The 55,379-nt window shown below is 41.8% G+C and overlaps 2 protein-coding genes across 2 annotated transcripts; both read left to right on the top strand.

The window, feature by feature from the left end:
• Positions 1–9,884: 9,884 nt before the first annotated feature.
• On the top strand, positions 9,885–17,235 carry ywhah (tyrosine 3-monooxygenase/tryptophan 5-monooxygenase activation protein, eta polypeptide). Its single transcript, XM_083793525.1, has 2 exons — positions 9,885–10,343; positions 11,574–17,235. The coding sequence occupies exons 1-2, from the start codon at positions 10,254–10,256 to the stop codon at positions 12,225–12,227; spliced, it is 744 nt and encodes a 247-aa protein (XP_083649651.1). The 5' UTR covers positions 9,885–10,253; the 3' UTR covers positions 12,228–17,235.
• A 6,322-nt stretch (positions 17,236–23,557) lies between these two features.
• On the top strand, positions 23,558–34,720 carry slc5a1 (solute carrier family 5 member 1; the record flags this gene model as incomplete). The annotated part of the gene is made up of 15 exons (XM_083794224.1): positions 23,558–23,638; positions 25,411–25,482; positions 25,891–25,995; positions 26,130–26,189; positions 26,314–26,418; positions 26,708–26,813; positions 27,257–27,337; positions 27,832–28,043; positions 29,212–29,347; positions 29,656–29,763; positions 30,281–30,431; positions 31,790–31,958; positions 32,353–32,568; positions 33,938–34,043; positions 34,503–34,720. The coding sequence occupies exons 2-15, from the start codon at positions 25,414–25,416 to the stop codon at positions 34,718–34,720; spliced, it is 1,842 nt and encodes a 613-aa protein (XP_083650350.1). The 5' UTR covers positions 23,558–23,638; positions 25,411–25,413.
• Positions 34,721–55,379: the final 20,659 nt, after the last annotated feature.

Genomic DNA, 55,379 nt, shown 5'->3' with positions numbered 1-55,379 from the left:
TACAATCAGTGTGGGACCACAGTATAACACCTACCACAATTCATTAAGGAGTCCTCATCAAGGAGTATTTAAGGACTTACCGTTATCAAAGGATTTGATGGAGTAAGTAAAGATACTCTAAAACCAGTAGGACGCCTGAGTGCGAGAAGCGACCTCGCCCTAAAGGGCCGTGCACGCATCCGCCTGGGTGACAGCAGACTGCTGGGCGAGCAGTGCGCCGGCACTTTGGAATGGGGGGTCAGATCAACATATCCGCCTGGGTGACAGCAGACTGCTGGGCGAGTGCTTGGGGGTCAGATCAACATATCCGCCTGGGTGACAGCAGACTGCTGGGCGAGTGCTGGTGCTTTGGCATGGGGGGTAAGATCTTAATTTTTGGACCTGTTGAGAACTCTAGTTTTCGCCGGCTGCCGGGCGTGGCTGCACTAATAACTTTGGGGCAGGCCCAAGGGAGACATCGAAGAGGAATGGATGGGGAAGGATCAACATATGGAATGTCAGAACAGGTCAGCTCCATATATAAAAATCTAAGGGTCTGAGGTTTGAGCAGGTCAGATTTTTTTGCTATATAGCTATATATAGTGTATATTTGTATGTCTCTAAATGTTATGATGAATTGAACAAGATGGACCCTCTTGTAAACAAGTCTAGTGCTTTATTGGTCTGTTAACTCACAGTTAACAGTTTTTTGTATTGAGTTGTGCTTGAAATGTACTGTAATTTTGCAAACTGTTAATAAATACTTCAATCAATACTTAGCAATAGGACTATATTTCATTGCAGAAGTATACTGTACAGTACAGTATATGCAGTAGTAAAAGAAAAGTGAGGCACATTTCTTCAGCAAAATTACATTGCGAATGTAGTTGAAAGGCGAGGCTGAAATGCATTTGTTATGCAAAAATGTTACCGATCGCCATTGGATAATTTCCATGGTCATCATTTCAATCAACATTTCACGGCCATATCATGTCAGTATCATGGTTAAGTCTAGGTCCGTATCTAATCTTATCATGCTTAATCATGCTCAGTATCATGTCAGTATTATGTCAGTATCATCAACAAATTCAACACCTTGAACCTTGGAATAAAGAAATGCTCTATATAGAATCAAAAAGTAGTATTAACTGTACATTCTTCATGTATTGCTTGTTGTTCTCCCACACTTTGTATACTTCCAAAAATGAGAGTCCTAGCACCTTTTCTGTTTTCAACTCATTGAATGAAACTACTACTAGGCAATTTCAACAACTATTGTCCTATTGTGACACCTTGTGGCTGAATAATGCTGAAATGTTTCTTACAGCAGCTTCTCATCTGGGCTGTTTTCTGTTGTAGCTCCCAGCAACTACAAAGTAAGAAATAACTTTTTTGAATCATTAATCTCATCATCACTTAATCTGTCACTCATTGTGAGCAATTTCAACTCACATGTCTTTTTAAAACGAGACTTGTATTTTGACAACATGCAACACTAGAAAAACTAAACAAAAATAATGCGTAGCGCACAAAGTGCAACACGGGTATTTGTCACTGTTATCTAAATGAAGGCATATTATTTCATTACTAATTCATACTTTGTCATACGACAGCATTGTGTGCCAAAAATAACAGATCAACAAGCACACAATCAGGGACGGATTAATGTACCTGGGCCGGTACATTTTGCAGGGCCCCCATAGCGCGCACATGTGGGCGACATTTTCATGTTTTTCCGTATTTTTATCAACGTTTTGACCTAAATTTAACAAAGTCAATGGCCAATGAAGGGCCCCAGGAGCCATTTTCAGGGCGTCAAACCTAGCAGTCCAATTTCCCTGAAGGGCCCCTGAGAGCCAAGGGCCCCTGGGCCACAGCCCCACTGGCATCACGTTGGGAGGCTATAGATCAGCTATTGTCCCTATTTTTTAAAATAAATGTACATTTTGCCTAATGATATGCCCAAAATAGAGACACTAGGTTAAAAGTAATTCAAATATATTTTGAGGGCCTCCGTAATGGGATATGAGAACTATAATAAATTAAAAGATATAACGTTTTGTGCAGCTGAATTGCAATAATAATGTGTGGTTGTCACAAAATCCCAAATCCCAAAGAAGGCGTGAATCAAGAAAGTAGTCTACCAATAGGCATATATCATACAGTACAGGATTTACAGTCTTATGTTAGTTACGTGATTCAAAATAATCCATCAGAAGATGTATTGTTTTCATCTGGCCTCTCTGAAAATCCTTCAAATGCCCATTCATATTCTCTTCTGTTTTACACACCAGACGTCCAGACCAGGCCAGATCAATTAATCTGCCTCGCAACACTGCAGTGCCGCTGCATGGTCAGAATCATGCCAGCATCATGCCACGTGCAAGTATCATGCCAGTGTCCTGATCAGTATCACGTCAGTGTCCTGATCAGTATCATGCCAGTGTCCTGATCAGTATCACGTCAGTGTCCTGATCAGTATCACGTCAGTGTCCTGATCAGTATCACGTCAGTGTCCTGATCAGTATCACGCCAGTGTCCTGATCAGTATCACGTCAGTGTCCTGATCAGTATCACGTCAGTGTCCTGATCAGTATCATGCCAGTGTCCTGATCAGTATCATGCCAGTGTCCTGATCAGTATCACGTCAGTGTCCTGATCAGTATCACGTCAGTGTCCTGATCAGTATCATGCCAGTGTCCTGATCAGTATCACGTCAGTGTCCTGATCAGTATCATGCCAGCTTGTTTAAACTTTGATATATAAATTTGCGACTTATATACGGCAGTGCAGTGCCGTGGATGGCATCAGAACTAGAAATGCATTCTGTCGAGGTGCCAACTTGCGCCTTGCACACGAGTAGGCCGGCCTACTTGTGCGCAAGCAGAGCGCTGCTACTAAATACTGCTACTAACTAATGTCTATTACAACTGCTGTTCTAAATCCTTTAGACCCGTCATTGACCTTATACCAACCTTGAAACGTACCTTAGTTACGTGACCATCAACAGCGTGGTCCCTTATTGGCCGGTGGACCAACACCGATATACAGTACACACATCTCTTATTGGGCGGTGGACACCGACATACGCCCTCTGCTTGCGCAAGTGATAACACCTTCGGCTGGATGCTAACTGAACAAAATGAAATCACACCCACCCAACTCACTGATCACTAACACGGTCTGAACTTTCAGTGGATGGTCAGAATATCTAGGGGTGCAGGAGCATCCGAAGACAGTTCTGACTGAGACCAGACCACCTATCCGAAGTTCTTTTCTTTTTCTTTTTTCACTGTTTTGTTTATTCAAGACTCAGGGTATACAGTAAATCAAACAAAATGACAGTATATGTGACACATCCATACAGAACATATCAAAGAAATAACATGTACATATATAAATGTTGTGAACACCATACACAAAATATTGTGGCAGCATCAAATAAAATAAAAAGTTGCATAGTCCTATGCTAACATGGAAGCGACATTGATAACCACATAACCTGAACCAAGTTTTAAAACAAAAACAAGACAAACATACGACAAGACAAAACAAGACAAGACAACATGGCATGGTCATTGGTCACCCTTTCAAAACACAATGGACGTGGCAGTGCATCCACACATGGCTCCTAATAATAAATATACCTATCCGAAGTTCTGATTGATTATGATGACATACCCTGTCCAAAAACAGTTTGGGCGGATGGAGCAAAACAGCTCATATAGTCGTACTTTGTGGGCTTGTAGATCTCCGACCTCCGATTCTCTCCAAGCAACAAGCTGTATGGCAATCTACAAGCTCACGACATTTGGCAACACGTTGTGAGCTTGTAGACCTGCTATTTTTCACCACTCTCAAGTCACCCAAGTTTAGCTGGATGGTATATAAAACTGGTTCTTTATTCAGCCTGCTCTACAGCACAAAAGAGCAGCCTTATCACACGTCCTCATTTTGAGAGCCCATGGAAATCTCAGAGGTCACTGAACATCTCATGAGATTTATTTTGTGAGTGTGTGTGTGTGTGTGTGTGTGTGTGTGTGTGTGTGTGTGTGTGTGTGTGTGTGTGTGTGTGTGTGTGTGTGTGTGTGTGTGTGTGTGTGTGTGTGTGTGTGTGTGTGTGTGTGTGTGTGTGTGCGTGCGTGCGTGCGTGCGTGCGTGCGTGTGTGTGTGTGTGTGTGTGTGTGTGTGTGTGTGTGTGTGTGTGCACTGAATAATATATCATGGCAGCCTTTGCAAATGTGAGGGTTGCTTATTGTATATCGTCACTGTCGGGTGGAAAGCTTGTATGTCCAAAAACAGTTACTTTTCAGGAAATGGAACGAAAATGATCAGCAACAGTGAACATAGCAGATCTACAAGCTCACAACGCTTCCACCTGCGACACATTGTGAGCTTGGAGAGCTGCTGTTTTCAGAACTTCATCAGGAAAAACATAAAAGGTTGAGGTACAAGGTTTCTGCCCGACAGCGTGATGCACTACATGCACTACATACCTGTGTGGAAGGATAAGTAGAGCTCTTTGCCCTCGTTCTAGTTATTGTCATGGGGATACAGTTACACAGCGTGTCTTGTTGTTATAACTACTCTTTCCCTCTCCTTTTGGTGGGGTGGGCGTGTTGTGTTTGGGAAACGGTTTACTGTCTGATATGTAGGACAGGTGTGCAGTTACCGCCTGAGTGGAAAAGCCTGCATTTACGATGTTTCATCAAACGCTTCATCAGCGCAGAGTCGCAGACAATCCATGTGCTCAATACAGTGTGTGTGTGTATGTGTATCCATTTTGGAGCGTGTGTCATTACAATAAACAGGGCCAGGCACCCCTGAATCAAATACCAGGTAAAAAAAAAAAAAAGTGGCCTGGTCTGGAAAATAGCATATATATATATATATATATATATATATATATATATTGATAACGTGTATTTCATTAATTTAAATTATACATTTACATACCAGTTTTGGCTACAAACACAATGATTTCATACTGTAGGTAATTCACATACCGGTAGGTCACTGGCCTCATTCCAGTAATGATTCTCATTAAGGCACATATTGATTGTCCTCATTTAGAGGCTTCCAGCAGCCAATTGTAATGAGGCCAGTTCAATGGATCTCCAAACCATGTCTCTTCCTTTTACATATCCTCATCCTCACTGTCCGGTAGAAATCTTGTATGTCCAAAACCGTTTAAAGGACACGCGTTCCAATGGATCTAATGCAGTTGTTATTTAGTCACAAGCTATTGTGTTAATACTTTACTTTAAAGATGGAGTGCCGTGATTTCTTTCCACCCTAAAACATGATCATCAGGTCTTATTGTTATAAGGAGGTATAATTTTTCAAAAAAGTGTACAGTAGCCTATTTGTTAAAATGTTGTTTTTACCAGTGCATTGCCTGGTTTGCCTGGTGGGTGGTGATGGGTGGTGATCCACCTGAACTGAAGCCACACTCACAGCTGTAGTTGTATGATAAAGGGGGAGGGGTTAGGGGTAGTGTGATCACTGTGATGTCACTATATTACTGTTTATTTCATTGGCCCGTTTCACTGTCAAGGGTTCAACCTCCAAGAAGAAACCCTAAATACAAAGTTAATACACCATAGCACATAAAAAACTATTCCAGGGTGTCTAATGAAGTACTGTCACCTCATACTGCTCATAGACACACTGGAAAAATACAAAAAAAATCGCACTCTCTCTTTAAATATTTATAAACCCCATGCAGACACCCTTAACCACTTTCACTTTCTGTTTCAAGGTAAAGAAATTAACAAAAATAGAAGACCTACACACTCACAACACATTGCTATATGTGCGGCATTGTGAGCTATTTGCTATTTATGCTACTTTTGTGTGATATTCTTGTATGAGGAAGTAGGGCATTAAAGGTAGTATAAGTGATATATGTTTGGTTAAAACTATTTGTTAAAAGGTTAAAAGTGTTTGTTCAGTAGGGATCTCTCCGTCTCTCCAGTTCCTTAATAAACAGAAAACATGTATTCAGGTCGGTTGTCAATTTCAACCAATCAGGAGAGAGCATCAGTTTTGTTTTTTGTTTTTTAGCTACAATTTTATAGTGTTTCAGTACCAATTTTGTCTGCTCATTTCTTCGTGTCATCACTTCCAATTGCACTTGTTTAATTTGTATCCTGTGTGTGACCTGTGTGAGACTCTCCCCTGATTGGATCAAATTGGTATCCTAGAAATGCATTTTCTGATTAAGTGAACAGCTGAAGAGATGGAGACTCCTATTACTAAGCAAACACTCTATATAACAATGAGTAATATCAGAATATAGAGCTACCACTTTAACAAAATAATATCACTTACTGTAAAAAGAAGAAAAAAAGAAAGGAAAAAACATAAAAAAGTTGAAATATGCAAATACAAGGTTTTTGTCCGACAGCGACAATATATCTCGCTCAACCCCCACCACCCTTTCTCCTTACAGCCAGGGGGCTGATTTGAAAGACCTTACTCAGGAAGCTTTGAGGTGGCCATTCTGAAGGAGTATATCAACCCTGTGACCTTCAGGTCTGCCCACTTTCCTGACTGTTATTTCGCTTGACTCTTTTATTGTCCGTGTCTGGCGGAAACCTTGTATGTCCAAACCCGTTACTTTTCCCGTTCCAATGATAAAAATAGCAGATCTACAAGCCAGTGACATTTTGGAATACAACACGTTCAAGCTTGTACAGTAGATCATCTATTTTCGGTATATATTTTTTTACTTGTGACAAAAGGGGAGAATGTCAAAAAGTATAAATATGCGCACATTGATAAATGAATATGGTAATAAAATAGAGGTAGATTCTTGAAGATCCATTCAATCGAAACATTGAATATAGAATTTTGACTGTACCGGTGTGAAGTATTCTATTTATGTTGATCTTCCGTTTGTCCTAGCACCTGGACACTGAAGTGGATGTGTGCACATAATCGCCTTTATCCACGTGCCCACATTGCCTGTGTAGTCTTCTTTGCCTTTACTATAGTGTTCTAGCCTAGGCTCACTAGCAAGGCTCGCCTCACTCCCATCATGATCAGATATCAAACAATGTGTCTTCATAGTTTGTGTTAATACTAGTACATACATTGTTTGAAAATGTTTGTGTTGCTTTCAGTGTAATGTGGCACCACCCTCACCAAGACAATGTTCTTTTATTCCAAACCTGCAAATTAAAAAAAGATTTTATTTTTTGGTACACTAAATGCCAACATGTTAACTATACATTCTATGGTGCATTTAAGGTGAAAGCTCTGAGTCACACAGCTTCCCACTCTGCAGTACTGATTCTCCTAGACCTATCAGCAGCATTTGACACAGTGAACCACCAGCTGCTCCTAGAAACCCTAGCGGAGCTAGGCATCGGTGGAACGGCACTAAAGTGGTTCTCCTCCTACCTCACCGATCGGACCTACCAGGTTTCCTGGAAAGGTCTGCTATCATCCCCCCGAACCCTCCAAACTGGGGTCCCACAGGGATCTGTACTTGGTCCCCTCCTTTTCTCACTGTACACTAAATCCCTTGGCACTATCATCTCTGCTCACAATATATCCTATCACTGCTACGCCGATGACACACAACTGTTCCTATCCTTCCCCCCCTCTGCCACTCAGGTGGAAGAGCGCATCACTGCATGCCTGGCTGACATATCACAGTGGATGTCCTCCAACCACCTCAAGCTGAACCCAGACAAGACTGAGCTTCTCTTCTTCCCAGCTAAGTCCTGCCCTATGCAGGAGCTAACTATTTCCGTAGACAACGCCCTGGTAACGTCTGTCCCAACAGCCAGGAATCTTGGTGTTGTCCTGGACAGTCAGCTCTCGTTCAAAGCTCACATCACAGCTGTCACTCGATCATGTAGGTTCACACTCTATAACATACGACGAATTAGACCGTTCCTCACCCAGGAATCAGCCCAGCTCCTAATCCAGACAACAGTCTTGTCAAAACTCGACTATTGTAACTCCCTCCTTACTGGCCTACCAGCATGTGCACTTAAGCCTCTCCAGCTGATCCAAAATGCAGCAGCTCGCTTGGTCTTCAACCAGCCAAAATTCTCACATGTCTCCCCCCTGCTCCGCTCCCTCCACTGGCTCCCGGTCGCTGCCCGCACAGAATACAAAACTCTGATGCTGGCATTCAAAGCAACCAAAGGTATGGCTCCCCCATATCTTACAAGTATGATTGAACCCTACAAACCCTCCCGCGCACTCAGATCAGCCAACGCAGGGAAACTGGAAGTACCCTCACTAAAAACGCCGGGACAACGCTCCACACGTCCCAAACTCTTCTCCCTTCTGGCTCCAAAACTGTGGAATGCACTTCCCATTGCAGTCAGAACTGCAGCATCACTCCCAATCTTCCGCCGTAGCCTGAAAACCCACCTTTTCAGACTCCATCATGGCCCATAGCACTTACCCTAACCCCTTAGATAGAATTTCTGTTGGCTTAGATAGCATTTGACTTAGACTTATAGCATGTTATGTAGACAGCACTATAATTGTATTGTATATAGTCATAGCACGCCATAGTACATATGTATAGCATAGTAGTGAATATGTATAGTTTATTATGTATAGTGTATGTATAGTTTCATCATATAGATATTCCACTGTTACCTTCTTAGCTTACGCATGTTTCATGATAAATGCTTTTATGTGATGTATTCCCATGCTTTTGTTCTTGCCTAAATGTAAGTCGCTCTGGATTAAGAGCGTCTGCTAAATGCCTAAATTGTAAATTGTAAATGCCTTCAGCTTCGAGGGGATAAAAAGCACATTCTTACAGCTCTTTTCATGCGTTAACAACTCCTCCACATTTTGTCCGCCATCCAATACAAAGGCAGAATAAGGCTACCCTAGTTCACCATTTCTCAACATGCAGCCTGGGCTCTGGGGACCACCATGGGGATCCAAATGGTCTGACTGTAACTCTGAGTGAACAAACAGAATCAAATTTGTACCCTCTCAGAGTTAAATAAGATTTTACAGTTATAGATTGGGGTCCTTAAAGGTAGGTACATGGTTGTCTGTGGCCTACCAGTGCCTATAGGGGTCCCTAAAATGAAAAATCAATGCCCTAGTTATCAAGATGTTCAGAGAGTAATACCGTCTGGTGATTGGTGCAGATGACTTCCCAAAGTTCCCATTAACTACAGCAGCATGTGATTCTGAACACCCCCACCAGTTTGATATGCACTACAAGGCAAGCTCCTTGGGGCTATAGCCTAAAATCAGCATGGTTATTTAACCCTGAAAGTGGACTTACCTGGTACTGAAAGGTCCATTTTTGGACCCCTAGCTGGTGGTCGATCCCTACACACAATGTTGAGAAACAGGGAAAGTTGGGAAAGTTGTATAGTGACTATACAGTAATTAATCTGATGTTTATGTTTGGGCTTATTTTTGGCCATTTTCAGTGTTAAAACATACCACTCCATATTCTTCTTTAAGTTGACATATGATATTGCGTTTTGCGATAGGCACATGATGATCTATAATGTGAGGCAGCCACAAATCTATACTGTCATGTTCTCTCTACTACTGTCTGCAGTCTGCAGTGTCTGCACCATCAAAAAAAGAAGAAGAAAAAGCTAATACGGCCATAACAGAAGGGCCAATAATGTCTGAGCTACTTCTTCACATCATGCTTCTGAGCTTCTCTCTCTAGAGATGCTGCTGGGCTGCCTGCAACAACCCACATCCATGCCTTGGCCCTTGCTGCTGCCGCTGCTGCAACTCGATGCAGCAAGCCCACAGTGGCAGTGCGCAGGTGCGAGCCCGCAGCGCTGGGGACTATTTTTAGAAAGTGACGTCACCCTGAAATAGCAGCAGCAGCAGCAGCAGCCCCTCACAACCCCCCTCCCTCCCTCCACCCTACAGACCGGACTGACAGGACAGGACAGGACAGGACGCCCTTTAGCAAGCAAGCAGCAGCAGCACCCCATCCCATGTCTAGAGCGGTACCGGGCCGCATCATTGGGTGGTACTAGACAGTACTATAGGCTAGAGACCGAGATTATAAAAAGGGCGACAACTTTATAGGGCAAAACTGTGCAGCGACAACTGACGATCGAGAGACGACAGAAATCGGCGAAACATATTTATTATTCCATTGTCTTATTCAGAGGATAGAGAGAGAGAGAGAGAGAGACGTACGAGACTTTTGTGCAACTTGGCGTGTATCTCTGAAAGCTCTCCTCCTCCTCCTCCTCCCTCTCCTCCTCCGACCTTCGACGCAGCGCAGCAGCAGCAGCAGAATCAGAATGGCAGCAGACCGGGACACGTTGATCCAGAGAGCCCGTATGGCAGAGCAAGCAGAGCGCTATGATGACATGGCCGCTGCCATGAAACAGGTGCGATTGCCCCCCCCCCCCCCCCCTTTGTGTAATTGTTATTAAAAATTAATAAACGCTCGTTAATTTTTAAGTAAGATTTATATTGAGCCGTACGACGGCGTTGCTCCGCCGCCCGAGCGCCGATGAGTGAGTAGAGTACCGAGTGGGCTGGTTGCAGATGATCGGCCGCTATTTATTTTTCTCTCGGGCGAGCGATCCCGTCGTACGGCGGAGTATACATCATTCTGCTTTATTATTCTTGGTCGTGACAAAAAAATGTCGTTATGCGACAAAATCATGTGAAAGGCCCCGTCATAATGCGTTTATTATATTTCCCTTGACTCGAGCCCATTGTTATCGTCTCTGAGAGCATCTTTGCCTACATCATGACTTGCAGACAAAACGGTGTTAGCATAGTTAGCATCATCACCGTCCCTAGTATCACACTGGGCTGAACTGAACCACTTGGCTTTGTTTGCAAGCTAGCCACTTTAGCGAGCATCTTTCATTTGTATAATCCAGGATTCATTGCCTGCTGCTGTGATTTTGAAATGAAATCCATCCGGGCTATATTTTCACCCCATAAAAAACGCATGTTAAAATGTTCTTTAATATCCTACTCAACTTAACATTTTGTTTCTTGGGATACAATAGAATACGAAAGCTGTATCACTCAGTCACCACCACAGCTTGTGGCTAACAATGAGCTGTTGGATTGGAATAGAGGCGGATCTAGACTTTAACGGTCTGCGTATAGGGCGGATACGGAAACGTCGCATGCATGTAGGCTATGTGTGTGGGTGTGGGTGTAATTTACTGGATAGCGCAGGCGGGCTCTAGACCGGAGCAGAGCACTGAGCAGTAAATGGAAACCAGGCTCTGTTTGAAAGCCTGGTGATGCGAGACTGCAGCATTCAATGATTCAACAATAACAATAACGGATTAGGTGGTAACATGGGAAAGGACACCAAATGTACAGTTTCCTAAGCAATAGAGACATTACTATGTTTTTTTATTAACTTGACACTTTGACGTTGTGGTCAGATTCAGCATCTTGAATTAAGGTGTAGCCCATTGCACAACATCTTGTGTTTCAATATCTGGTCAAATATAGGCCTAGTTAGATCCTACCAGATGCCTGGTCATTCTTCTCTACTAGCTCCCTTCTCTTTAGCATCTCTTAGCATCTTAACTCGAATGTGCTTGTAGTTAATCTGTAATAAGCATTTGTGACTGTGTGCATTCCAGGTCACTGAAATCGGTGAGGCTCTGAGTAACGATGACCGCAACCTGCTTTCGGTGGCTTACAAAAACGTGGTAGGCGCACGGCGGTCGTCCTGGCGCGTCACCTCCAGCATCGAGCAGAGAGCCGTGGCCGATGGCAACGAGAAGAAGCTGGAACTGGTGCGAGCCTACCGGGAGACCATCGAGAAAGAGCTGGAGTCGGTGTGCCAGGATGTCCTCTCCCTGCTGGATGAGCATCTAATCAAGAGCTGTGCCGAAGACCAGATGGAGAGTAAGGTTTTCTACTTGAAGATGAAGGGCGACTACTACCGCTACCTGGCGGAGGTGGCCACCAACGAGAAGAAGGCCAGCGCCGTCGCGTCCTCGGAGGGGGCTTACAAGGAAGCCTACGAGATCAGCAAGAGCATGGCGGCCACTCACCCCATTCGCCTGGGGCTGGCCCTCAACTTCTCTGTCTTCTATTATGAGATACAGAACACCCCCGAGCAGGCCTGTCAGCTGGCCAAGGAGGCGTTTGACGAGGCAATCGGACACCTGGACAATCTGAATGAGGACTCCTATAAGGACTCCACGCTCATCATGCAGTTGCTGCGGGATAACCTGACCCTCTGGGCCAGCGACCAGCAGGACAGTGAGGGGGGAGAGGCCAACAACTGAGAGCTTCCATTGAGTAGTTCATTAGTTAAGAATAGCTACTTCCCCTCTACTCCTGTCAATATCCCCCGGATCCCTACTCTTTCTTAACCACTTAAGCCCTATGTACTTCGTCATACGACGAATAACGGAAATACCAGATCGACAAGCTCACGACGTGTCAAATTATGACGCGTTGTGAGCTTGAAGATCAGCTATTTTTGAAAATGTTGAGCTCTAATGACATGCCCAAAATAGGGGACGCCAGGTGAAAGTGGTTTCAACTATTTCTAATATTCACCTCATAATTCTTTTGTGCCATTTGAATGCTCAATTATGACCTTCAAGATTCAGTTCCATTTTAGTTTGTCAATAGACCTAATCAGTGAGGTTGTGTTGTCAGCAAATGGAAAGACAACTAATAGCATGATTCAACATAAAACTAAAGATTTAGTAATAACAGTACTAAACAGACACATTTTAATTTCCTTATTTTACCAGTCCTCAGATTTGGCAGACCATTGCAATGGCTGGGGCCATATATGTCATTCAATCTCCATCCAAATTTCATATTTCCATATTTTGCTAAAGTCTGTTTATTATTTCAAGCGGAGCTGAGGACGTGTGTACCCTAAAAGGAAATTGGAGCTATGAATGTGCTGAACCATAAAATAATCAATTCCCAATCAATCCAAGAACAAACGGATAGCAAATTTAGTAGCAAAAGTAGGAGCAATATTATCATTTATTTAGTCCTTGTTAGCAAGTAAGCAGTGGAGCTTTCGACTAGCTGATTGATAGCTGACACTGAAGACATGCAAGGAAAGCAAAATGAAGTCTCCACTATGGATCCATATGATAAATTAATTATTGATTGTCCACATTCACGTTGCGTAACTAAAACGATTAGATCATGCTTTTGTCATCTAATTTTGCACACTAATTTCAGAGAAAACACAAAATATTTAAATTGTCCACTAGATGGAGCAGTTAACGAGATAGGCGCTGGGTACTGATGCCATATTAAAGCGTCTACTCTAAGACAAGCATTTATAGGGTTGGACGGTTTCACTGTCCTAAGACAATATGAAATGTTGATGTTCTCGTCATCAATACCGTTACAAGAAAGAATGATGCCACAGTTGCGTCTTGGTTCGTTTAAAAATTCAGAATGAAAAGCATGACAAACCTGCCTTTTAAACAGTGTTTTAGCTACTGTGAGTGTAGTGATTTTTACCAACCCGTCCTGGTCTTCAGTAGTAGTTATAATAATATCAATATGGTCCCTGCTTCTTGAGGTATTTGTCCCGTATATTTGCACATACATGTAGGGCTGTCACAATTATGACATTTTACTTGACGATTAATTGTAGCTCTAGATGATTACCGGTATGTAATAATTGTGACATGCCTGTACATATACATGAAATGTGCACCCTCTGCATTTGACCCATCCTAGCTATTTAAGAGCAGTGTGTGCTAGGGATTTAGAGTCAGACGAGAGTTGCTCAGGGACTCTTGTCTTTGACACACATAGACTGGGCCAGAGTGCGAGGTTGTCTGTTACCCAGACAACCTCTACCCACTCAGCTATGCCCCCCCCCCGGCCCCCCATTCTCTCAGTGATGCCAAATGATCTCAACAGATCACAGACTGTTTGTAGTAAAGTCATATTAGAAGAATGAGTTATATTGAAAAAGCGGAAAACAAATTAAAATCTTAATGTTAAAAGTCTTACTTTGTAACATCCATCGCTATATATGAGTGTTTTTGGTGATACCTCCGGCAGTAGCTACTGTAAAAAATTAATCTTTCAAATAGATAAATAATTTCTGGTACAATTCCCGGTGCCTGCATACTTTTGTTGCGAGTGATTGTGATTAAAATATTGTTCATAGAAGAACATGTTTATGTGGAGTGGTGGTTCACCAGTGAAAGATGATGTAAAAATATATTTAATTGGAAAACACACACAGTGTGACTTTAACTTGCAGTGTGTGGTGGCGGTCCAACAATGCACAAAAGCATTGTCGAGGCAATAATAATAATAACTGTAGGCCAAAAACCCTTTAATATGACTTTATACTAGTAGCCATTATGAGGACGGTAGACTGTATAAAGCAGCCTCTGACTGCCAGTGAAACAGCTGTGCCCTGTGGCCATGTTGTTTTTAAAGTAAAATATGTGGGGAAATTATCCAGAATCCCAAAATGATATACTGCCAAACCCTACCAAGAACAAAATACATAGGCTGAATTATTATTTTGCCCAGAACCTGCCGAAGAATGTGGCATTTTCATTGAATTTATGCCTAACTATTAACTAATCAATATTTCTGTCTACAGTATGGATATCATTTTTACCTTTTAAATATGCATTGCTTACACTGAGTTCAAGTTACAATAAAGTTTTGTAACTGCGCCAAAATGCTTTTGCATTTTCGTCTAAATTGACTAGCCATCTCTTCAAACACCACTCTGTGCTTTCATATTGTGGTAGATATTTATATTTAGGTCTAAATCTTTATTGTGGATGAAAAGAAAATCTTTTAACAAAGTCTGAAGTCAGATAAACTAGCAGAAAGATGCCAAGGATGGGTCAGACAGGTGGGCAACTTGGAGAGGGCCACTATATTTCCACAGTCACTCCAGAGGGCCACATTGCAATCCTACAAGCTCAATACGCGTCGCAATCTTTTTGCTATATTTGAATTGAAATCCTGAATTATCTTTTTATTTTTTATTTAATTGCAATTAAATTCCTTTCAAATGCCTTTAATTATAGTTATGTTAACTTCATGAACTAAATACAAATACATTGGACATTAAAAAAAATACATTGTAATGCTACTAATTGAGCTACTCATTTTAGACTGAAGTAATTAAAGCTGGTTATGTTTGCATGTTTGGAATTGTAACAGCTGAAATCAATAATATCAGTATTCTGATATTAACCTGCAGAACGGGAACCCCTTTTGGTGTTTTAAGCATTATGTTATACTTTAGCTATTGAAAAATAGCAGATCTACAAGCTCATAGTGCGGCACAGAGTGCAAGTCTTTGAATATATATTCTTTCAGAGCGAACGTTTTTAACTCAAATCTTTGCTTCTGGAGGGTCCCTGGAACAACACATTTTCAGATGGGGGTCGGCGGCCAAATACATTGGGGTCCTTGACATGAAATTGTTTGAAAACCACTGATATAGATACATAGGTTTTTCAGAAAACCGTCATGATTTAGAAGACATTTGTAGAATCGATCTCAGGTCTAGGTGAGGGCCGCATGTGGCCCACCGGGCCGCCAGTTGCCCACATACAGTATGAGTTAAGCCACCATCATTCAGAGGTGCTTTAGACTCATCGTGGGGCCTTTGAACCACAAAACCACATGATTTGTCCGTAGGAAAAAGCTGGGGCACCTACCTGTCCAAAATGGAGAGCAGGGTGCAGTCCACGTTCTGTATTTAGGATGTGTACAAATTCAGAGGGTCTAAAGAAAAAAGAAAGTAAGGTATAGCCTAATTATGTATGTCACCGTTTGATAGAGTGAATACCTCCCCCTTTGCCTCATAGAAAAAGAAAAATCCTAATGCGTGCCGTGTCCTATATATCTGGTCCTAAATGACAGAGATGGGAATAATCTTTTGCTATATGAATATAAATGAGTTATACAACTATACAGCAAATCTCAGACCGTAGATTTGAGGAATTCCTCAATAGTTTCTGAATCAGTCAGTAATCATGTGTTTATTATGTGTGTATTTATTGTTAGAATGGGAACCAGATGTACTTTTTTTAAATTGTTTTTATTGTGGGTTTTAAGCAGCACTCGTGTGTTATTAGCATCTGTACTTTTTGTGCCGACTACAATGGTTTTGTTTTTTCAATGTTGGTATTTTGATGCTATAGCACGACCTTGAAAAAATAACAGATGCTTATAAAATAACAAACAGGGTGCTGTGTATGAGTAGTCAGGCAGACGATGACATGTCAAAGCAACATCTGGTTTTAATAATCTCTCTACTATCAAGATGTTAATGGTCCATTTTGTCACCATATAGCCCTATAGTGAAAATAACATTGCAGCCATTTTAATCTTTAGCCATTTTAGCATGACATGTAGCATTTAAATTTTAAGTCTGTGCCATGCTAAACCATAAGCCTATATATATCTCCTGCAAAGATGCGATTTCTTTCCCCTAAATGCATTTTGGAAGCAAATCCAAAATGGGATAATAATTAATTGTTAGGATAAGTTTTTAGTGATGATTGATGACCCATATTTATAAATGATAATATCCACATAATATATTCAGCTGCCTTCTCCCTTTCTTGTACTGTTATCTCTATCATCGTTGTGTGATCCTTAAAAGCGTCCTCCTCACAGACCACTTTCTGTGCTCTAATATATATTATTTATCATGTTTTGTTCATGCCGACAAAGAGAGAACTAATTTGTACTGAGGTGATATCTACACATGGATGTATAGTGTGAAGACAATATATTAGGCCTATCGATCATGAGTAGTTTAGAGAAGAGAATTAGAATTGAGAAGCTTTAAAGTGCACTGTGGTATAGGGCCCATAGTGATGAGTCAGCGCGCTGCTGTGCACCTCCTGGGCTAGGGTTGAGTTTCACCAGAATTGTTTCCTTGTTTCTCTCTTCTAATGCAGTACTTCTCAAAGTGGGGTCCACTCCGGGGACCCCCGGGCTGCAGTAAAAATGAAAAATGTCACTGCTTGTTACAATGTTGTGTACTATACTTAAACCCTGTCACTGTGTGTGTGTGTTGTCTCCACTTGTACCTATATGTTGCCATTTACTCTCAGACTGTCATCTTGCCCCCAGCTAGCCCATGGGAATGTGTGTGCAGCCTCCAGCCATTTTCAGAGACCCCTGTTTTAAAGGCTGATTTGACAGTGTCTGAAGTTTAAGTTGTTGCAAGTACATTTTCTTACGATCAGTATGTGATCATTTAAAAATAATGCCATTAAACATTGCCTACCATGGGAGCATGTTCTACCAGTTTAAGCCCTGCCAAGTGTGTTTTTTCTTTTCTTTTAATAAATCACGGGGATTTTGATTTGTATAGGCTACAGTTAGTAGGGACTGGTGGTAGCTAATGATTACTTTTATAATTTGATTCTGTCATTTATATATTTTTTATTATTGGGTTAATTTACGTTATTAATTTATTCCGTCAAATTGTTAGATAAGACAGTACAAAATTATGATAAATGTTTATAACAAATTATCTGAACCCAAATAGACATTGACATTGCAGCAGTAAGAAAAATAAGAAAAATGACAATCTGTGACATCACTAAAGTATTTTTTTAAACCAGCCAATAATGTATTATTTGATGAATCGATTAATAGTCTGGTGTAGTAATCTTTGCAGTACGTATGTCCATATTTTCTAATGACAAATTAATTAGTTTAGAACAAAGTACATGCTTCATGACATAATTAGTCAGAAAAACAAGAACGCATATCTTTCTTTATGCCATGCACCCTCACTTTTTAAATCTATCCTATCTCAGATTATTGTTTCAAATATCAACTTTTTATCACATAAGTTTTTTCCATGCCAAAGTATAGCAATGATAATAGAAACCATTAGAGACCCCCTAGTGGCTATTGACAGTACTTGATGCAGAAGTCATTTATTCTTCAGTCCACTTTATGAATTTTGACAGTAAAACAAACAAGGAGGATCAATATTAATATTATTAGTGACCAAATACATTCAGTTGCTATAAGTTACCAATATGGGGAAGTACAGTATTCCCTTGATTCATGTGCACATTTCTTCAGAGTAATGATTAACACTCCAAAGTTTAAGGGAAAGAAAGTGTGTGTGTGTGTGTGTGTGTGTGTGTGTGTGTGTGTGTGTGTGTGTGTGTGTGTGTGTGTGTGTGTGTGTGTGTGTGTGTGTGTGTGTGTGTGTGTGTGTGTGTGTGTGTGTGTGTGCCTTAAGCCTTCATGTCGTTAATGTAAAGAAGAAACAGTAATCCATCCATCCATCTTCAACCGCTTATCCGTAGTAGAGTCACGGGGGCAACAGCTCCGCTAGAGAGCTCCAGACTTCCCTCTCCAGAGCAACATTAGTGATTTCCTCCTAGGGGATCCCGAGACGTTCCAAGGCCAGTGAGTCGATGCGTTTCCTCCAACTGCGCCACGGGGTCTCCTCCCAGTGGGACATGCCTCAAGGACCTCCCTAGGGAGACACCCGAGAGGCATCCTAACCAGATGCACAAACCACCTATTTGCTGGCTCCTTTCCAGGCGAAGAAGCAGCGACACTACTCTCTCTCTCTCTCTCTCATGTGACTGAACTTCTCACCCTATCTCTAAGGGAGATGCCAGCCACCCGTCGAAGAAAACTAATTTTGACCGCTTGTGTTCGTGAGGGTTAAAGCAAAGGACTGTATAATGGACTGGTCTATACTGGCACACTTCACCCAGGGGTGTTGGTTAGAACACAGGACAGACAACTTATCTCATTTAAGGGGTTTACTAGGCTTGGATGAGCACAGTACAGTACAACACAACACTTCCTTATATGGGTGGTGTCTGCAATGATACAGACATAAAATAATTACAGTAAACAATAACATCAATATGACAAAGGTGTTATGCTTGCATACTGGCCATCATGAATTACTGTGTATATGCTACACATTCATAATGAAATAAAACATATCACTATGACGATGCTTATCAACAAGCAGTATGCGCACAACATGAATTATTATAAACCTAACCTAAATTAACCTCCATTCCTAGTTACAGAGAAAAGGTAAATAGGAAACGCTTTCCACCATCACTGTCAATCAAACAAACACCATTGCCGACGTGCACAAACACTCAAACAGCGTTACCAAACACGACATCAAAGAGCACATTCCACACTCAAATAAACTGCATTTGAATGAAAACACAGGACTTTCATTTTGCATGAACGCACACACTGAAGATAGACTTGAGCACTGTTAGAGCAACAATAACTTGATGTGAACTGGACCAAACACACTTCTCTTCTGACTGAGGCAAGAGGAGAAACAGAGACAAGTTTAATTCACTAACTACCTGTACTGCTGGTTCTGTCATTGATTACACTCAGGTGCATGCATGCACCCAATGACCCACACTAACGAGCACACTGAACCTAGTTCACAGTCAGGCCTTTGTATAGCTTATATTCGAGACCTTATTCTTTCGGTCATGACCCACACTTCATGACCATAGATGAGAGTAGGAACGAAGATTGCTTGGTAGACAGAGAGCTTAACCGTTGCCTTCTGGCTCAGCTCTGTTTTCGTCACAACAGTGCGGTACAGCGACTGCAATACCGCTGATTCTCCGTCCTCCCCTCACTCAAGACCCCAATATACTTAAATTGGGGTAATGCCTCATTCCCTACCCGGACTGCACAATCCACCGAAACACACAGAATCCACAGAAACAGTAATGGTCCAAGTATACTGTATGCTTTCTTGGGGAACCCCACAGTTCACTGGGAGGGACAAGGACATGGTTCCATTGATGTCAACCACTTGTTTTCTTCCCCTGGATTTCATTCAGTTTATTGATGAGCTATCAAAACCGATCGCCTTCAGTTTGTCGTTCAAATACAGTAGGCATGTGTCAGTGGAGGGGGATTTTCTGAAGCCAGATTCTGAAGCCTCGCTCTGCGAGGTAGCTGTTGATTTGTTCTTGATCTCTATAACATTTGAGATGGAATAAAGGACTAGGGCGGTAGTTGCCATGTTCTAATTTGCTTCCTTTTTTATAGAATGCTACCAATTTGAAGTCTTGTGGGACGTGACACTGACTGATGGATACATTTGTAATGTGGGTTACTATGGGATAATAGAGACAGCCAAGTCTCTGACGAATCTGATGGGGATGTTGTCATGACCGGTGGCCTTGTTTGGCTGAAAGGCGATGAGATTTTTAGCATATCTTCAGTTTTAGCAGGTTTGAATGAGAAAGCATCGTTTTGAGCATGCACCTAGTCACTCATAGTGAGTTTGGATGTGGTCAGAGCCGTAGTTTTGCTGACTAACAGGGTGGCACTGGTGGTGGAAAAGGTTAGAGTTTGTCAGCTGAAATAACGCTGAAACTTGTAGATTTGCTCTGCATTTTGTTGCTACACTGACAGCCTAATTGGTCTATTACCTCCTCCCAGAGTCTTCCTGGGTGTTTTTTGTTTGCTTCAATGTTCTCATTTATGAAGTTCTTTTGTGACCACTGACCAGGTTATTTACTATATTTAGTTGTTTCCTGCAATTTTCAGAGTTTTCTCCCGTCATCCAATGTTCAGTACTGGCTTTGACCCTTACCATTTTCGTTGGTGCAATGCTATAAAGTACAGATAGCATTGCATTGTCTTTTGTGTTTGGAGTTGATGGGCTTCTCACATTCGGTGTCAGGAGTCAGGAAAAACATTTGGCAGACATTTTAGATATTGGAGAAATAATGAATCCTCGTTTCTAACAACACAATTATAGTGGTTGATTGTGTTCTATGTTGTTATGTTATTATTTCTGAAGAATACCCATTTCCATATTCCCGGTATATATTTCCTTATGATGGTTGATCATTTACAGAAATAGCTTTGAACACATTCAAGATACTTGAAAGAAAAGATTAGCACAACCACATTAACATTGTCAACCGCATACTTATTGCCAACTCCTCATGTTCACTCAGTAACTTTAAACAGACTTACTAATTGTTTATTATTTTAGTTGAGAACCTTGTACAAGCCCTATAAAGATGTCCTTTCTCACCAGCACTTATTTCTGTCTTTTAATAATTGTTACCTTTTTGGGCGGATAAATTAATCAAAAAACCAAGCCAAACCAAAGACAATTTGTTTGTTTTATTCATTATTATTATACCTTTAGATCTAGATAAATGGCATTGAGATAAATTAATCAAAAAACCAAGCCAAACCAAAGACAATTTGTTTGTTTTATTCTTTATTATTATACCTTTAGATCTAGATAAATGGCATTGAGATAAATATTAAGTCAGCCCTGACCAAAAATGTAGCAAGGCCATAAGTGGTGAGTGCTTTTCAACCTGTGATGAACCTCAGAGCACTGTGGTATAGGCTACTCTACAAGCAAGCATTTGGCAGAGGCATGCAGGTCACCATAGTCCAATAACGGGAGGAATGTACAGTATAACCTCAAGCAGTTTCTTACTTGACAACACTACTCTAGGTTTTTATTTAATAAACAAATCACACTTTTACTCTGTTACACATGACATTAATTCAATCTGACTGCCATGCATGCAAAGTTACAGTGTCAGGAAGAGACGATATACTGTCTTCCTGACATTGGAAAACACCAGAGCTGAGACGAAGAACCATTTAAGTCCACAATTTATTCTGACTCCTCCCCAAGAAGTCCCAAACTCCCAACTGTCCTGACACCTTATCCATAATTGTTTAATTACGGATAATTATTATGGACTTATGGTTCTTCATATCAACGCTTCATTATTATCAATCAGGGTTATTTGTTTATCAATGACTAAATTACGTCATTCACAACCTGTACGTGTTGCATCCCGTTGCCAGTTGATAGTGAAAGGGTGTTCTCTGGAACTCCAATTCAGTTGATCATTTACCAAGGGAGGACCTTCGACAAGACAAGCAAGCAATTTAGAAGTAGGCTTCTGATTGTTGAATGATGTATACTATAGGGTATATACTATACTATAGGGTCGCTTTGCATGGGCATATTTCCAATTGTGAGGATTGCATTTTGAAAGGCGCAGGCGCACAGCAATAAAACCAGCGACATGTTTTAAAGGTATATTCAGTGATTTCACTTAATTCAAATATCACTTATTTTTTTGTTTTGTTGTGATAATCCTCTCTACTATAGAGTGTGCTGACCATATAAGGAGTTCCTCCCTGTCCCCAGTTAACCCCTGGGGGTCAAAAAACCGTAGGTTTCGTTTTTGGCTCTCTATCCTGATTGGATGAAAAGCTTAGGTCCCAGCCAAAAACGAAACCTACGTTTTTTTTTAGTGAAATCACTGAATATACCTTTAACCATGCAGTGTGTACATCTGCTATTTTGGAAGAATTTTAGAAACATTTTGGGCACGTGCAAAATAGGGATGCCAGGGTTAATGTGGTTTATAAAGTATTGTTCCAGAGGTTATCTAGACCTGCAGGATTTGTACTGCATGGCCACTTGGCCAGTAGATAAAGAAAGCTGTGAACTTCATCTACAGAGAAGGGAGTAAAATAAAAGGGTGACCATCAAAGGTGGAATCTGCAGCCATGTCTGAAGACTCGGACACATATACTGACACATTTTTAAAAGTCAGACAGGGAACCAAAGGCAGTGACGTGCTCATTAACACATTCCGGCATAGTGGGGCTATCAGAAATGGATCCTTAAAGCACAACGTTGTTTTTTGTTTTTCAACCAAGGTTCATGTTAGAGAAAGTAAAAGATGAGTGAAATAAAAATTTCTTTCTTTTGCATCTTTCGTTTGAGGGATTTTAGCAATTTTTGACGGGGCGGTGACATTCGACATTCGACAATATTATTGTTATTTACTATTGTCCTACTAGACCCCAGGAAACTACATCTGGCCACTGCACCTCTGTTTGTCACCTCCCCCTTCACATTCAGTAGATCCTGTGATCTTTTGTGGCCAGATATAATTTCCTGGGGTCTAGTAGGACTATAGTAAATAATAAAATAATAAATCACCATAAAATGTTGTAAAACATTTTGTAAATAATACATCAGCCCCATGTTCGAATGCCCCCGCCCCCCTGTCAAAGAGAGCTAAAATCGGCAAAAACGAAAGAAAGCATGCAAATGGAAAAATATATAACAATCCAACAATTTTACTTTCTCTAATAACAACCTAAAACATGAACCTTGGTTGAAAAAAAACCCAAAGTTGTCCTTTAAGTCTTTATTGCATGCAAGCCAGGCAATCACCTTTGCTCTCTCCTTTTCACTCTCTTTCTGCACTCACACTCCCCTCAACCCCGCCCTCGTATCACACACACACACACACACACACACACACACACACACACACACACACACACACACACACACACACACACACACACACACACACACACACACACACACACACACACACACACACACACACACACACACACACACCTCCACCTGCTTATTGGGACAGTGGTACATGAAGAACACAACTGTTTATTCAGGTGATCCATTCAGTGAGGCAATAAGGGACTTCAGCAACACTCAGGATATCCTCTGGTCACCCTCTCCAAAATGGCTTACGATTACTATCAATTCTCCTCTGTAAAGAGCACCAAAGAAACAACAGTAGCCCTCAACAATGCAGCGGATATATCCGTTATTGTGATTTATTTTGTGGTTGTCCTTGCTGTTGGAGTATGGGTGAGTTGTTCAGTGCCTCCGTTCACCAGTCTGCATGTACATTCTTACAAACCTTTCCTGTCAATCGTTAACCCCTACCCCATAGTTTCACATTTACATACACAGTATACTACAACATTATGCAGTAAAAAGTGATAAAAGTGAATCTATTTTTAAGTCATGCATTGTCAGTATTTATTGGCAATGGCATCAGTTTAACAAGAAAGTCATACTGTAGCTATACCTATTACAAGCTTTATATTTAGGTTTTCTGTTCATTTGAGGATGAAAATAATATATTTTTTCTTCCAAAAGTTAAACATGCAAGACTTTAGCGCAGATTCACTCCTTTTAATTATATTTTGCTACATCAGGCTGCTAATGTATTTCAGTCTAGAGAGCCCTCATCTTATCGTCTTGACCCTGGCACCCCACACTTTCTTTTGCTTATTTGGGAAATTAAAAGCTATACTGTATAACATTTTCAATTGAACTAACGATACCGACTATGACACTGACATTGTACTGACATGATACTGACAGGATACTACCCATGATACTGACATAATACTGACCATGATACTACCCATGATACTGACATAATACTGACATGATACTGGCAGGATACTACCCATGATACTGACATAATACTGACCATGATACTGACATGATACTACCCATGATACTGCCATAATACTGACATGATACTGGCAGGATACTTGATACTGACATGATACTACCCATGATACTGACCATGATACTGACACGATACTGACCTATAGCCTTAGATACTCTCATAGATGTAATTAATCGATTTTGAAATTTTCATATCTACGAGACTCTTATTGCTCTTTCTTCTGTGGTCACATGTACAAATGCAAAGTATAAGGTGCTTACCCGCTTGCCCCAAATGTATTACTTCCATATTTTTCAATAAAGAAGTGTTTTAATCCCATATGTGGCCGATGCTGTCGGAAGTTCCCAATGGCGGTAGTGAGGGAGCGCATCCGGTGAATGCCTGAATTACGCTCAATGTAAACAGGAAGTAAATAAGGGGAGAAAGAGGTGTTGCCACTGACAGGATTAAAAAAACGTCTTTATTGAAAACTACGGACTAATACATTGCACAAGCACCCCGCAGGCCTCTTTAACATTTGGGGCAAGAGGGTAAGCAACTTATATTTTGCATTTGTACATGTTCGGATCCACATGGGCTCTGCATGGGCTCTGCAAGGACCAGTGTGACCACAGAGGGAAGACTCTCGTAGATATGAAAATGTCAAAATCAATAAAATACATCTACGAGAGACAGTCCTAGTCTAAGGCTAATACTGACCATGATCCTGACATAATGCAGTATTACTTCTTTAAAAATCTTGAAAAATGAGTTTTCATAGTGACCGTTAACTATTGTTGTCGAATTAATACGTTAGTTCCATTCATCCAAGCAGGAACACAATCGACGGATTGATAAATAAAATCAAATAAAAATAAACTACAAATACATACGGCGCCACCCACCTGACCACTTAACGCAACCATTTTGGCTGTTAAGTGGTCAGGTGGATGGGCCGTGAATGCTTTTGAGATTTTAAGATGGGCTCTCATCCAGAAAAGGTTGAGGACCTGTATGTTGTACATACAGTCTAACAGTCATACCAAAATGAATGTTACAATCCCCCCCCCCCCCCCCATGGTGAGTTTTAGCTCACCATGGATGATGTGTCTGGTAAAATGCATATGATAAGAAATGTAAATGTACAATACGTGAACATGAAATTGACCCATTGCAGGCAATGGTCCGCACCAACCGATCCACTGTGGGTGGCTTCTTCCTTGCGGGGCGGAGCATGGTGTGGTGGCCAGTGAGTATTTAATTCTCCACAAGAACATGTCTTCAATAATATTAGATAAGAGTAATATTTCACTTCCAGGCTCCAGCATGCTGGCATACATGTCTCCGATGCTTAGAAGCGTGATTGATAAATCATTTCTAGTTAAGAATGTCATTGTTTCTTGTGAATTGGAAGTGACCTAATTAGAGCTGTAAATCATTGAGTGTTCCTTATTGAGCGCAGTGATAAAACCGTAACCTTTGATTGCACCTGCAGGCTCAGATGCTCAGCACAGGCCTATATACTGTACCATCATATGAAATCATATGCATGATTCTTGTTAGTCTTGTGGCTTACAGTAAATGCAGTGTAAAAGCAATATATCATTATCTTTCATACTATACATTAGGACAAACACCATTATGTCTCTCTCCACAGATAGGAGCATCCCTCTTTGCCAGTAACATTGGCAGTGGACACTTTGTAGGGATTGCTGGTACTGCAGCTGCTGGGGGAATAGCTATTGGTGGATTTGAATGGAATGTGAGTATAGTCGTGGTGACTGACATTACAAAAAATGTCGACCTCTGACATTGTCATACAGTTTTATCTCTGTCAGAGGGAGCTGAGCTGACTGAGCATTCTATGTCCATTATTCATTTCCTTGTGCATTTCAGGCCCTTATCGTGGTGGTGATTCTGGGATGGCTCTTCGTGCCCATCTATATTAAAGCTGGGGTAAAGATCACACGCATATTTTATTTTCCCCATCCAAACACAAAAAAACACAAATCTCAGATTAATAGTTTTGTAATTTTGTTAATGCACTGACTGTATGCTCATTATGTTTGGGTTTGTTTAGGTGGTGACTATGCCTGAGTATTTGAAGAAAAGGTTCGGAGGACAACGCATTAGAATTTATCTTTCTGTGCTCTCCCTTTTCCTGTATGTTTTTACCAAGATCTCAGTAAGTCACTTTACAAACAGACACCTCAACTCACCACTCGTGGTGTTCCGCTTATGCCTAATTTAATCTCCATTGTACGATGGTGTTGCGAACCGGAAATAATATATCTACAAAATGTGTTGCCTCTATTTTCACCTTGTTGTGAGTTAATTGTGACACCATCGTACGACCAAATTAGCTATAAGCAAGTCCTTTGTTTATCTCAGCCTTGGGAAGCTCAAAGATGATCATGTTTTTCTCCCTCTCTCTCTCTCTCTCTCTCTCTCTCTCTCTCTCTCTTCCTTAACAGGCAGATATGTTCTCTGGCGCCATTTTTATTAACCAGGCTCTGGGGCTCAACATCTACGTTGCTGTGATCGCTCTGCTGGCGATCACTGCTCTGTACACGGTTACAGGTATATAGATCTACGTTCTATATCCACATCCACTGTCAGAGCATACTGTGACCCCTCAATGAACAAAACATAGTGTATACTAGTGTATGTACACACCAATCTCAGTCCTATACCATGCCAAAGAAGGGTAAAGTCTTCCTCTCATATAAGGTCATATCATATGTTGATATTTAAAGTTATCTAAGACCCGACACAACACACACACACTTTTGCGCACTTACGCACACTTACGCACGCACGCACGCACTTAAACACACACTTAAACATGCACACACACACTCCTCCGGGCTTGTTAATCTGGTTTGCATTGTGGTTAATTACCCATGTACTATGATAAGTACAAGCAGGCCTCAAAAACTACAACTACAAAACCAGAATATGTTAACTTGAAGTGTGCATGTGTTCATACTTTATATGTTATAATATGGATAATTGCGCCTCAGGTGGACTGGCTGCAGTGATTTACACAGACACCCTACAGACCGTCATCATGGTGGTTGGATCATTCATCCTCATGGGCTTCGGTAAAAACATCCTCTATCAATGCATGTTTTATTGCTCTTTTTATGCCTGCAACAAACATCCTCCTCCATTGCTGATTATGAACACAAAGCCTCACGGTTATTAACTCCAGTGGTTCTCAAAGTGGCGTCCGGGGACCCCCAGGGGGCCCTTGAGGGAGTTCCAGGGGGTCCCCATGCAGCTAAATGATACTTTGGAACCAAATGTTATGACCCTTATGGGTCTGTGACTGTGATTTTACAATATAAATTGGGGTCCCAGAGATAGAAATGCCATTAAATGGGGGTCCGTAGCCTAATGCATGTCAAGTCGGGGGTCCTTGAAATAAAAATGCTTGAGAATCACTGCTGGGGCCGTAAAACTCTTCTCTTATGGGGGTCCTTGGCGGCATATCTTTTCAAATGGGGGTCCGCGGCCTAATAAGTCTCTGGGGGTCCTTGACATGAAAACGTTTGAGAACTACTGATTTTCTCTAACCCTGCTTCTCTCCCTTTAGCCTTTACTGAGGTGGGAAGCTACGACACCTTTGTGGAGAAATACATGGCATCTATACCTAGTAATGTCAGTGCCAGCATTAATAAGGAATGCTACGAGCCTCGGGCAGATTCCTTCCACATCTTCAGGAACGCGATAACGGGCGACCTGCCGTGGCCAGGCCTAGTGTTTGGACTCACCATTCAGGCCACCTGGTACTGGTGCACGGATCAGGTAGGAAAACCCTAACACCTGTTACTGTAAGTAGGCTATAATAATATAAGCATCAATACTGAGATATGTGGGAATACTCTGTCTGCCTCAAAATTGTACTTAATACTTTCCCCACCAAAAAACGTAAACTACATTAATCATTAGTCTTGGCAAGCGCCAATAATAAACGTACCTATATTCACACATAGGTGCGTGAATATAGGTACACATAGGTGTGTGAATATGTGTGTGAATGGGTAATGCCCACTGTAAAGCACTTTGGACAAAAGCGCTATATAAATGCACCATTTACAAATGTACAGTACACCTTCATCAGGCCCTTTCTTGGTAGACAGTACTAAGCTATAACCTTGCTTAAAGTAAGGGTATAGCTGCACTCTAAGGGGAGATCTAGGCATGCTTTTAGTTAGACATAAATGTGTCCACAGAGACATAGATAAGATTAACAGCAAGACACATGTGAAATGGAATGGAAGCAGAACAAGACAAAGACAATAATCTCAGACCCACTGTGAGCTGATATTCATACTTAGTTGAACGGTGGATTCCCTTGTAAAAGAGTCTCAATGTTTTTTTTTAAATATAGGTTATATCTTGTTTTCAATCTACACTAAATGGCTTTGCTGAAAATAGACGATCTACAAGCTCACAACGCATGTGAAAGAGCTTTGGGTCTTATGATACTGTACGTTCTTACGATCAGAATATTACAGAGTCAAGGCGCCATGGCACGCATTCCTGGTATTTATTGTTTTGAGTACAGCCTGATCTTATGATGACAGAAATTCCCCCTTATCTCTGAGTGGAACTATGTTTCCATCCCTGCAACTAGAGCAGTGGTTCCCAAAGTGGTTCCCAAAGTGGGGTCCGGGGACCCCTAGGGGTCCCTGAGGGAGTTCCAGGAGGTCCGCGGGCTAATGAGTATCAAGGGTCCTTGACATGAAAACGTTTGGGAACCCCTGAACTAGAGAACCTCTTGAGTGTTTGATGGCCTGGTTCTCAAAGTGGGGTCCGGGGACCCTCAGGGATCACTGGGATGGTGCTTTCAGGGGGTCCGCAGCAAAGGTCAACTGGTCATTGTTCACAGCCAATTATGTGTCAATTTGGGGTCTTTGACGTGAAACGACTGTACTTCTCCCAAAAGCTCATGTAATGTCCTGTCCTGCAGGTGATTGTCCAGCGCTGTCTCTCAGCTAAGAATCTATCGCATGTGAAGGGTGGCTGCATCCTGTGTGGCTACCTGAAGCTTCTGCCCATGTTCCTCATGGTATTTCCTGGCATGATCAGCCGAATCCTGTATACTGGTGAGTGTGTTGTTGGCAGCAGGGGTGGACCAAGCATATGCCCGGTGGGCCGACCCTTTGGTGGGCCGGTCTGGGCCAAATTTCAAGTATTTGTATGGGCCTCGACCCCGAAAAGTCAGTAGAGTATATGCGCACTGGTTGTGGTGGGCCAGTCTGGGCCAAATTCTGCGTAAATGTCTGGGACGTATTTGTGTCTCAGTCCAGCCCTGGTTGACAGTGAAGTATAGAAGTAGGGTAACTATACAAAGTTAATTTGCTTTGAGAAACAGTACAAAGTCTCTGACGTGATTTGTGTCACTGTGTTGCAGATATAGTGGCATGTGTGGATCCTCTAAAGTGTGAGGAATACTGCGGAACAAAGGTGGGCTGCACCAACATTGCTTATCCTAAATTGGTGGTGGACCTCATGCCCAATGGTAGGTGGCTAATTAAATGCAGATGTTTTATTATAGGCAAATATGTCCAGAACGATGAAAAGAAAATGTTTTCCCCCCGGAAAATAAGGCAATGAACATCACGTCTTGATTCCATAGCGTGCTTGTATAGTTTCCGCGACATAGCTTTTTCATGAACAGGGGTCTCGCTGCCTCTTCGGAAACACAACATTGTTTTTCAGATCGAGATGCAAATGTTATCCAATCAGGAGGGAGAGCTCATACAGGATACAAGAATAATACATAATAATACAAGAAGTGATAAAATAGGAACGGAAAGAAATGTGTATCATGACCAGATTATGTATGTATGTACCTTCCTTACCTGTATTATGTATTATGTAACAAACATGCAATGATTACTATAGAATACAGAGCTTGAACCTTTTTGGTGGGGGGAAAACATCCCCTATAAGAAGTGCAGGTTTCAGCTCAGAAGCTTTTAGAGTCATTTATAGTTCATTATTTCATGTCTAATTTGCACGTCTTTGTGCTCCAGGACTACGGGGGCTCATGCTGTCTGTGATGCTGGCCTCTCTCATGAGTTCTCTGACCTCCATCTTCAACAGTGCCAGTACTCTCTTCACTATGGACATCTATACCAAAATCCGCAGCTCAGCCTCCGAGAAAGAACTCATGATTGCAGGAAGGTATAGAACAGCCCAATCGTATATGTCTGTATAAACTCTGTATGAACAGACATGTTGTAGAACTAACACTTTTACTGCATGCTTGCTGTTCAAATTTCCGAGGCTAGAGGCTAGACCCCCCCCCCCCCCCCATGTGCTCCTGCGTGCACATGTGCGGGGGATGCGCGCGTGTTTGCGCACGGACGGACCACTCGGCCTCGTTGAAAACCACTGTAGATGAATGGAAAGAGTGTGTCCTTATGGAGGATTTAATCAAATTAAACTTAAACAAACAGTGTGCCAGGACAGCCAGCTGCCAGGTGTTAATTAATCCACCAGTGTATTCCAGACAGTGTTTTTCTTTAACCTTTTTTGGTCGATCCAGACGAGGGATCCATGCTTGCAGAATATAAACAACGCATGTCGTTGTTCCTCCGTTCCAAAAGGGATCTGCCAGTGGGCCTAATGAGCCAAAGTCCCCTCACCTGTGCAATTTCCAGCCTCTGCCTCAACCAATTGATTGCCATGGCAACCCCACACTTGCAAATTGATTACTTAACCACTCCACTTTTCACAGTCAGTTTGCAGCACTTTTCAGACACAGGCAGACACAGAGATCTCCATGTGGGACACAGACAGATAGTTAAAACGGGTGCTATGACAAGTTGACAACGGGTATTATTAGGTTCCCAAGTTGCATCGTTCTCAATTATTTCACACATTTTTATTTTATTTCATTATTTCGAAAATATATATATTTTTTGTAGGGCTACACAGCGCTGCCCCTAAGGACCTGACGCCCCAGGCGGCTGCATGTCTCGCGGGCTGGGTGGTTTGCAAGCAAGTTTCATCTCTGGCCAATTTTAGACGGGGGGCATAATTAACGGCTAATTTAAGAACTCAACTTGTGAAAGACTGCTTTATGCACAGTAACTATATCGCTTTAAAAGTTAAATAAAGACTTGTGTGGTATAACTGCATACTGATATAGGACTGCGTGTGTAATCAACTTGTACAGGTGCAGACAGAAATGCTTGTGCCATCGTTTTGTGCAGGCCATGCCTTTGAATGCCGCACTTAAGAGGACATTGACAACAGTGAAAAATAACCTTTTTAGAAACAGACAGATGTGCACCTATTTTTCAAAAAGAGACCAGAAGCTTTCATTGTTCAAGGTCTCTTATACAATTATGATTGCTTTTTACAAAGACTATATTGTTTATTAGTCTTGACATTCAGGTTTTGCACCTAAACATCTCTGTTGGGGCAACATCTGTGTGTGTGTGTGTGTGTGTGTGTGTGTGTGTGTGTGTGTGTGTGTGTGTGTGTGTGTGTGTGTGTGTGTGTGTGTGTGCGCGCGCACGTGTGCGTGTGTCTAGGCTGTTTATACTGGTCCTAATTGGGGTGAGCATAGCATGGATCCCCATGGTGCAGTCAGCTCAGAGTGGTCAGCTCTTTGACTACATCCAGTCCATCACCAGCTACCTGACCCCTCCCATCGCGGCTGTCTTCATGCTTGCCATCTTCTGCAAGCGTGTTAACGAGTCTGTGAGTCATCATTCCAATTATCTAGCAACGAGCAATGTCAACTTTACGTCATAAAAAAATGATCCGACATTATCTCAGAGGTTAATCGGTTCAAGGAGTCAAGGTTGTGCTATGGCAACAAGTACAGTTTATGTAGCCTACTGTATTTGTGTGCATTTTATTATAGGGACATTTGTGGATCATTGTCCAAAGGTCTGTGGTTAATGGCTTTTTTATTGTCTTCTCCCAAATAATAGTGTTATCGGAAATAGATAGAAGATGTCAAATGGATCTTCTTCTTCTTCTTCTTCTTCTTCTTCTTCTTCTTCTCCTTCTTCTTCTATGTTTTTTACAAATTAATATGCACTAATATGGATTTACTTTTTTCCCTCACTCTTCTCTTTCGTTTCAACAGGGTGCATTTTATGGGCTAATGATAGGCCTGCTCATTGGTCTCTCCAGGATGATTGCCGAGTTTGTCTATGGGACAGGAAGCTGTGTCCAGCCCAGCCTATGTCCCACCATCATCTGTGGCGTCCACTACCTCTACTTTAGCATCATCCTGTTTGTCATCTCCTGCATCCTCATCGTCAGCATCTCGCTCATGACCACGCCCATCGACGACAAACATGTAAGCCCTCATCCTCATTGTCAACATATCGCTCATGACCATGTGAAGCCCATCGACAACAAACATGTAGGCCTACATCCTCATTGTCAGCATCTCGCTCATGACCAAGCCCATCCATGACATATTTGGAGAAACCAAAAATACACAGGGAAAACACATTTCAATATTCTAATCACATCTGGGGGTCTATAAGAGTAATGTTAACTCCATTAGACACGTACAAAACAGAAAAAGTACAAAACTCATGGCGCTCCATCTTTAAAGGGGCATGCAATGAGGCCAATGAGGCAATGAGGCCAATGTTGTAGTCTGTTTTATATACTGTTAACTACAGCAGAGTAAAACATATGGCAGGCTAGTCTAGAAGCAACGAAGCTTGGCTAGGTTTGCCCAGAGCCATGGCTGTGCCAAATGCAATGTGCAGTCAGTTATTGTCAATTAATCACCCATTCATACATTTTATTAGCAATAGCTGTGTTTGATGGTTGGCCTTCCTTATTGCGACCACAGGTCGCATTTACTATGAAAACGTGAATTTCCCGTCACCCCACGCCTCCATATATGGTCATGCCTCGTGACATCACGTGACAACATCAGTGATCTCCCTGATGTCATGAACATTAAGACCATATATGGGAATGCCCATATATGGAGATACCTGATGTCATCAATATTGGCCAGCAACTCTACATCTGACCTCAAACCCTTAGATCTCCATATATGGAGATACATTCCAAATGTTGATCCTTCCCCATCCATCCGTTCCGCTCCAGTCCCTTTTAACTGATACCTGTCCATTGAAACTCTAGCCCGCCCCAAAGTTATTAGTGCAGCCGCGCCCGGCAGCCCGCGAAATCTTGAGTTCTCAACAGACCCGAAGATGAAGGCCCGGTCCTATACCTGGGCCCTCATCAAACCCTGTACACTCAAGACCCAGCCTCTGCTGCCACCCTTAGATCTCCATATATGGAGCTGACCTGTTCTGACATTCCATATGTTGATCTGACCTCATCAAACCCTGTACACTCAAGACACTGCCCCTGCTGCCACCCTTAGATCTCCATATATGGAGCTGACCGGTCCTGACATTCCATTATGTTGATCTGACCTCATTAAACCCTGTACACTCAAGACATGCTCCATATATGGCCAGTACATAATTCATTCCATGTGTTGATCTGACTCCCCCATCTCAAAGCGCCAGCGCTCACCCAGCAGTCTGCCGTCACTTTTTAAAAGGCTACCGCTACAATTTACCAGACCAAAAAAACAAAACATATATTCAAATTTCTAATTGTATTGTTACTAAATTATGCTAATATATGCTCATAGGCCCTGTTGTCATTGACATGTGTTGTTATTTGACCAGCTATATCGGTTGTGTTGGAGTCTGAGGAACAACAAGGAGGAGAGGGTGGACCTGGAGCAAGAGGATTGGTTGGATAACCAACAGTCTAATACCATGGAGATAGAAGGTAATCAGAACATAGCTCTGCAGCTGTCTGTTGGGAATAACTCCAAAATGTCCAAAATTAGTTAAGAAAAAATATTTTCAGGAAATGAAGAAAAGATTATATATTGAAAACAAAGCAATACTGCCTTATCAAAGTTGGTGTTGTGACTTTATATATTGTCAATTACTTCCATGAGAAGGGGTGTGTGTGGAGACATGAGTTTGAGGGTCCAATGGAGTTAAGAGGTTTTGTCCCAAGCGTTTTTTACTACTTTTCATTGGTTCAATATTTTTGCTATGTGACAGTAATATGCCCTCTGTCTGGAGTGAGTGCGGCAATATAGTGGCCCTCTCCATCGTCAAAGTTGATCTCTCAAAGCTGATCACACACACACACACACACACACACACACACACACACACACACACAAACTAGTGTATACTCAAGCTGTGTGTTGTCGTCCGTCCCCCCACCTCACAGAGCCCACTGAAGAGCCAGGCATGTGCAAGAAGGCGGTGATGTGTTTCTGTGGTTTGGAGAGCCAGTCGAACACGCCCGCCCTCAGCCAAGAGGAGCAAGCCGAGCTGCAGAGGAAACTGACGGACACCTCAGAGAAGCCTCTTTGGAGGAACGTCGCCAACGCCAACGCTATCATTCTTCTTTGCGTTTGCATTTTCTTCCATGGCTTCTATGGCTAAAATGGACCTTCAACAGTGGCGTGCACAGATAGACACTATAGGTGGTGCTATCTAGAGCACCTGCCCTTTGCCCCCTGGACAGCAATGTGCCCTTTTGATTTGATCTATTCTTAATAAAAAGCTTCCAATATATTATTTATGCCCCAATATCTATAAATCTCACACTATTAAGGCCAACCGGCCGGTTACACGCGCTGCACAAGGTGCCCTTTTTCCACTTGAGCACCTGCCCCTCTAAATGTCTGTGCACCCCACTGACCTTCAACATGGACGTGTGCTGACTATACCCGTGTGTCAGTGCAGGCGTAGTTTGTGCATGGCTACATGGCTGATCCATGCGTGTGGCTATACGTCAACATTTTAATTTATGTCTGAATGGTTGGTGGTATAGCATTATCCTTTTTAAATCAAACGACATCTACTACACTGCACTTCTATGTCCTTAATGCTTACAAGTCTTTATTGAATGTATATATGTGGTTACTGTACATTTCTTTATGCCTGCCTGATGTAAACAGTAAACACCATCGTATGGCATCCATGGAGCCCTATGGTGTAAGACTCCCAGTGAACGAGGGAACCCAGAAGACCACTTTGAAGATTATATTAATTTAATGAAAACAGAACGTGTCAAATCAGTTCAGTACGGCACAGTGCCAAAACAACAAAATAAATAAATAATATTTAAAGCTCTATTTAAACTGTGTACATAAGGCAATGTACAAATCACCCTCTGACACAAGTCTCTCAGTATCATGTACTGTAAATTATTTTATTATCTATGAAAAGGCAACACAATGAGCAGGAAATAAAAATGAACCATGAAAATACAACAAATTGAGCAGATCACTGCAGGGAGTTGAACTCCATTCCGGTAAACCAGAAGTACCGCACCAGTGCCTTAGTTTTTGTTTTGTTGTACAGGTCCATTCATTGAAAAGTAATTTCACAATTATTGACATTATAGGCAATAATTAATAACGGTATATAAAGAAGAAAAACACAGCACAAAACTTGGATTATTGTCTCCACCAGGCCAAATTAAGGCATGGGGAGAGAGTATGTTTGCAGTCTGTGTGTGTGTGTGTGTGTGTGTGTGTGTGTGTGTGTGTGTGTGTGTGTGTGTGTGTGTGTGTGTGTGTGTGTGTGTGTGTGTGTGTGTGTGTGTGTGTGTGTGTGTGTGTGTGTGTGTCCGTCAGTTTGTTAATAGCTAATCTACGGCACCATTAACCCGGTCGATTGTGTCCAAAAATCCCACAAATCGTTACACATCAACTCTATATTCATGTGTTCAAGACCGATTTGTCCCATATTTCTTATTCCATCCTAATTGGCTAACATTGGCTTTCAAAGTTTGCAGGATTTGTCCGTTTAGAACAAAAAGCCTCAAATCATGAACACAGAGTGCAATTTACATGAAATCTTTCACGGACTTTCCTACTAGGCTGAGGAATATATCCCACCCTTTTCACATTGGCCTGTTATAGCGCCACCAAGGTGTTTTTTGCACGGCACATTTTTGGAACAAAATGCTTCAAATCATCCAATTGCGATCCACGGCATAATATAATAGCGCCACCAGGAGGCCATAACCTGATCTGCCCTGATGGAGATCGACCTGTGACCCGAGTGGCACTTTTTCTAGTTTGCTATGATTTTTTAAACTTTCTTTTTCCGACATCCCACATTTCATTTGATTATTAACAAAAAACTGTGTTGGACCTGTAAGGATCCATTTGGTTACATGTGTTACACTCTCGGAATTACAGAACTGTAAGGGTCCATTTGGACCCTTTCCCCGCGTTAAGAATTGTGTTCCTGAAGAGAAAATCACAGACTCCATGGAGGAATGTTGCATTGAAAAGATAGGACAGGATGGTACTCGTCGCTGTAGTTCACATTCAGAATGTGTCTGTGATCTGGTAGTCACATTGTGTGAAAGTGTGGCTACAAAATGACCAAACACCATGAGTGTATAATTAATATTTTAGCCGTGAGGACGACTTGTTTGGAGGATTTCGGTACATTCTTCACACTGCCTGTATCCTCTAACCTGGTCTCGTTCTTGGGCGTGCAAGCCTCTGATCTGAGCTCATTGCTCAAACCACACACACTTTGAGGTGCAATAGCAGAAAAACCTGCAACGTATTCGAATACCATCTGAACCACGAGAAAGTCGCTGTCCTTGTGTGCCGTTTGACCTTTAAAATGGGTTTCTATGTAACAGTATGTCAGAGTAATGTGGCTCCAAAGCAGCGTGTCATTTTCTGTTTTTCCACATTGACTTTGAAATGTGATTTTTCCATTTTGAAGTATATATTGCAGGGCTTGGGTTAACCATGCGGCCGGCCATAGACGTCAACATTTGCAGAATAAATATGTTTACGATCATTAAGTATGGCGAATCTCAAGAACATTAAACACAGACAAATCACAATAGCAGCATTGTACAATCATTGCAACCCAGGCATGTAGATTAGGCCTTTGTCATGTTCTATTTCAGAACATACCTTCATAACCTTCATAAAACTAGTAAATTACCTTCACCAGTATAAATGACCTTCACCAGTATAAGTAAGTAGTAAGTACATTTATTTATAAAGCAGTTACAGTTACAAAGTGCTGTACAAAAACAATCAATTTAAAACACAATATTAATAACACGCCGAGAAGAAAAGCTAAATAAAAAAGACAACAAAACATTGGCCTGTACAAAAAGGTCAGGTCGACAAATCACAGCTCAAAATACAAACGAAATAAATATGTTTTCAGCAACTTCATGAGACTAGTAAATGACATTCAGCAGTATAAATTACCTTGAACAGTATAAATGACCTTCATAAGGCTAGTAAATTACCGTCAACAGTATAAATGACCTTCATAAGACTAGTAAATGACCGTCAACAGTATAAATGAACTCCGAAATGGTGAAAAAAGACATACTATAGTATTCCCTCCCGAGACCATAGACTATAGCCTTTCGCTTTTCAGTGATTTTCACCTTTCTTTCAAATCCCCAAAATTGATGAGGAATCGCTAAATGACCTTCACCATATAAATGACCTTCACCATATAAATGACCTTTTCCAGTATAAATGGACTATAGCTTTTAGCTTATCCGTGATTTTCACCTTTCTTTGAAATCCGCAACAATGATGAAGAATCGCGCTAAATGACTTTGACCAGTATAAATGACCTTCTTAAGACTAATAAATTACCTTCATCAGTTTAAATGACCTTGAACAGTATAAATTACCTTGACCAGTATAAATTACCTTCACCATATAAATGATCTTGACCAGTATAAATGACCTTCACCATATAAATGACCTTGACCAGTATACATGACCTTGACCAGTATGAATGACCTTCATAAGACTAGTAGATTACCTTCACCATATAAATGACCATGACCAGTAAAAAAGACCTTCAGCATATAAAAGACCTTGACCAGTATAAATTACCTTCACCATATAAATGACCTTCACCAGTATAAATGACCCTTACCACTTACCAGTATAAATGACCTTGACCAGTATCAATGACCTTGACCAGTATAAATGACCTTAATCAGTATAGATGACCTCCGAAATGGTGAAAGACATAGTATGCCCTCCGAGACCATGGACTATAGCCGTTCGCTTTTCCGTGATTTTCACCTTTCTTTCAAATCCTCAACAAGTTGATGAAGAATCGCCGCTGAATGACCTTGACCAGTATAAATGACCTTCATCAATGAAAATGACCTTGAACAGTATAAATGACCTTAATCAGTATAGATGACCTCCGAAATGGTGAAAGAATTGCCGATGAATGACCTTGACCAGTATAAATGACCTTCATCAATGTAAATGACCTTGAACAGTATGAATGACCTTGACCAGTATAAATGACCTTGACCAGTATAAATGACCTTGACCAGTATAAATGACCTTGACCAGTATAAATGACCTTCATGACACTAGTAAATGACCTTTACCAGTATAAATGACCTCCGAAATGGTGAAAAACGACATACTAAATAAAGTATGCCGTCCGAGACCATGGACTATAGCCTATAACTTTTTTTCAAATCCTCCGAAATCGTGATAAACGACATACAATACTATAGTATGCCCTCCGAAAGATTTTCAGTGATTTTCACCTTTCTTTCAAATCCTCACGAATGATGAAGTATCGTGCACTAAAGCACGCCCCTCAATAACCTTGACCAGCAAAAATGACCTTCATAAGACTAGTAAATTACCTTCACCAGTTTAAATGACCGTGGCCAGTATAAATGACATTGAACAGTAAAAAATACCTTCATAAGACTAGTAAATGACCTTGACCAGTATAGATGACCTTCATAAGACTAGTAAATTACCTTCATAGCTGGGTCCCAATTCGTTATAATCGTGCACTTGGTAACAAGTTCTTGAATTTTGGCATGGTGTTGGGTATGGGCATAAGGTTTTCAAAAACCATCGCAAACGAGATGGGCTCGCCCCCTAGTGGTCCATTTGCAATGAATCTAATATTAAATGGGCCAGTATATGGTTAAAAACCAAAATAATGGATAAAATAAAAATTCCAATGGATTCTATTAGTATTGTTATGTTAAATAACATTAAAAATGTAGGAAAAAAATACTTCTGGAAAGGCATCATTTTCAAGATGGCGTCCACGGTGGCCTCAGTGAGCTTAAAATGCCTATAAACTGGGATTTAATAAATAACAAATCATAACAATTATGCATTTGGTGACATGTTTTAGATATTTGGCATGATGTTAGGTATGGGCATAATGTTTTCAAAAACCATCGCAATCAAGTTGGGCTCGCCCCCTAGTGGTCTGTTTGCAATTAATCCAATGCTGGCCTATTAACATTGGATTAATTGCAAACGGACCACTAGGGGGCAAGACCAACTCGTTTGTGATGGTTTTTGAAAACATTATGCCCATACCTAACACCATGCCAAAAATCAAAAACTTGTCACCAAGTGCATAATTCTTATGATTTGTTATGTATTAAATCCCAGTTTATAGGCATTTTAAGCTCACCGAGGCCACCGTGGACGCCATCTTGAAAATGATGCCTTTCCAGAAGTTATTTTCACCCACATTTTTAATATGTTATTTAGCATACCCAATACTAATAGAATCAATCAATCAAAAATCTATTTTATCAATTATTTTGGTTTTTAACCATATACTTTAATATTTGATTCATTGCAAACAGACCACTAGGGGGGCGAGCCCAACTAGTTTGCGATGGTTTTTGAAAACCTTATAACCATACTTAACACCATACCAAAAATCTAAAACTTGTCACCAAGTGCACAATCTTGTTGATTTTGGACGAATTGGGACCCAGCTATCACCAGTATAAATTACCTTGACCAGAATAGATGACCTTCGAAATGGTGAAACACGACATACTATAGTAAGCCCTCCGAGACCATGGACTACAGCCTTTCGCTTTTCACCTTTTTCAAATCCTCAAATCATGCAAAAAGTGGCACACTATTGTATGCCCTCCGAAACCATGGACCATGGCCTTTCGCTTTTCAGTGATTTCCACCTTTTTCAAATCCTCCGAAATGGTGAAAAACTACATACTATAGTATGCCCTCCGAGGCAATGGACTATAGCCTTTAGATTTTCCGTGATTTTCACCTTTCTTTCAAATCCTCAACAATGATGAAGAATAGCACACTATAGCGCACCAGTATCAATGACCTTGACCAGTATGAATGACCTTCATAAGACTAGTAAATGACCTCCACCAGTATAAATGACCGTCACCAGTATAGATGACCTTGACCAGTATAAATGACCTCCACCAGTATAAATGACCGTCACCATATAAATGACCGTCACCAGTATAGATGACCTTGACCAGTATAAATTACCTTCATAAGACTAGTAAATTACCTTGACCAGTATAAATGACCTCCACCAGTATAAACAACCGTCACCATATAAATGACCTTGACCAGTATAAATGACTGTCACCAGTATAGATGACCTTGACCAGTATAAATGACCTCCACCAGTATAAATGACCGTCACCATATAAATGACCTTGACCAGTATAAATGACCTTCACCATTATAAAGGACCTTGACCTTGACATTTTCGCTGCGCTGACTTGCTGGGCTCGCATTCTGAGCGGGCTGGCTTGTCAGACTGTTGCTGCAAGGCAGGGCAGGCAGACCGGGCCAGGCAGACAGAGAGCCAGGCCACGAGAGAGGCCTGGCTGAGATGGCGGGGCCGGCTGGCTGCGTTTGCTGACTGGGCGGGCTTGCTGGCTTGCTGGGCTCCCCGGGGGAAGCTTTGGGATGGATCTCAAGGGGCATCGGCTTGTGTTGAGCCTTCCAACGGCGTCTACCTTGATCTCCGTCCTAAGAAAGAAAGACAGAAAAAGAAACGCACATAAATCAGAACGACTTAAAACCTTATAACCATACCCAACACCATACCAAAAATCTAAAACTTGTCACCAAGTGCACGATCTTGTTGATTTTGGACCCAGCTAACATGTATGGCACAGAAAACCATCCCTTCTGTCCCAAACCCCCAAACCCATCATCCCCAAAGAGCTACCGACCCATTTCCCTCCTCTGCATCACCTACAAGCTCTATGAGAGGCTGCTACTCCAACGCCTCATGCAAGATTGAGTCTGTCCTTGAAAGTGCCCTCCAAGAAATGTCAAGCTACTACAATAACAACCACCTGAAACCCAACCCATCAAAAACCCAACTATGCAGCTTCCACCTGAGGAGTCACAAGCATACCCACCCCATGTAACTTGGAGTTACACTGGACAGGACACTCCTTCAAGAAATACCTGGAGAACACAAAAGCCAAGGTCAACACCCACACCCGTAAAATAAGTGTTTACAGACCTCATTCAAGTTGCAGGCAGGCAGGCAGGCAGGACGGACAGACGGACGGACGGACGTGACAGGCAGGCAGGCTGGCAGGCAGGCAGGTCGAGACAGGCAAGCATGCAGGCAGGCAAGAAAGCAAGCAGGCCGAGGCAGGCAGGCACGCAGGTAGACCGGCCGAGGCAGGCAGCCAGGCAGGAGGTCAGGCACGCAAGCACGCAGTGGCGAGGCAAGCACGCAGGCAGCTGAGGCATGAGGCAAGCAGTCAGGCAAGATCACATGCAAGAACGCAGGCAGGCAAGCACGCAGTTAGTAAAAACCAGTTTCGGACAGGCACAGTGTTTAGCAGAATAACAGGTCGAAGAAGACCCGATACAGGCATCTGGACAAGGCCAGGAAGGCAACAAAGTGCAGGCAGGGGGACTATCCGGCCTAAGGCTGCGCTGCAAGGGTTGGAGCCTGGCTTGCTCCTGCTGGTCTGTGCCTGCTGGCTGTTGGTGTGCACAGTAAGTCTGGAATGCCTAAGGCTGGGCTTGTAAAAAAATTCGCTGCGCTGGCTTGCTGAGCTCGCATTCTGAGCTGGCTGGCTTGCCGTACCGGCTGGTTCTGTTGCTGCATGGCAGGGCGGGGCAGACCGGGCCAGGCAGACAGAGAGCCAGGCCACGAGAGAGGCCTGGCTGAGCTGACTGAGCAAGGCCAGTATGACTGCAATGGCTGACTGCAAAGGCTGAAGAGCGCTGGCTTGGCAGCCTGACCTTCTACACTGGCTAACTGGCGGGGCTGGCTGGCTGCGTTGGCTGACTGCGTCGGCTTGCTGGCTAGCTGGCTTGCTGGGCTCCCCGGGGGAAGCTTTGGGATGGATCTCAAGGGGCATCGGCTTGTATTGAGCCTTCCAACGGCGTCTACCTTGATCTCCGTCCTAAGAAAGACAGAAAAAGAAACGCACATAAATTCAGAACGACTTAAAACCTTATAACCATACCCAACACCATACCAAAAATCTAAAACTTGTCACCAGGTGCACGATCTTGTTGATTTTGGACCCAGCTAACATGTATGGCACAGAAAACCATCCCTTCTGTCCCAAACCCATCATCCCCAAAGAGCTACCGACCCATTTCCCTCCTCTGCATCACCTACAAGCTCTATGAGAGGCTGCTACTCCAACGCCTCATGCAAGATTGAGTCTGTCCTTGAAAGTGCCCTCCAAGAAATGTCAAGCTACTACAATAACAACCACCTGAAACCCATCAAAAACCCAACTATGCAGCTTCCACCTGAGGAGTCACAAGCATACCCACCCCATGTAACTTGGAGTTACACTGGACAGGACACTCCTTCAAGAAACACCTGGAGAACACAAAAGCCAAGGTCAACACCCACACCCGTAAAATAAGTGTTTACAGACCTCATTCAAGTTGCAGGCAGGCAGGCAGGCAGGACGGACAGACGGACGGACGTGACAGGCAGGCAGGCTGGCAGGCAGGCAGGTCGAGACAGGCAAGCATGCAGGCAGGCAAGAAAGCAAGCAGGCCGAGGCAGGCAGGCACGCAGGTAGACCGGCCGAGGCAGGCAGCCAGGCAGGAGGTCAGGCACGCAAGCACGCAGTGGCGAGGCAAGCACGCAGGCAGCTGAGGCATGAGGCAAGCAGTCAGGCAAGATCACATGCAAGAACGCAGGCAGGCAAGCACGCAGTTAGTAAAAACCAGTTTCGGACAGGCACGGTGTTTAGCAGAATAACAGGTCGAAGAAGACCCGATACAGGCATCTGGACAAGGCCAGGAAGGCAACAAAGTGCAGGCAGGGGGACTATCCGGCCTAAGGCTGCGCTGCAAGGGTTGGAGCCTGGCTTGCTCCTGCTGGTCTGTGCCTGCTGGCTGTTGGTGTGCACAGTAAGTCTGGAATGCCTAAGGCTGGGCTTGTAAAAAAATTCGCTGCGCTGGCTTGCTGAGCTCGCATTCTGAGCTGGCTGGCTTGCCGTACCGGCTGGTTCTGTTGCTGCATGGCAGGGCGGGGCAGACCGGGCCAGGCAGACAGAGAGCCAGGCCACGAGAGAGGCCTGGCTGAGCTGACTGAGCAAGGCCAGTATGACTGCAATGGCTGACTGCAAAGGCTGAAGAGCGCTGGCTTGGCAGCCTGACCTTCTACACTGGCTAACTGGCGGGGCTGGCTGGCTGCGTTGGCTGACTGCGTCGGCTTGCTGGCTAGCTGGCTTGCTGGGCTCCCCGGGGGAAGCTTTGGGATGGATCTCAAGGGGCATCGGCTTGTATTGAGCCTTCCAACGGCGTCTACCTTGATCTCCGTCCTAAGAAAGACAGAAAAAGAAACGCACATAAATTCAGAACGACTTAAAACCTTATAACCATACCCAACACCATACCAAAAATCTAAAACTTGTCACCAGGTGCACGATCTTGTTGATTTTGGACCCAGCTAACATGTATGGCACAGAAAACCATCCCTTCTGTCCCAAACCCATCATCCCCAAAGAGCTACCGACCCATTTCCCTCCTCTGCATCACCTACAAGCTCTATGAGAGGCTGCTACTCCAACGCCTCATGCAAGATTGAGTCTGTCCTTGAAAGTGCCCTCCAAGAAATGTCAAGCTACTACAATAACAACCACCTGAAACCCATCAAAAACCCAACTATGCAGCTTCCACCTGAGGAGTCACAAGCATACCCACCCCATGTAACTTGGAGTTACACTGGACAGGACACTCCTTCAAGAAACACCTGGAGAACACAAAAGCCAAGGTCAACACCCACACCCGTAAAATAAGTGTTTACAGACCTCATTCAAGTTGCAGGCAGGCAGGCAGGCAGGCAGGACGGACAGACGGACGGACGTGACAGGCAGGCAGGCTGGCAGGCAGGCAGGTCGAGACAGGCAAGCATGCAGGCAGGCAAGAAAGCAAGCAGGCCGAGGCAGGCAGGCACGCAGGTAGACCGGCCGAGGCAGGCAGCCAGGCAGGAGGTCAGGCACGCAAGCACGCAGTGGCGAGGCAAGCACGCAGGCAGCTGAGGCATGAGGCAAGCAGTCAGGCAAGATCACATGCAAGAACGCAGGCAGGCAAGCACGCAGTTAGTAAAAACCAGTTTCGGACAGGCACGGTGTTTAGCAGAATAACAGGTCGAAGAAGACCCGATACAGGCATCTGGACAAGGCCAGGAAGGCAACAAAGTGCAGGCAGGGGGACTATCCGGCCTAAGGCTGCGCTGCAAGGGTTGGAGCCTGGCTTGCTCCTGCTGGTCTGTGCCTGCTGGCTGTTGGTGTGCACAGTAAGTCTGGAATGCCTAAGGCTGGGCTTGTAAAAAAATTCGCTGCGCTGGCTTGCTGAGCTCGCATTCTGAGCTGGCTGGCTTGCCGTACCGGCTGGTTCTGTTGCTGCATGGCAGGGCGGGGCAGACCGGGCCAGGCAGACAGAGAGCCAGGCCACGAGAGAGGCCTGGCTGAGCTGACTGAGCAAGGCCAGTATGACTGCAATGGCTGACTGCAAAGGCTGAAGAGCGCTGGCTTGGCAGCCTGACCTTCTACACTGGCTAACTGGCGGGGCTGGCTGGCTGCGTTGGCTGACTGCGTCGGCTTGCTGGCTAGCTGGCTTGCTGGGCTCCCCGGGGGAAGCTTTGGGATGGATCTCAAGGGGCATCGGCTTGTGTTGAGCCAACGGCGTCTACCTTGATCTCGGTCCTAAGAAAGAAAGACAGAAAAAGAAACATATAAATTCAGAACAACTTAAACCCTCTATATAAAATAAAATAAACAATTCTGGACAGGAATCCTGTATTGCAGCAGGGGTGACCAAAAGGTACATCGTGATCTACCAGTAGATCACAAAGGCTGTGCAGGTAGACCACATGGCATGCCCCTAAATGTACAGTATAATCTATCGTTGAATTAAGGTGACTTGATTGATTGACATAAAAAAGGCCTGTCAGCTCAAATGTTGCACACAAACGTCAGTAGCATTACAAAGTTATTGTGACAGTAATAATTGCTATAGTGCGTGGTCAGTAACAGTGTTAAATAGCTCTATATTGTGGCAGTAATCATTGTTATAGAGTGTGTGTTCAGTAACAGTGTTAAATAGCTCTATATTGTGGCAGTAATCATTTCTATAGAGGATGTGTTCAGTAACAGGAATATTCCTGTCTCTCCAACTCTTTAATAAATAGAAAAGTTTTTTTTTAAATCAGGTAGGTGACAAATTTTCAGCCAATCAGGAGAAAGTAGCTATTTATGAGCTTAATGTTCTCTGTCCTAAGAAAGAAAGATAGAAATTTTGTTTCCCGCCAATTTCACAAAATGTTTGTCCTTTTACCAACCAAACAACAAACTATACTCTTTTCTCATCTAGTCGATTATTTATTCAGCATTTGAGCCACGGACCACCATTTGAGGCCTTTTAGCCTCAGACCCATTTGAGCCACTGCATGACCACCATTTGTAAGAGTCTATAAATGTAATTAAATGGTGGTCTGTGGCTCAAATACTATAGTGGACCTCGACTACATGTGAAAATGATTTTGTTTGTTTGGTTAGTAAAAAGGAAAAAGACCAACAAAAAGCATCTGCATTACTTCAATTTCCCTAAAACTACACAATTAAAGAATGTAGAAGAATTGCTACTTTTCATCGTTTACAATACACATTGACAAGAACACTATGTAGTGGTTATTGTCGGCACTCTGTAAACCTAGTGCCCGGCTTCGGTTCCCACTATTTCCAAAGAATGTTTGTTGCTTCCCGCCAATTTCAAATAATGTTTGTCGTTTTACCAACCAAACATCTGCGTCCTATTGAGTGCTTATGAACTGATAAGGGACCCTACGTGTTAAGCGATGTACAAACATCAGAAAAGCTTAACCGAGGGTTCCGAAAGGGGCTAGGCATGCCCCTAAATGTATATAATCTATCACTTGAATTAAGGTGACTTGATTGATTGACATAGGCCTGTCAGCTCAAATGTTGCACACAAAAGTAAGTAGCATTACAAAGTTATGGTGACAGTAATCATTGCTATTAGTCCTGTGACGAACAGTCAAAAAGTGTCTCATCTCTAAGGCCTCCCATACATGAAATGGATTCTTGCATAAAAATATTTTACTGCAAAAGTGGTGAAATTGATATTTAAAGTTATACACCCCAAAGTAAAAATACAGCCTGTCCATCTGGGGATTAAGGCATATAAACTCATGTAGAGTCACAATGGAAGCTCTGAGAGGTTTACAACTTGGCATACTTGAAGCCAGGACATCCCTCTACATTCTAGAAAAGGAATAATGTAGGTATGTGTTCAAATGTCTATCTATATCTCATATTTACATTCACATATTGACAATAGGCGGAAATGTAAATCTATGTAGAGTGTCTTCTTTACTTTGTAGTGACTCTGACATGGTTGGACTCTGAGGGGGGCTCTCATGTATGGACGGTGTAACTGTAGCTTGAATACTCATGGAGTTATGGCACTAAACGTATATGGTTTCCCAAATGGGGGGAAATAAAGCAGTCCTAAATGAAATCTACAGTATCAAACAGATTTGTTTTATTTTGACTTCACTTATGCAAAGGTGGGGAAATTATAACAAATTCACTTGAGTAGAAGTCCCTAAAATATATGAAATGTCACAAATGAGAAATTGTGAAAGTATATATGCAGCTTCAACAATAGTAGGCTACAGAGAGAAATGCAGCCCTACAATAGAACTACCTAACTATTATTTAGCACACCTGGATGAGGGAAACCAAGCTCAATGTTATCCTCATACCAGCAAGTCATTCATGCATGTAGAGTTGATATAATCATTTAACGTTTGCTTAAGGTAAAGTTGTATTTAGCTCCACCGCATCTGCATTGTATTGCCTATGGCTTTCTTCATAAACCTATAAACCTTCATGAAGCTAGGTCAGTAGCTATCTGACCTAGCTTTTTTTTTTACATTAGATTTAGTGTAACAGAGCATGTCCAGTAGCCATTGACAATAGTAGAAGCCTGACACTGTAGTCCTGAGGGCGAGAAAAGGACGAGGTCACGTGCAAGCATCGGCCTGGGTGACAGCAGACTGCTGGGCGAGTGCTGGCGCTTTGGCATGGGGATTCAGATCAACATAATGGATTAATGAGGTCAGATCAACATACAATATGGAATGTCAGAACAGGTCAGCTCCAAATATTGAGATCTAAGGGTTTGAGGTTTGAGGTCAGATGTAGAGTTGCTGGCCAATATTGATTACATCAGGGATCTCCATATATGGGCATTCCCATATATGGGCTTAATATTGATGAGGGATCTCCATCCCTGATGATGTCACGTGATGTCACAAGGTAACTATAACTAACTGACGGGACATTTATGTTTTCATAGTGAATGTGACGTGCGGTCGCTATTACATGGTTAAAAAAATACAGATCCTGGAAACTGAAGGAGAATCATTACATTACAATTTGAATTGTAGATTGAGCTGAAAAATAGGTGAGCATTTGGTCTGCTGTTCTAATTCTTTGTTTTGTCTGGCAGCTGCTTTATTTCCTTTAGAGGTTTAAGGTAGCTTTTATGATGTTTATATAATACAAGAGCAGCCGACGATACAACTTCATCAACCTTTCTCATACTACATGAAGGACCTTGTCTCTGTTACTATTATCAACCTTATTCAGTCTTCTTGATGAGACTGGTGCAGGCATACTCTCACTCTCAACATTTGCAACTTGTTCTGACTGGTGTAGTTTGCTGAAGGTCTTCTGCTTTGGGGTTTTTGACATTATGGATCTTGTTTATTTACTTTTTCTAAATGTTTACCACAGATGATACAAATATTTGGATCCAATGTTTGTACATCACACTCCATTCTGGTAAAAAGAAAGAAAGAAAGAAAAATACTTCACGTTCAGAATTCATCAACTATGTTTTGTCCGACCGTACACTATTGTTAGGCACTATGCACAGTAACCATGCTGTTACAAGTGATACTAATTAACCATTCTGGTGAAACAGAGTCTGGGCTTTGCTATTAGGCTACTGGACAGGATCTGTTACACTAAATTTAAAGCTAGGTCACTCTCCAGCTAGCTAAATAGCTACGAGACTTGACAAGGTTCTTCTCATCTTTTCACATTCCAATATTTCTAATATTTGCTTTGTCAGTTTATGAAGATACCATATAGGCAACAAGATGCAGATAGAGCAGATGGAGCCAAATACTGTAAAAACTTGATTGTAATCAAATTATTATGTAAAATGATATCAACTCCTAGAAATGAATGACTTTAATTGCATTGTTCCATAAGTCTTGTCTTATTAATACTGGTATAACTTAAGAGGGACACAGGACATGGGGAAAATATGAGAATTGATTGTGTTTGTTTTGTATAAGGGATGTGAAAAGGTACTGTACATTGCTTTTCTAAATAAAGTAAACAATAAAAAATGAAAATTGTGAAAATTGTGGAGGGCAAAGATCCAGGAATCCCGAGTTGGTGTTTTCTAGACTCTCGCAGTAACTAATGACTTGCTGTTATGAGGATAACATTGATCATTGAGCACCCTCATCCAGGTGTGCTATATAATAGTTCTATTGTAGGCCTGCATTTCTCTGCAGTATTGTTGCAGCTGCATATATTCTTTTCACAATTTCTCAAGTTTGGGATTTCATAAATTTTTGGAAATTCTACTCAAGTCAATTTGTTATAATTATTCCACCATTTATAAGTGAAATCAAAATAAAACTAGAAAGGTGCAATTCTGGGAAATTGCAAGTGTGGTTGCACTGACGTGAGTGGAATATAGGGTCCTCGGAACTGAATTCCGTCTTACCGTTTGTATTCTATATTGTGAAACAAAAATCACACCTGTGTGAAGTGAGGGGCGCTAATATAATTAAAGTCTAACTCATGTTGATTCTAGGTGATGTAATGGTGGTGTAAAAAAACTGTACACATTAAATGCCATTAACAATAAAGAGACAAGACGTAATGAGGGACAATATGACCAAATGTTCCCTTCATTGGCAATGGCGTTTTTAAAACAAACATTGAACTAAAAAAAACATTAAACCTCCCTCAAAAAGCACTTTGCTGGCAAGAGAACAATAGTGTGTTTGCCTAGAGCAACCACACTAACTAATACTGTCGATTTCATTAGGACTGTTTTATTCCCCCCATTTGGGACACAATTTACGTTTAGTGTCATAACTCCACGAGTATGCAAGCTACAGTTACACAATTGGTATTGCTGGACAGTAGAACCACACCATTCCTACAAGCCCTCATATGTGTTGCTATGACAATCCATGTCAAGGTCACTGCAAAGTAAAGAAGACACGGTATAGATTTACATTTTCACCTATTGTAGGTATGTGTTCAAATGATATCTCATATTTACATTTACATTCACATAATGCTGAGTGAGTAAAGACCTGTTATTTGAAAATCAGACCTGTCTGAAGTAAGTGCTGTACTGTACTTGTGCTGTACATACTGTACTGTACTGTACTGTACAAGCCCTCCTCCCTGGCCTGTGTGTGTCTGTACCTGTGAAACAGTGACACTTGGTGGTGAACAAACAAACAAAATTTTCGTGCTCGGACAGACCCAGGGACACACATACAGTATAGCTGTCTATAGGAGTGGTTGCACCACTCAAAAAAGGGACAACAATTAAGGAACAAACACCTACAAAAATACGTCTTAAATATATATTCCCATATCCATCATCTCTGGATCAATAGAGTGTTTGTTCAATAGTAGGGATCTCCCCAGATCTCTATTAAACAGAACATGCATTTTCAGGAGGACAGAGTTCTCATACAGGTGTCCTTTCTACTGGATATTATGAAAAACATTAAAATGAGCAGACAAAAATGGAACTCAAACACAAGCTAATATAATTAGTAATTACGTGACCTTTGGGGTTCTCCCTCGGCAAAAAGTATGACTTTTCTGTCATTATGGTACTGCAGTTCAGATTCAGAATTTATTCAGGATCTTAACTCCCAGGCATCCCTATTTTGGGCACGTCAAAAACAGCTGAGCTTTGTAGCTCAGCTGTTTTGAAGAAAAAAAAAGTTTGAATAGGGCTTAAGTGGTTAATCAAAATTGTGAGACACTATTTAATACATGACTGGAAATAACAGCAAAAAACCCAGTAAGCACAGCTGATTTCCACACCATGAAGTCAGCAAAATGAATGTGACTGAGGCCATGCCGTATAATTAGGCCTATGTAAAGATGCTGTGTATAGGTGGCTATACTGGCTCACTCTGTCATGACCACTTGTTAAAGTTACACAGTAACAAGAGTGACCACAAAGTAAACATGCTTAGACAAACGGTGGCTGTAAGGAAAATCAATGCATCTATTTCTTAAAAAGAAAAAAAGCCCTATACCATGGGAACAGGTTGTGGTCCTTCAAATCCCCCAGAATTAGAAGGCTGTCGAGTGTTCATTTGAATTTGTCGAAAATACAAGCTCACAGAACGTTGTGGACGGGGCGGTTGAGACCCGTTGTGATCTTGAATGGAATGTCGACGATTAGGGCCAACAGGACATCTGCTATAATAGACATCTTTAGATTATGAAAAGGCTAATTCCTTTGAATGTCTTCTTAAACTCCAAGTTTATTGTTACTAGTTTACAGGTGGCAAAAGATTGGCTGAAATTATTTTCCACGAAATTCATGAAACTATATGGATCATATCCGTCTGTTGCCTCATGATGGCTACTATATATAGTCAATGTTTCTCATTTTGTGTGACCGAAGTCCAACAGTGCTGCATTTCCTCATTCGTTCCCATACGCTTACAAGTATTGTATTTTACATTGTAACTGTTAATGAATACTATCTCAAAGATTAAGATCTGTGAATGTCCCTCTGCAAAACACAATAGAGCTCTCTTTAGTGCCCTCTACTGGGTCAATGTTGCACAGTCATGCTAGATTACAAAAAATGGCATAGCCTACAATGAGTAACATTGTTACTCTTTAACATAAACATTATAAAAAAAATAAACATAAAATGTGAACAGCTAATAGACTAATTATCAATACAACTAAGACCAACACAATGCTTTAAGTTTGGGACGAATCACAATATTCAATCTAAAACCAAAAGTCATTCAACCAATCAACATTGCTGATCTTGACGGTACACACCTGCATATAGTTGATCACATGATCAAATACCCTAATGGCCTTTAGCTTGATTCAAAACTTGCAGTCAGATCAATTTCAGTACTGGTGTTCTTAAGAGTTCTTTACCGGAACAGAAACTGGTTTATGTTTGTACAGACAGAAAGAAACTTGTTCTACAACTCACACTACCTATCATGGATTATGCTGATCTTTCAGACTGCGACTAAAACTAACCTCCTTGATCTTAATACAATTTCTAACAGTTTATGTAAATTTGTTCTTGGTTGTCCATGTATGAATCATCACTGCACCTTGTCTGAAAATCTCAACATGCCATCTCCCACAGTATAAGACTACAGCAGCACTGGTTAGAGTGCATTTTTAAATTGATTCATTTTTACTATAGCCATTAGCCACAGTATCTAAAACAGTATATGGAATCTTTCACCTCTAAACATCAACTGAGACATTGTGCATTTTTTACACTCAGTTGGCATGAGGAATCCTTTAGGTTTAAAGCTCCCTCTGACTGGAATAATCCACATTTTCATATTCAGTGAATAACATCTTTTAAATTGTTTTAAACTGCACTGTCCTCCTCTCACCTTCACTCTCTCTGCCCATGTGTTGTCGAGTGACTTAATTGCTCTAAAAGACTACAGGTCAAAAGATAATACGGCATTCTCAGCCTCACCCGTTAGAAAGGAGCCATTTCTAGTCCAATGCCACCTCCCCAACACCATCTGTCAACCCCACATTACCCTCTGCGATGAACATTGTGCAGAGTCAACATGTTTTGAATTCCTCCAAGATGAAAAAGGCATGTGATAAATAAGCCTAGTGTGACAGTCATCAGTGCTTGACATACGGGAGAATGATCATTACCATGCTGCACGGAGTCCTGGTGCTCACAGGGAAGAAAGAAAGCACATTTTGAGAATATGTTACAAGTGAACCAAAGCGAAACATACTGTACAGCTCTAGGTTTTGATAAGTAAATGAAAATGTGATACAAAAAAAAACTTACTTGGAAGTCAGAGACATACTGTAAGTATTCATTTTACTGTTGGCCTTTGTTCTGCAATACATGATTCCTTTACAGCATTTTCAATATAGCCAGCTAGGGGCAGGCTGCTCGATCATTGAATTGTACAAAGGCTGTCTATTATAAAAGAAATTGGACTTCACTTTCCAAATGAAATTATGAAGTATTGTGGTATGGTTGTAGCATGTATTATAAAGCCTATTTTATGCTTTTATAAATGACCACATCACTTGCCAGAAATATTGTAAATAAATTGTTTTTTAGAAGCTACAGTTTGGCATGTTGGGGCATGTCATATTTCTTATACTAGTGTACATGTATGTTGTAAGTAACAGGTGCTGATGTTAGTCTCAGACATTAAGTCCTACCCCTATAGATTTAATATAGATTCAAATAAATGTCAAAATCAGCCTTTTATTTTATTTTAGTCTGTGTGTGTGTCAGCCTACTACAGTTTATTTTGTTGCAAAATGTATCCGTCAGTGCTACACAGACTACAGGATGTGGACAGTAATGACTTTGCATTGATGAAACCGGTGTAGGATGAACGCATAGTTCTCTTTCCACTCTTCTTTGACCGTTCTATTTTCACTGTCAACTGAACAACCTCTCATGTTTAAAAAACAAACAAACCAAAACTGCATTTCACATGCCTTGAACAATACACACACTCTCTCTCTCTCTCTCTCTCTCTCTCTGTACTAAGAAACAGACCTTGAGCCATGAAAGACAAACTTGTTCCAAAAGTATAACTTTTCGATGAACTACAGACAGTAACTAAATATCCTTTTAAGTGCCACATTCAAGGATGCTGCCTCCACAAAATGATTACACATGAGGCAGTTCTATCTGCACCGCACCTGTAACATTAGATTAAACATGGTGGTTGGTTGTAACACACATCTATATTTATCTTACAGTAGTATTAATAGTTATTGTATATAAGGTAGTTTAAATTATAGAGTTGTCCCGATACCATTTATTTCAGACCGAGTACGAGTATTTTGAGTATACTCGCCGATACCAAGTACCGATACGAGTACTTTATTTTTGTTGCGTAACGACTTATTTTACCCCCTTTTTCTCATAGATGCAGATGGATCTCCGGGTCTACACTTGTCAGTTGTTATGCTTGTAGATCGGCTGTTTTTGGTGATTTGCTGCAGTGTTGGGTCAGACTTGCTCCCATTGCATACGTTCAGCCTAGTGTCAATTGGATGTTTTGGTACTCGGGTCAAAGTATCGGTTCCGAGTACTGAGTACGAGTACTTGAGGGTGGTATCGGTTTATCAAACGGTTATACTAATAATATATAATATAATATATAAACTGTGCATTATATTATGAACTGTAATTGGATTGCCCACATTGCAATGCAACAAAAGTGTGGTTTTCCAATAATCGTGTTCATAATAATTACCTTCTCAGCTCATGTACATATAGAATGTTAATTCTATATGTACCTTGCATGTTTTACATGCAAACTAGTTTGATAAAAAACAATGCTATGCGAGGGGATCTTTCAATCATTTTAATTAAATCACTTTTCTTTGTGTAGCAGGGCTATATTATGAAATGAAATGACTACGCTATACTCTCACAAATAGGAGTGAGGGATCCTACAAACACATTAACCATAACATAGCTGGACAATGAACAAGGTAAGGATCCCCAATTTGGTATGGATTCAGAATGAACAGAACCAGAGGCTGATGTATCAAGTGTCAAGTTTACTCAACATGTAGAAAAATATATTAGAGTTAAAATACAGAAGGGAAGAGGGGATATTATAGCTGGGAAATCATGATCCTAAAAGTGCATGGGACTGCATGAGCCCAAGGGCAGGTGACATGTAGGCTTCAGGGCCTATACTGGGTCCTCCAAACTAGACATACACAGCAAATAAACCAATCAAATCAAAGGTTCTAACACACACTTTTGGTGCACGTCGTGTTTCGGGTCTCGCAACATCAGACAACCCTCGCCCAGGCCACCCAGCTGCCTGGAACCGATTGGTCCTGGCTTGTGTCTATAAACAATACAAATATACAAAAACAAAAGCTAATATAGCAAGTAAAGTAATTACAGCAAACATAATCCAAAATATGCACTATTAATGAATGGCCCTACACCACCACCACTATGGCACATAGCCCAACAATATGGTAAAACCCTCAAATACAATATGGCATGATGGTGGGGAAAACAGTGAAAGGTTGTAGGTTTATACAGTTGTCCTGGCTCACAGTCAATATACACAAGGCTCCCAATGAATACTCACAGCCACATACAGGAGTGACTGTGGTTAAACCTGCAGGAAAGGACCTAGCTAGCCCCTTTCGGGACCCTCGGTTACCTTTTTGAGAATTTTGGACGGCGGTACCCCTCACAAAACATCACACTTGCCGAACTCTTTAAATTAAAATATAATCTGCATGTAATCAAAATTAATAATCAAAGCATCAACATTAGTTTGAAGTTTTCTTACCAGAAGTACTCCAGGACAGTCAACCAATAACAAACACTCAAATCAGGCTTCTGGCCAAAAGTGAGGCCTCTAACCTGGTCACCCCTTTTATGCACTACCCTTAAAGGGGCAGTACGTGATA

Source organism: Protomyctophum parallelum (genome assembly GCF_964188405.1).
Source record: "Protomyctophum parallelum genome assembly, chromosome: 21".
Lineage (NCBI taxonomy): Eukaryota > Metazoa > Chordata > Actinopteri > Myctophiformes > Myctophidae > Protomyctophum > Protomyctophum parallelum.
The sequence above is the reverse complement of the archived record's forward strand: the minus strand, read 5'-3'. Positions and strand labels throughout refer to the sequence as shown.

What these genes read in the sequence shown, in the direction of transcription:
- ywhah (XM_083793525.1), top strand. Translation starts at nt 10,254, where the DNA reads ATGGCAGCAGACCGGGACACGTTGATCCAGAGAGCCCGTATGGCAGAG. An exon ending in TGGCCGCTGCCATGAAACAG is followed by an intron (nt 10,344 to 11,573) that starts GTGCGATTGCCC and finishes TGTGCATTCCAG; the next exon opens with GTCACTGAAATCGGTGAGGC.